This window comes from Schistocerca nitens, chromosome 6 (genome assembly GCF_023898315.1).
Source record: "Schistocerca nitens isolate TAMUIC-IGC-003100 chromosome 6, iqSchNite1.1, whole genome shotgun sequence".
NCBI classification, from domain to species: Eukaryota; Metazoa; Arthropoda; class Insecta; order Orthoptera; family Acrididae; genus Schistocerca; species Schistocerca nitens.
In genome coordinates, this window is record NC_064619.1 from 430722235 (window position 1) to 430794323 (window position 72089).

Genomic DNA, 72089 nt, shown 5'->3' on the forward strand with positions numbered 1-72089 from the left:
ACATACCGAAACGCTTAGAATAACGGCACACGTCTGACTGACATTTGCCAACAATTCAACCACAAAAGGATGTCTTCCCACTATAGGAAAAAACCAGTTCGCAGGTAACATGCTTGCCTACCAGGTACAAGCTGCTTTCCTTCGCCTTTCGAGACTCGCAGAAAGCCAGGTTTTTAATTCTTTTGTAGCTGAGCTACAAGCAGGCGGATACAAACTCAATAAAGGAATCGTAAGATAACCCACGAGGAAAATTCGTCTTTCTTCTTACAGTAACCCTTAGTGTCAGAGCGAAAACTTACGGTACTGGAAATTTCATAATGCCACTTTTGTTTTCTGCCGACATATTTTGTGTTGTTGTGAATACATAGTTCTATCTATAAAATGCCACATTTTCATAATACTTGCGAAATATACAGGAAATGAAGTAAATACACATCTTTTCGAAGTCAAAAGTCGGTAATAGCCTACTAATTCGTGATAAAATAGGCTCAATCGTCTTACAGACACTTAGTGCTTTATTAAGATAGACTGCCGTCGTGATGTTGCTGTAGTAAGCTGAATTTAATTTGTAATAGTACAGTGAATATTTTAATTGCAATTTCCATTAGTTTATTAGTCGCAACAGTAATGATCAAAGAGAAATTAATCAGCAGCAGAATTTTCTTTCACGATATCTAAAACAATATGACAATGCTAAATTTGTTTACAAATTCTACACCCGTAGAAACCTACTTGTTCTAACGATGTCATTAAACCAGAGTAGTTTTAAGAGTATTTTCGTCTAGAAATGAATTGCCTTGACGGTTGATCGATAAAGAGCGGGAAAGGTAAAATTTTACGAATATATGTCGAGAGGGACAAGTGCTTGAGAGAGGACTTCACTAACAATACAAGTGCCTGAGAGACGACCTTCCTATCAATATCCTGGATGGTTTTGTTTCTCAAATCAACAGAGTGAGTTATCATGCAGTAGCACAGGTGATGTAGTTTTGTTGCTCGACTTTCTTACACTGGGACCGAAAGGTGTCTCAATTGTTAGCAACAAATTCCACTTGTGTTGCACACACCCCTTGGGGCAGAAATCGTGGCCCAAAACACACTTTTGGAGCTACCAAATGTAAAATATTACGTTCACACTACACTTTGCTCGAGTTTACGTCTTTCAGTGGAGCTCAGCCTTTCATTTCTTCGTAGTAAGTTAACGATAAAGGCATCATAACACGTCACCAGTAACAGTACTGCATAGGAATGCTCAATGAGCGACCTGATGACGTTCAATAATAGCCACTCCGTTGATTTTTGTTGTTTCGAATTAGAGCATGCAGTACTCCTACACCTGGCGTCTGAACTTTGCCTGTTGAACGCAAATGTCGCATGATTGTTAAATGGTAATCTGTCACATATATCAGTATTCGAGACTTCCTTAATGTGGAAAAACATTCATGTCCTAACGATCTTTGTTGAAACAAGAATATCATTTTCTGGCGTATTTTTCCCAAAAGCATTCGCTCCACACACAGTTCAAATCTTTCTAGCAGCCTCCTCTACATTCACACCTCTGGTATACCAAAAGTAAACGTTGTGTTGCCGATGTTACACCTTTTTCCACTTGCGACTCAATTTTACCATGCTTAACTGTAGTTCATGATTTTCAAGTATGCAAAATCCAATGCTTAACTGCAAGATGATAACTAGAACTTCAAATTCGAAAATGGCATTGTTACATACACTGACAGTGTGGCGCCACCTTCACAAGGGCGGAACCAGATTTCAGGCGGCGGGTGGCGTCTGTCCGGTGGCCGGTATCAGCTGCAGCGCGACGAAACCCCCGAGCGTGAGCTGTTATGATCGCGACGCAGCTACGAGCTGTCCTGCGGAATTGTTTCTGGATGTACTTGTTATTGCTGGTGTGTAGAATGTTAAAAGAATTGTCTTCGATGTTCAATCACACTCATAACTTTAGACCGAAATGTGGAAAGAAAAAAACACTCAGTTGGACGCGAACATGCGACTACAAGCTTAGAATGCAAACCGATTACCACAAGACCACGGGCTCACTCCATACAAATGATCTCGGAAGTAGCCAACACTTCCTCCTAACACTTCCGCATTTTACAGTGTTGCCAGATTGTGCAGATGGCCGGACGTAGAGTTGTCAGGGGCGGTCAGTTTTATTGGCCACCTTAAGTGAACGACTCGGACTTAGTCTCTGTGGCGGCCGGCCGGCGGTCAGTTTTTATGTCTAAGACTGTACTTTGAACGCAGAACGGTAGTTGGACACAAAGGACACTCTGTTTCCGATATCGCTAGGAAATTCAGTATTCCGAGATACACAGTGTCAAGCATGTGCTGAGGATACTTAATTTCAGGCTTTACCACTCACCATGGACAATGCAGTGGCCGATTGCCTTCACTCTATAACCGAGAATTATGACGTATGCGTAGAGCTGTCAGTGTTAAGAGACAAGCAATACTGCGTGAAACAACTGCAGAAATCAAAAATGGTTCAAATGGCTCTGAGCACTATGGGACTCAACTGCTGAGGTCATTAGTCCCCTAGAACTTAGAACTAGTTAAACCTAACTAACCTAAGGACATCACACACATCCATGCCCGAGGCAGGATTCGAACCTGCGACCGTAGCGGTTTCGCGGTTCCAGACTGCAGCGCCAGAACCGCGCGGCCACTTCGGCCGGCTGCAGAAATCAATGTGGGACGTAAGACGAATGTATTCGTTAGGACAGTGTGGCAAAATTTGCGTTAATGAGCTATGGCTGCAGATGATCTACATCTATAGCCGGCCGGTGTGGTCGAGCGGTTCTAGGCGCTTCAGTCTGAAAACGCGCGACCGCTACGGTCGCAAGTTCGAATCCTGCCTCGGGCATGGATGTGTGTGATGTCCTTAGGTTAGTTAGGTTTAAGTAGTTCTAAGTTCTTGGCGACTGATGACCTTAGCATTTAAGTCCCATAGTGCTCAGAGCCATTTGAGCCAAGACTGGACGAACTAAAGTATTGTAAGCATTTTCCATTGCTGAAGGACTGCATAGCTTTAGGATTCTACTAATAAACCACGATCTAGAGTTCGCGTTACCCGTTATCTGTGTAATCTGATCGTTCCGTTTGAGATCATTTCGTATAGTCATACCCAGATACATGACGGATGTTACCGTTTCCAAGGACTGGGCCTTTATTGTGTACTCATATATTAATGGGTAATTTCGTTTTGTTATACGCAGTACGTTACACTTCCTAATATTGAGAGATAACTGCCAGTCACTCAATTATTTTCTGTAAATCCTTATTGATTTGTTCACTACTTTCGTGTGATACTACTTTCCTGTAGACTACAGCATCATCAGCAAAGAGTCTAATGCCGCCGTCAATACCATCAACCAGATCGTTTATTTAAATCGTAAAAAGCAGTGGACCTATTACGCTGCCCTGGGGCACACCTGATGTTACACTTGTTTCTGTTGAAGTTTCCCCATTCAGGGCGACATACTGCTCTCTGTCCGTTAGAAAACTTTTTATCCAACAGCATATGTCATGTGATAGACCGTAAGCGCGCACTTATTGCAGCAAGTGACAGTGGGGAACTGAGTCGAACGTCTTTCTAAAGTCGAGGAATATGACTTTAACCTGGGAGCCGGTATCTAGAGCCTGTTGTATATCATGCACAAACAGGGCCAGCTGTGTCTCGCAGGACCGCTATTTCTTAAAACCATGTTGGTTTCTGCAGGTGAGCTTCGCAGATTCTAGAAAAGTCACTATGTCTAAACACAAAATATGTTCCATGATTCTACATCAAATCGATGTTAGTGAAATTGGCCGGTAATTAAGTGCATTCTGTTTTCTACCCCTTTTATAGATTGATATGACCTGGGCCTTTTCCCATTCCCGTGGAACTTCCCGCAGTTCGAATGATCTCTGATAAATGATGGATAAGAATGGTGCTATACTCGTAGCACAGTCAACATAAAATCTTACGGGGATAAGGTCTGGGCCAGAGGCCTTCCTGGCGTCTAAGGATCTCAACTGTTTTACTATCCCAGATGCACTAAACACTATGTCAGCCATCCTTGCGTTTGTTCGATAATTGATAGAGGAATGGTGCTGCAGTCCTCTATCGTAAACGAGTTTTTGGAAGCTAGGTTTAGAATTTCGGCCTTCTGTTTATCACCATCCGTTACATTGCCCGTACTGTCAACAAGAGAAGATATTGAAATATTAGTAGCGTTCTTAGATTTTACGTACGACCAAAATTTTTGGGGGTTGTTTTTAGAATCTACAGAGAAAATATTGCTTTCAAATTCGTTAAAAGAATCTCTCATTGACCTTTTGACAGCCGCTTTCATTTCGCACTATTTCTGTTTGTCAGCGGGGCTGTGACTACGTATAAAAAGACTGTGCAAAATTCTCTGCTTTCTCAGCAACTTCCTGATATGTTTGTTGAACCAAAACGGATCCTTTCCCTCGCCTATATTTTTGCTAGGCACGTATTTCTCTACACGTGGTGAACAATACCTTTAAATTCCTACCAAATATGGTTAATATCGTTGTGCCCTGCGGTGAATGCTTGGAGCTGACAATCAAGATATTCATTAATGACACTTTTATTTGCTTTTCCAAACAAGAAAACTGTACGCTGTTTCTTTGGCTTTTTTGCAACTTCCACTGACGTAGAAGCCACAACGACATTATGGTCGCTAATACCTTCCTCTAGATTAACTTCCTCAAAATGATTAGATCTGTTTGTCGCCAAGATATCCAATATATTCCCATCTCGAGTTGGTTTTCTAACCAATTGCTCATGGTTGTATGTTGAGAGGACTCCTAGGAAAACTTCACACTAGTCTTTGCTTCTGTCCCCTGTGACAAACGTGTAATTTTCCCAGTCAATGGACGCCAGATTAATGTCTCGACTGCGGCCAGTGTTTCCGAACGGTTCTAGGCGCTTCAATCTGGAACCACGCGACCGCTACGGTCGCAGGTACGAATCCTGCCTCGGGCATGGATGTGTGTGATGTCTTTAGGTTAGTTAGGTTTAAGTAGTTCTAAGATCTAGGGGACTGATGACCTCATATGTTAATTCCCATAGTGCTCAGAGCCATTTGAACCAATGTCTCCACCTGTAACTAATGGATAATTTGGATATTTACTTCCTGCATGCACAAGGCTTTCCCTGAAACGTTCTGCGACGTTTGTTGCAGATGCTAGTGGTCTATAGAAACATCCTAATACAATGGTTTTTCCTTGTCTGATTGACAGCTTTATCCAGACTATTTCACAGTCCGACCCAGTATCGATCTCGACTGCGTTTAAAAAGCTTTTAACTGCAATGAACACAATGAACACACCACCTCCCATAGCATCAGTCCCATCCTTCCTAAACATTGTCCAATACGAGCTCAAAATTTCACTGCTATTTGTGTCTGGTTTCAACCAGCTGTCGGTACCTAATACAATATTGGGATTACTACTGTTTATTTCGTAGAGTAACTCGGGGCTCTTGCTACAGACATTTCGACAATTTACTTACATGAGATTTAGCATATTTAAATCTTTTGGAATGACCTGTTTAGGCGAACTAACAATTTTTACAGTTGGCCCACCCACAACAGTGTAATTATTCAGTCCAACGGTATGTTTCCCGTGGGGAGGAACCTAATCTAAAAAAAATCCTCATATTTACTCCACAAGTACTGTACTACCCATGTAGCTGCTTCCTGAGTGCAGTGCACTCCCGATATGTCGAGGGGCGTCCTACAACCTTCCACCCCACGGCGTAGGTCAAGGAATCTACAATTTTCGTCATAGAGTCGACGTACACTCAGCGTTAGATTCTCCACAGGACTCCAAACCAGAGGACACGGGTCCCCCCTGGATACAATGCTGCAAATCGTCAGCTTGACTTCCACCCCTCGAGAGATGGAGGCCACCTTCGCCAATTTAGCCAGCCGTCGAAAGGAACCAAGGATTTCCTAGGAACCCCGACGACTGGCATCGTTCGTGCCGACATGTGCAACGACCTGCAGCTGGCTGCACGCACCACGCTCGATAGCCGCCGGAAGAGCCTCTTCCACATCCCGGACAAGGCCCCCCGCCAAGTACACCGAGTGAACGTTGGACTTCTTCCCCGCCCTAGTCGCTATGTTCCTGAGGGGCCCGTGACCCACCCAACATTGGAGCTCCCAATAACTAACAAAACCCTATCCTCACGTGCCTGTCTGGACCTTGCTGAAGGAGCGGCCACTATCCTGGCAGAAGGTGCATTCTGATCTGGCTCAGCCTCTCCCCCCCCCCCCCCCCTCTCATCATCATATATCACACTGAATCTATAAGCAAAGTGCATAGAATTTTGCAGGAGCCTGCGTCCCCCATGCAGCCTTCACCTTGAGGCTCGAGATCTCGACACAATCCGCCACACGTACTGAGGTGAGAGTAGGCCAGCCATCTCAGTCGCACGTGAGGTCGGCTCAGTGACAGAGCCAACAAAGCTTCCAGCTGCGTTTGGATTGTGGTCGACTCCTATATCCGCACACAACAGACACAGTCCATATCCATCTAGCTAATATGTGATTTACTATAAGAAACCTAAAGAAACCTACTGCCACACAAGGTTAACATTTACACTCTAGTTATCTGAAACGACACTCAGAAATGAAAAACAATAAAAATGTATGGTAGAAGCTAGATCTGGTGTTTATTTTCCTGCTAGGGGCTCTCTACTGAACACTAAAGAAAAAATACGGAGACCTACAGTACACTGCTAGGGGATATCAAGTGCATCTTATTAAAGAATTAAACAGTAACCTACGATAAGCTACACCTACTGATTATCCCTCGTATTTGCAAAGTAAACAAACGTTTACGTTTACGTGCAAATGACCTAATGAAACTATTAAAACTGCTACCTTCAATGTATTGAGTCAAAATGACACTAATAAACATAAATAACGAGTAATGAACATGGACAGTTGCTGGTGCAAAACAAAACCTTTAGCTGTCTATAAGAGTTCAGATTGTAAAGCACAAATACGAACTCTACTTTATAGAAACCGATGGGCTTACAGTATACGATCACTAAAGCCCACAACAAGCTAAGGAATTTAAGCCCATGGTGAGGTACATTTTAGCTTTCTGCTAACTAAACCGTATGTAAGAAGAGCTCAGAAGTTGCATTATAACACTAATTTACTCAGATACTGTATTGTAACACTAATTTACCATGTGTTTTTACGTTAGCTTAAATGTTAACGCTTGCAGGATGCGCTTGTCAAACGTATACGAGTGACGTTAGAACTCACTGTCAGTATAAAAACTGCTACCTTCAATGTATCGAGTCTAAATGGCACTAATAAACGTGAATACTGAGTGTTGTACACTGACGTATTTGATAATTCCGCGTATTTAACGTCAGTTAAGAAGGTAGACAGACGTTTGCGTTTGCGTACACGCGAAACTGTCCTGAACAGAAACTTCGCTTTTCCTACTCAGACGCAAATAAAAACTGAAACCTTCACGGACACTAATGCACGTAAATACTATAGAATATAAAGCAAAAACAATTAATTGCTATCTAAATTACTTAGCTCGTAACACAGCAAGCGAAAAGTGCCCGTAGCCGGGGTGAGGACTGCCTTTGCCAACACAACAACATCACCTGCACCGACTCTTAAGAGACAGTATTGGTAGGACTCTTGACGACTGGGAAATCGTCAGACAACTCCAGGTTTCAATTGGTAAGAGCTGAGGGTAGGGTTCGAGTGTGGCGCAGACCTCTTGAAGACATGGACCCAAGTTGTCAAGAAAGCACTGTGCAAGCTGGTAGTAGTTCCATGATGGTGTCGGATGTGTTAACGTGGTCCAATTGAAGTGATCAATAACTGGAAATGGTTATGCTGGGCTACTCAGAGACAAATTTTCGCCATTCATGGACTTTATGTTTCCAAACAACGACGGAATTTTTATGGACGACAGTTTTTCACGAATAGTTTGAAGAACATTCTGGACAATGTGTACGAATGATTTGTCCACCCAGATCGCCCAGCATAAACCGCATAGACCATTTATGGGACACAATCTAGGCGTCAGTTCGTGCACAAAATCCTCCAGCAACTATTTCGCAATTGTTGACGGCTGTAGATTTATCATGTCTCAGTATTTCTGCCGGGGACTTCCAACGACTTGTTGAGTTCACGGCTCTCCAAGTTCCTGCAAAAGGAGGTCAGGAATAATGTTATATCTGATGAATTTTGTCACCTTAGTGCTTTTCCATTGGCAAACAACGCAGCAAGTTGTAGGGCGTCCGCAACTCGCCGCAGTGCTTGAAGATTAGAGGCCTGCCCGCCCTATAAAGCGGCATAAGCTGCGATCTTTGTTCGATGTAACAACACAGCAGCAGACGATCTCTTCTCGTCGCCGTGTTAACCCAAGGACATACATAGTTTCTTAGCGTTGTAGTGGGAATGCGATCATGAAGATTATCAAAACTTGTCAACTTGTTGAGTGAATCGCATCTTTTGCTACACCACGTCAATGGTCGTGCGCAGGTACAAAGTCATCCAGGTGTACGGCTCCTAGAAATATACACAGCACCACAGACAGAACAGGGGCAGTATTACGCTACACGGGATAATTGCCCGGGCTCCCATAGGAGCTGCGGTAGTAATCGAAGGTACAATCACAGCGGTCCACAGTGTGTTAATTCATGCTTTACGTCGTCTCCAGTGGCAAGGGCATCTTCCAGCAGAGTAACTGTCCCTCTCTCAAGGCCATAAACGCGCTGCAGTGGACTGAGGAGCACATTAGTAAACTACGTAGATGTTTCGACCACTAAACTCACCTTACCTGAACTCGATGGAAGACATCTGAGAAGCTATTTGGCGCCAGCTTCACAACCACCAATGAACGGGCAGAACTTTATGAAGACTACGCAACGTATCTCCGGATACCTACGAAGAGCTTGTCGAGTCCGTGGAACGCAAAACTGCTGCTAACTGCAATCCGAAAATAGACCAACACACTACGAAGAAGGTGGTCACAATATTTTAGCTCACCTGTGTAAGTCTTTAATTTTTATTTGAATAGACCATCCCAAATCGTTAGAGGAAGTGTATTTAACGTCGCTCTTGGGAAATATAGCTCCGTAGAGAAGCGGCTAGCAGCAGAAATTCACCGTGACGTAGCGGCGGACAGCGTGTCGCTCGGCCGACAAGCGGGCTGTGGCGGGCGATAAGCCAGTTAGCGTAACTCGCGGACCGAGCCTCTGGTCTCGCGCCCACGTCTAAACGCGTGAGCAGATTAACGAGCCGTTAATCGACGCACATTTCGCGCCCCTCTTCCGGTGCTGCCACACAGCTTCTGCCGATGGCTGACAACCAACAGCAACTGGCAGTTACCGGCCAAGTTACTGCCGCGCGCTGCGTTTCAACCCACACCGCGTTTGTATTCGCCTGTAGCGCGTAGGAATTCACTCAAACGGTCTACTAAATTCCGTTTAAGAACAAAACACACCGGCATAAATTAGTCACCCCCAGATGATATGGTAATGGTGTGAGCCATATCTTCTTTTGCGAAATGCATTATCAATTAAAATATCCTTGTCCCTCTAATTTTCTATCTCAAAGACGACAATCTTCTTCTGCTTTCTGGAGACCGTTTTGCATCTCTTTCACCCAAGTTTTCATTTTTGTAAATTTGTGGTAAGATCTCATGGGGCCAAACTGCTTAATTCATCGGTCTCTAAGGTTACGGACTACTTAATCTAACTGAAACTAACTTACGCTACGGACAACACACACACCTATGCCCGAGGGAAGACTCGAACCTCGGACAGGGAGAGCCGCACGGACTGTGACAAGACGCCTGAGACCTCGTGGCAACCACGCGCGGTCTAAGTTTTCGACTCCTCCTGTCTGGTCGGCGCTCTTGTTACACCGCAGTGCCCGGCATCGCACGCCTCACTCCACGTTCCGCAGTAGTCGTTGTAACCGCCCCCTGTCCATCTCCTGTCGTCGACTTCACGGACGTAAGACACTGATGTTGTTAACTACTGTATATGCCCGACTTTTCGTTATGTCTACGTATCAGATGGTTACAGGCACAACCATCTTCACCGTAACGACGAGTAAATTCCGCGTTTTCATAATAATAATTAGTGTTGACTTTTTGAACAGTTCATCACCCTTCAGTTGTTGCAGCGTTACCGAAGGAAAGATAATTAACAAAGTCTTTAGATGTTAGATATTATTTCAACTTTATATTTCCTACGTCACTAGATATAAACACTGTTTCTGATTTTGTGTTATTTCCGTCCGATTGGAAATGAAATGTTAAGTAGCTTTTAGTCACAGTTTACGTTTCGAAATACTTCATAATCGAACCTTCCGTCATCCAAAAACAGTTTGCAGCTTGTCTATGATTACTGTGGACGAATGCACACGCTGTTGTGGAAATCACTTTAGTATTTTACTAGTAACATTTAGTAATAATTAAATGATAATGAAAGCTTGCGTTTTGTATGTACGGAAAAGGAGGTTTGATCCTACAATTCAATTACGGCAACTAAAACGTCCGTGATTTTTATACTTCGTCACTCAAAGATATTATAGCAAGGACTATGGTCTATTGCTATACTTCGATACAGTCATTCAAATTCCGTACTATTTTACTTTCAAAAAGCTAAGTGTCTAATGCCATTCTTATAATCAGTTTAACGTGCCTTCCTATAGCCCACAGATCCTGTTATCGGTTATTTGGCATGTGATACACATCAAAAAAGTTTTGCATCATCTCGGTTCCGAGAGTTCCGTGAACCTGTACAGAAAATTGGAATAGAGATCTACACAAACATCATTTCAGTCCTTGTTTTGGCTCATGAGAATCACACATTGCATGTTCTACCACCATACAGCGAGACCTTCAAAGGTGGTAGTCCAGATTGCTGTACACTCCGGCACCTCTAACACCCAGTAGCACGTCCTCTAGCATTGATGCATGCCTGTATTCGTCGTGGCTTACTATCCACACGTTCATTAAGGCTCTGTTGATCCAGATTGTCCCACTCCCCAACGGTGATTCGGCGTAGATCCCTCAGAGTGGTTGGTGGGTCAGCCATAAACAGCCATAAACAGCACTTTTCACTCTATTCTAGGCTAGTTCGATAGGGTTTATGTCTGAAGAACATGCTGGCCACTCTAATCAAGCGATGTCGTTACCCTGAACGAAGTCATTAACAAGATGTGCACGATGTTGCCGCGAATTGTCGTCCATGAAGACGAATGCTTGGCGGATATGCTGCCATATGGTTGCACTATCGGTCGGAGGATAGCATTCACGTATCGCACAGCCGTTACTGCGCTTTTCATAATCACCAATAGCGTACGTCGGCCCCATATAATGCCACCCCAAAACAGGAGGGGACCTCCACCTTGCTGCACTTGCTGTGCAGTGTGCCTAAGGCGTTCAGCCTGACCGGGCTACCTCCAAACACGATTCCGACGATTGTCTGGTTAAAAGCATATGCGACACTCAGCGGTGAATAGCACGGGATGCCAATCCTGAGCGGACCATTCGGCATGTAGTTGGGCCCATATGTACCGCACTGCATGGTGTCGTGGTTGGAAAGATGGGCCTCGCCATGGACGTCGGGAGTGAAGTTGCGTATCATGCAGCCTATTGCGCACAGATTGAATCGTAACACAACGTCCTGTGGCTGCACGAAAATCGTTATTCAACATTTTGACGTTGCTGTCAGGGTTCCTCCGAGACATAATCCGCAGGTAGCGGTTATCCACTGCAGTAGTAGCCCTTGGGCGACCTGAGAGAGGCATTTATCTCGTCCATGTCCGAACAACATCGCTTTGGTTAACTCCGAGACGCCTGGACACTTCCGTTGTCGAGAGCTCTTTCTGGCACGAAGTAAAATGCGGACGCGATCGAACCGCGGTATTGACTTTTTAATCTTGGTTGGATTATAGGCAACACGAGCCGTGTACTCCTTCCTGGTGGAATGACTGGAAGTGATCGGCTGTCGGATCCCTGCGTCTAATAGGGATTGGTCATGCATGGTTGTTTACATCTTTGGGCGGGTTTAGTGACATCACTGAACAGTCAAAGGGACTGTGTCTGTGATACAATATCCATAGTGAACGTCTACCTTCAAGAGTTCTGGGAACCTGGTTGATGCTAAACGTTTTTGGATGTGTGTACAATTTAATACTGATCGCTGCTTTTCCTCGGGCGCACAATTCCTCAGATATTCTTAGCCCGCGACGTTACGGCAAAAGTCTGTCCCGTATAAATTAACTATAGTTTATTTTTCTTGCAGCTTAACAAAAGTTCTCTGATCCCTTCTATAGCATATCGCACATCGCAGCTACGTAAACTGATTCAGAGCGCAGAAAACAAGACCTGAGAACTAACAATACTCGAGCATGGTTTATATAGTAGAATTTAGAAACAAAGGTAGACGCTATGAAACCTCTTTGATTTCCCTCAGGCACTACGTTGCTGCGGGCGTTATTCTAATGAGAGATTATACATCAGTGATTGTAATTAAATTTTTTTCAATGCTATTAATTATTTCCGGTATTATCGATCACCTCTCCACTATATACTGTATGAGAATGAGCCTAATAATATTGTTCTCAATTAAAATAGCGGTTATATCTTGGAGGTCTATAGTGCTATATTAGAAGGCATCTTTCCTCTGGTACTTTACTACTATTCCCATACTATGTTAGTCTTTTATTTTTATTTGTGTGTACACTATTCTTTGTAACTTGCATCTGTTCTTGTACCTTTTCACTCCTTGTTTTGTCTCTTCTTCTTCTTCTTCACAAATTTGTGTTCAAAACTCCACTGCCACTGTCATTAATTTCTTGTAACTGACGCTGGAGTCTTCCCTTAGATCAGCATTATACAGAGCAAAGATATCAACTATAGTTTTCTATGTCCTGTTTCTAAAATTTTTTATACCTTTTTATTCCAAATATCGGAGTGTATCTGACAAATTGTCACATTTCCCTTTCCTATCCTCTGCTTTATACCCCTGTTGTTAAATGATTGTCCATAGATATTTATGTGAACGGCTACGCAGTAATACGGATCCGTCATCCCCAACCCTCGACAGCCAAGTATTCAGTCTTTGTAAATTTAATTTTCCTGCCCGCCTTTCACATATTTCTTTGTCCGCCCCAATAGCTGAGTAGTCATCGTGACGGATTGACGCCCTACGGGCACGGGTTCGATTCCCGGCTGGCTCGGATATATTCTCCGCTGAGGGACTGGGTGTTGTGTTGTCTTCATCATCATTTCATCCTCATCTGGCGCTCAGGTCCCCCAAAGTGGCGTCGAATCTAAGAAGACCTGCACCAAGGCGGCCGGATCTGCCCCGCAAGGGACCTCCCGGCCAATGACTCCAAACGCTCATTTCATTTCATATATTTCTTTAACCTTTCTTAACATATAAGGTACAGCGTATTCTTGTTCGTGCAGATGACGTGATTGTTGGCGAAGTTAAGGGAAAACAGAATGTCACCATGAACTGCAGTTTCAGTCCTTTGCTAACCTCAGGTTTCTGTGATAGTAACTTCCCAACTTTAACACGACAAGTATCGTCTGTACACAACTTCCTAAAGACTTATACATAACATTGTGGAATTTTCTGGCTTTTTCTTCATGCGTTCTAGAAAGTCACAGACCTTCCTCAAGTCCATAAAAACCGTTTGTGTCTCCAAGTTATGTCCAATTCTCCTGTCTGTCGCCTGTCTCACGCTGCACATATTGTCGACACAAGACTTTCCTGCCCTAAAGCTACTACGTTCTTTTACTTTCTCTCTCAGTTCTAGTACTAAGGAACTTATCATATAGTCTCGATACAGACCCGAGAACTGTGATGGCTCGATAATTTGTGCAGTTATCCTTCCTTCCCTTTTGAAATATGTTTGTGATGAACCCTACTTTAAACGTATCTCCTGGAGATCAGAGTGAGACGAAAATTACACATCCACAGTCCTACTGCACATCAGTATTTTCAGGCAGGTTTAATTTTCATGTAACGGCTTGTAAACTGTGATTATTGACGGTCGCTAACACGAGGACTGTTAGAAGGATTCCTTGGTCTGATGAAGGTGGTTAGGAGCGCAGGTTACCTTCCTGGGAGACAGCATACGACTGTCACCAGGCAGGTAATGGCAACCTAACAAATCTGGAAAGTTCCTTGAAAACTCTCTTGTAAAATGAGCATAGGGGTTTATAGGTACAGCCTACTAGGACGACATAACAAAATTATGTCTACCCTGTTTTCTTCCTTTGGCCGTGTTCTTAAACACGATTCGGTATGGTAACTGGGCCTCACTTTTATCAGAGTCCTGGAGCAGTCAACACGTAGCGTCCGGGTAGTCACTGTCCACCGCGGAGAACCCAGTGACAAACTCAACGTTGGCAACAGTCTAACTCAAAGACCTCACGCACCACATGTATATTCAAGTATGTCATGTCCAGTTCAAGCTACTCATTGACGTTTAGATCCCGTATAGGTACAAAGCGGCGGATATATTCATAGCTGTGCATCGTTCAATGCTCCAAATAGTTCCATACGTTTGCTATGGCATTGATATTGGGTAATTTAGCAAACTAGTCTAGGTGCGATATTGTACATGAGATCGCAGCAAACAAGGAATGCATTCATAGAGGTCGTTGGCGTTTGTCATCTTGGAGGAGGTGCCCACAACATTCTGCTCATGAGCATGCTAAGACAGAACAACAATCGGCCAGCGCGATTACTGAAATAAATATCAGGTTACCTTCCATTCGGAAAGGGGTTGCACGCAGGAACTGTCATATTGACTTGTAAATTACAGATTGCAGCAATCAGTCGTCCTTTTTAAATATTATTATACAGATCTAGATTTCGGCTAGAAACTAGCTATTCTCAGTGCTAAGAACACAAGAAGTACATTGTCAGATGATGTCATAAAATGTTACAAGTAATGGCTTAACTAATATGGTTTGTATATTACATGCCACTATTATTTTCGCTCAGTGCATCTAAGTCCCTGTTGATCGGACTTCACTCACAGTTCATTGAATACTACTATTTGCGGAAGGCAGGCTGTATGGGGAACACATGGGTCGCACAAGTGATTTTTAAGAAATCTCCATCGTTGCTGTATTCTATCAATACACCGAAATATACCATTTGCTTTATCGACGGCTGAGCCTACGTGATCATTCCATATCATATTGCTACAAAGTGCTACATCCAAGAATTTGTATGAGTCGACCGTTTCCAACTGTGACTCACTGATGTCATAGTCGTAGGACACTACGTTTTTTCTTTCTATAAAGCCCACAATTTTACATTTCTAAACATTGAAAGGAAGTTTTAAAACTTTGTACCACTTTAAAATGTTATGAAGATCTGACTGAATATTTAAGCAGCTTCTTTCAGACCAGATTTCGCTCTAGATAACTGCATCATATGCAAAATATTATTCAAATGTGTGTGAATTCCTAAAGGATCAACCTGCTGAGGTCATCGGTCCCTAGACTTACACACTACTTAAACTAACTTACGCTAAGGACAACACACACTCACTCTTGCCCGAGGGAGGACTCGAACCGCCGGCTGGAGGGGCCGCGCAAACCATGACATGGCGCCTCAAACCGCGCGACCACACCGCGAAGCTAATGTCTCTAATGCCGTTAATATACTACACCAACAGCAAGAATCCCTTTAACTTCCTTAAGGCACACCCGAAGTTATGTCTACGTTTTTCGACGACTTTCCATCCAAAGTAACTTGCTGCGTCTTCTGTATCAAAATGTCCGGAATCCAACCACAAATTTCGCTTCATATCGCATATGAGGGAACTATTTGATAATAACCATTAGAGTATCCTAAGGATATTCAGAAATACTTACACAAAATTCCTCTTGTGTGTAATAAATGTAGGGTCTCATTCCATATGGGAAATGCAAAACAAAACCTCAAATAACTAGAGAGAACGTTAGGACCACGTCACACTTTTTACTTATTGATTGAACAGTACCAATTATCGGTACGAAATGATCTCTTACGTGGGCGCAATTGGCACAGTCAGTGTTGTGGATCAGGTTGTACTGTGTTTCTTTACTGTTTGGTCCCACAAACTATTATCTCTGATTACTTTACGCGACACACAGTAAGAAAACAGCAAAGGAACAGGAAAGGTAACTTGGTAAGTCTACAGCACATGTTTACATTTTTGAGAAAGTTTTTCGATTGAGGAAGAGAAAAAGAAGAAGATGAAGGAAGAAAACCTCATGCGGGCGGGTGGTATGATCTGTACATGTCTGTGGTATTATGTGTTGTAGTAAAATATTGGTTTCATTTTTCCAGGATACGATGCCTATTTTTACACATCAAAAAGAAGTTTTTCATCACCCCGATATACCGTCCAGGTGTGTTGCTACTGTTAACGTTCCTGTACCGATCATAAGGCCACTACTGACGTTGTTTCTAAACGTACAAATTCTTAGCGTGACCGCTACTTATGGGAAGAACTCCACACTCGAATGGACTGCAACATTTTTATTGAAAGTGAAGCACCAGTAAGAATGCGTTAAAGACGTCTATGAAAGGGTAGAGTGAACATCCATCATGCCACTAAGGATAGTAGCGACAATGATTGGGTCCGCATCAGCAAATTACGCTCAGAAGACTTGTCAACCCGAGAAGTTGCTCGACGTGTGGGTCACAGAAATATGACGCGGTCATGAAATCGGTTCCGGTTGACAGGTAGGGTTGACGATTTACATTGCATAGGCCGTTTGCAGGATAATCCATATCTACGACTTTCCACTCAAAGGAATATTAGCTGGATTCTCCAGAACTGGATTTGACGTTCAAAGAGGCAGCAGGACGTGATGTATTGCATCGAACTGTTAGGGAAAATAGCATAATGCGAGTCTCCTTTCCCGATGACCATGGAGGACGCCACGTCGACCTACGCAATACTGTGGGCTCCGTTACAAGTGGGCACAAAGTCATGCAGAAATACACGCCCCAGGATTGGCGTCTCGTGTTGTTTACGGAAGAAACTCGAATGTGATCGATCCTGAGAATCGCGTACATGTGTTGTCAGACGACCCGGTAATATCGACCGTCTGCAACACTGTTTCCGACATGTGCAACAAGATAGTGGTGGAGTGACATTCTGGGGTAGCATTTCATGGGTACACAATACAACTGTCGTTATTAATGAGGGAAATATGACTGCCTTACGGAACAGCGACGAGATTTTGCAGTCTGTTATGGGACCGTATCGCCAATATTTTGGTGACTGTTTCATCTTGTTGGAGGATAGCTATCGTGCTCATCGTGAGTTTCTCGAGAACAAGCCCCTTCAGCATTCCGGAATCACCAGAAAGGAGTGGCCTGACTGACCCTCAGACATGTACCCAGTCGAAAATGTGTGGGGTCGCTCTAAACGAGTTGCTTTTGGACGTCAGCAACGGGCATCTACGCTGAGCTATTTACGTAGAATTGTCATTGATGAATGGGACAATTTTGACCATTGCTGATTAGAATCTCCATGGGAATCATTAAACGATTGTGTTTCCATTTGGTTGTCTCGACACACTGCAAATGAATGTGTGGTCGTATCTCAGAGCCATATTTTGTGTACTGTGACATGAATTTCGAATTGATGATTCCGAATTCTTGTTGATAAGTGTAATAACAAACCAGTAGGAAAGGTAAGATATTACCAATCCAAGACCTTTTAGTGCATAAAATCCACGATTGTGATGTAGCACAATGATACGAGGTACTGCGACCTGCTAATATGGGAAATGATCCTCGAGTTGGGACGAGACGTCATCCTTCAAACCTTCATCCTTCAAACCTCAAAGTTTGTTTGAACAAAGACGTGGAATCTAAGTGCTAAAACACATGAAAGTATTGGATGTATAGCTAATGTCAGTGTTATTATCTTGCGGAAACATTTGTTTGATCACATACATTTCACAGGAAAAATACATTTGTTACGCATCTGTCAGTTTAATAACTGTCTAAGGTTCAATATCTTTCTCGTTGAAAAACTGTCAGAAATAAGTAACGGATATCATGTCTATCGTTCTTCTGCGTCTTTAATTTTAGTGCTAATATTATCCTTGTAAATTTAAGCAATACATGCAAATGTTCTCAAAAACTGTGAGCAACAACTATATTTTTTATTTTTTTTATTTTTCGTACATGTAGCGTATTATGTAGATAGCTGTAATATGGCAAATAAACTACTGATTTCGTTTTAATTAATGATCTGAATAATTGTACTGTGATATAAACTATAAAACTAAATTACTAATACCAGAAAACTTCCCTGCCGTAACAAAATAGCCGTTAAACAGTAACCTCACTAATACGACTTTCGTTTGTCGTACTGATACTATGACTAATCTCTCTAAACTTCTGTCATATGTTCGTTCATAAGAGATATTATTTCGTAGTAAAATTAATACCGGAACCTCTGCGGTCTAGACATTTGTTTCCCCGAACTGCACTCGATCTAAAACTGTCTCCTTCAAGAGTCATTCTGTATAGCTTGCTTAAGCACACACAGGCACATCACCTTCGTCTCTTCTGTGGTAACCGATTCGAAGTTTCACTTTGACATCTTTAAACTTTCATTCTGCAATCATTCGCAGCAAAAAAAAAAAAAAAAAAAAAAAAAAAAAAGAAAAAAGAAAGGTTCAAATGGCTCTGAGCACTATGGGACTTAACAGCTATGGTCATCAGTCCCCTAGAACTTAGAACTACTTAAACCTAACTAACCTAAGGACATCACACAACACCCAGCCATCACGAGGCAGAGAAAATCCCTGACCCCGCCGGGAATCGAACCCGGGCGTGGGAAGCGAGAACGCTACCGCACGACCACGAGATTCGCAGCAATATGATACACATTTTTGATTACCATTTCCTTCAGTGTTCGCCGGTTTTGGTACCCTTCTCTCCGTGTTCGTGGAAATTTGGCAGGGTAGACAGATTACTTTCACTAATCAGCATAGTAACCTTTAACTTTTAAGACACGAAAGAATTTAGTTTTGATTAATATATAGTTGTTTTGTGGTGGCCCATACAACGGTTACGAAAAGCAAGGAAGTAATGGTAGCTTGGAATTGCTATAAATCATTCTTTTATTAATTATTCCTTTTCGTTCCGAGTGTAATATTACGCTTTCAAATTACAAAAGTTCCGTTGCCATGTTATACCTCATTATTATCGTTACTTATTGTTACGATGCTTATCATCGTCGCCAAACGATTGTTTCCGTGTGGTAGACACGCCTACAAAACCCACGTATGTTCAAGAAGATGCCCGGCAACTGAAGCACAGGTGAAATATGGAATGGATAAACATTAAAGTAGTTATATGGTGAACACTCAACTTTCACAAGATCAGCATGCGGTACCGTCCAGAGCCCTTTGTCTACTGATGGCGTTGACAGGCACCATTTTAAGTCTCCAAACTACGGTCCTATTGCGCCCAGTTGAAGTCAAAGTTCCGCAAAGCTAACTGTCCTTGCCCTGCGTAACTGGTATAGCCAACAAACGTAATATCTGAGTGGTAATAAATCTTCTGCCGCTAGGCTAATTTCTCTTCATAATCTCAACTGCTCGACGCTTCTGGGATCTCCTTTACTACTCTATTGGTATTTCTGGATGGCTGCACACTGTCGAAAGACAATATGGAGTTCATTCATCGAAGACGTATTCGTTATAGGTCGGAAGAAGTCTTTTGTCCTTTGCTTAAGTGGTAAGTCAACTCTTCCGACTTGGAATGACGTGTCTAACCGAGTCCATACTACAAGGGATTATCAAGCGATATGTGGTTGTGACAAAGTACACATCAGAGATACCGGAACCACAGTAAAAGGACGCTTTGAATGGCACTAACTCTAAACTCGTTTAAAATAAAAGCTAAAATAAGCAATGGAGCAGCTCTAAGAAGAATGTGATTAGGTTATGGATTTATGGCGTACATGTACTAGCCAATAAAAGTAGCATTTATAGAAGGAAAGCTGTCAGACGGTCGAAATGTAAAAAAGAAGGTACAGTTTCGAAATAGATGACGGCTACAGGCTACCGTCTCCACGGCTACCCGTCTACCCGTTACCATGGAATTAACATCCAGACTAGGCAAGCGAGAAACATAAACAACACAGTTACCAGGATATAGACGAAGCGGCAAAAAAACAATAATGTTTTGGGTATCCCCTCTCCGTTAACACTTGCTTTCACTATTTACCAATTACGACAGCTCACTGATAACAGCCTGAAGGTTTTAACCCATTGACACCACTTCTAAAATGCGCGGGAAAATAGCTCTTTATAAAAGGACTCGACAATGTTCAGTCATCCAGTGAAACCAGGGCAGTACTGAAGGAGATCCCAGCAGAGGGATCGAAATGTGGTGCAGTAGAGAATGGGAGGTAAATGACACGGCTAACCATTCAGAAGATTTTATCACCATTGGACACAGCCATGGAGGTCTCCAGAATTATACACAGAGTGATTCAGCTGTCCCTAAGGATGGCTTTTATGCAGCCCGTAACACCTTCAAATACTGCATGCAAGATTTTCATATTTTCCTGCCGCTATGTGCAAGCTATTAGTCCTACAGAAAAGAAATACAGGACCTTTCTGCAGAAAATTTAATGTAGATAAATTTAAACTGGGAGGTAAAAAACGTAGAAAAGTGACATTTAAAGTAGTTTTTTTCCAATAACTCGAAAACTGTCAGTACAACTACTTATAAATCTCTATAAAAATCTCATGTTACTTTCTTTCGGTACGTCTAACAGTTTGCACATAGCGAGCAAGAGAATATGAAAACCTGGTGTGTAGTTTTTGAAGGTGTTGCGGGTTGCATAGAAGTCATAGTTAGGGGCAGGTGTACCTTCCTGTATGTTAGCATTGATCGACAACCTCTGTAGCCAATAAAGCAACGTAACAAATATTGCTGACAAAAAAAGCAGCAGGAAATTCTGCTTTGAATACTTCAGTATGCCCTGTCTGTGTTAGTTTTATTAGACAAATAAATGCAGTCGCTGTGTAATGGGGCACAATAGCGTTGTCTCTCCCGCCACCAGCGCAGTTGCTGTATTCCCCGAGTGTCACGTCCTTAGCTCTCGGATGCTCGTTTCTCAGCTGCTCCTTACTAGACAGCCGGCTTTGTACCCAGCGACAAAGAGCCGAGGGCGAGAAGCCGTCTTAGCGCGGCCGGCAGGCGGCTCATGGTTTCAGTAGAAAAGGCGAGGAGGCAAAAGGAGCCCATTTGAGGAGCAGGCTGGGGAGGTCTTCGGGGCTCAGATGACACGCGCCTTCACAATCGCTCACGAACACACACACACACACACACACACCACATGAATCCATCTAGAACTGAAAACGACGTTCAGAAACAAATTTCAGTATAAATTTTTTTAATATGTGCCCCTCCCTCTACAGAATTTATCGATTCATATGAATGACTAACAGATTTGTTTAAATTACTATTTATCTGATTTTATTCTACCTGACGTCTGCATCAGTGGTTGAGCGGGGTAGAATACGTCATTGCACGCGTGTAGCGTAACAGTAACACATATTACCATACGATTAGCGCCAGGGACGCCAGTATGAAATTCAGACAGGTTACAGAAATATTATTTACAGTAATAAGAACAATAATCATTAGCATCAACAGTTAAATATCTACATAAATAAAAATTAAATGCTATTCGTTGGTAAGCGCATTAGTTGAAAATGATTGGAACAATCTGGCTAATTTTTTTGAAGAACATAATTGTAATAGCCCAAATATGGTTTTTGGGAGATAAAAACTGGAAACTAAAAAATTTGGGAAAAGCTTACAGTGATTTACTAGGGAATTTTTGTTATCCCTCAGAGCGATCATAGTCTTTTAAATGTTGTTCCCATAAAAGACTATGATTCCTCTGAAGGGTCTATCCAATATAATTTAAAAATTCTCCACATTGCCCCTAAAGAACCTTTATTAAATTCACTAGAAGAAATAGAAATTTACGCACATCATAAAAACGAGCCTCTAGGTTTATTGAACGAGCAGCTTGATTCTGGGGAAAAATATTTCTTTGATATTTTTGAAGACTTGTTATAATTTTGACTGCTGTTTCGTTTTATCTCCAATCTATGTTTTAGTTTACCTTCTTTCTACACAAATAATGCAGACTCGTGATTTTATCTCTAGCATTTCTCTATGAGTAATGACGTTATAGTTTCTTTGTATCTAACACTGCTGTTATGGTAGTATACTTAATGTTCTGTTCCCAGCCCCCCCCCCCCCCCCTTTCTCTTCACAAACTGTTTTTTCACTAACAGTCTCTTTTTAAAGGATTTTGTATCCTTTAATGTTGCATAGGTTATTTATGCATCACCATTACGTTACACAATATTATCTATTATATAAATTTATAACCATTTCGTGTCTAACACGAGATGTAATGGAGCTCTTTATATCTAAAACCTTATGCTCCACTTTGTGTCTATGTTTCCTTCCCACATACATTTTTGTGAATCTCTGTCAAGATTTTTGGTATCCATCTTGCACAAAACTTGTGGTAACCAAGCTTTTCGGTAATGATTTCGTGCAACAAACTTCGTGAAATTTGTGAAAAACTCATAGAGAGTTCCGTTATTGTGAAATTACGGTTTTCACGGACCAAGACATCGACTTTTTCGACAAGTTCGGCAGTCACTATGCTGGGTCTTCCACTTCGCTCTTCGTCGTGAACGTTAGTTCGGCAATTTTTAAATTTTATGACCAATTGACGCACTCCACCTTCAGTGATTATGTTGTCCCCATACACTTCACAAAGTTGACGATAGATTTCTATCGGTGTACAGTTTTTTGCAGTCAGAAACCTTATAACACCACGCACTTCACACTTCGCGGCATTTTCAATTAACGCTGGCATTTCAAACCGTCACAGTAACTCAACGGAGTACAGCACGAACCTCTCACTAGCCCGGGAGGATGCCTACTGAGAGGCGGAAAGCCGTGATACCGAGAAGGCCGCGCTAACCCCGCCCCTAACGGACACAAACGAAAACGTAATGTACTTTGTGGATAGCCCTCGTATTAGGCAAGATTGCTTGTTAACTAACGCCCCATATTTCGCTATTCTTCTATTCATATTACTATGAATAATCTCTAACGACTATTATATCCAATACTACATTTTCTATTTATTTTGTCGTGTCACATCGGTAGAGGATGCTGTCTTTACGGTAACCATTAACATTTACATAGATCGTCTTTGTTGTCGTTACAGCACTCTTTGGCAGCTGTTCAGAATGTCGCATCGATATTGGACGCCGTGTCTACGGCAACCCTCAACGTCCATATAGGTTATCTTTGTAGTAGCTTCTCTCCATCGCTATAGCAACCCTTGAGAGCTATTCCATATATATTTTCCAACAGCACGAATGTTACGGAACGGATAACAGAGGGCAGTGTTGACTACTTTATTTTAAACTATTTATTTACTACAGATAATATTTTTTGAGGAATAGCTATTTCATACCAATTTTACGATGTATTTTCCTATAACTTTTCTTCAAATCTTAGTAATATAGACTATTGTAATACAATTTATGCTAATACTACACACTGTGCTTCTGATTGGTTAACACTAATGTCATACACAGGACGGTGAGTGGGACTAGTGCTATTTAAGACCACTCCCTGACTATCCATTTAGCAGGCAGTTCACCGTTGTGGATCGGCGCAGCCTGCTCCATGGAAGTCCACCTGCCGTTATCTGTATATGTAGTTTGTAATCTTGTTTCGGATGTACGTTACTGTAAGGATCCCTTTATCTGTGCGTGTGTTATTTCAGAGTCTGAAGATGAGCCTTAAGGACTGAAACCGGTCACTCCGATTAAAAGAAATTTACGTTCGAGACTGTTTCTTAATTATTGAATTAACATAAGATCGCTGATAATGTTTTCAAAAAAAACAAAAAAAACAAAAAATATAAATGAGGCTGGCCTATGCGTGTCGCAAATAGTTCGAAAGAGAATTTTGCAACCCAATGGAGGGGGAGGTGGGGAGAAATGAAGGTTGCAAACTCCCTATGCATAAAGAAGGTCTGGTTTTAGAATTTCAGGAGTTAGCTAAGAAAACATAGGTGTCCAAAGAGGGCATTTGTTCACCACGACATATAAATGTTAGCGTGGCTTGTCCGTGCGTGCCGCCATAAGTCCACCACACACTCCCACAGCCACAATGGGGTAATATGGTACGGTAATACTCTATTCCTCCTCCTAGAAGAAGGTTTGGTTCGGAACTGCAGGAGCTGCGTTCGAAGAAATGGGTGTCAAAAGTGGGCGTAGCGCTAATTAACTTCTTATGGGATGACGGTAAAACAGCTCGGAATTATGCGCCGACGTGGCCGAGACTGGCTAGAATGTTTGTTCTAGAATGTTCGAAAATGTTAAAAAAAATTTCAGAATGTTCCAAAATATTCTAATATGTTTACTACTTACATGTCTCATTTCCTAATCTAATTCCCTCAGCATCACCTGATTTAATTCGACTACATTCTATTATCCTCGTCTTGCTTTTGGGGATGTTCATCTTACATCCTCTTTTAAAGACATGGTCTACTCCGTTCAGCTCCTCTTCCAAATACTCTGCTGTCTCTGACAGAATTACAATGTTGTCGGCTAACCTCAAAGTTTTTATTTCTTCTATATAGGCTTCAATTCCTACTCAAATTTTTCTTGTATTTCCTTTACTGCTGCCGACCGGTGTGGCCGAGCGGTTCTAGGCGCTTCAGTCTGGAACCACTTGACCGCTACGGTCGCAGGTTCGAATCCTGCCTCGGGCATGGATGTGTGTGTTGTCCTTAGGTTAGTTAGGTTTAAGTAGTTCTAAGTTCTAGGGTACTGAAGACCTCAGATGTTAAGTCCCATAGTGCTCAGAGCCATTTGTACCTTTACTGCTTCCTGAATATACAGATTTAATAACATCGGAGATAGGCTATAATCCTGTCTCACTCTCTTCTCAACCACTGATTCCCTTTCACATCCCTCGACTCTTACAACTGCCACCTGGTATCTGTACAAATTGTAAATAGCTTTTAGCTCCCTGTATTTTACACCTGCCATCTTCGGAATTTGAAGGAGGGTATTCCAGGCAACATTGGAAAAAGATTTTTCCATGTTTACAAATGCTAGAGACGTAGGTATGCCTTTCTTTAACCTGTCTTCTAAGATAAGCTGTAGGGTCAGTATTGCCTCGCGTATTCCATCATTTCTCCGGAATCCAAATTGCTCTTTCCCGATGTCGTTCCTGCCGGTTTTTCCAGTTTTTTTTTATAAAGAATTCGTGTTAATATTTTGCAACTATGACTTATTAAACTGATAGTTCGGTAATTTTCATACCTGTCAATGCCTGCTTCCTTTGGGCTTGCACAGTACGGTAGTAGGATCAAATTTTTTGCATCAACATTGTGCCACAGTTAGCCTTCGACAACATATAGTGGACATTAGTGGGAAGACAGTCTAGCTATTGAAAGCTGTTGTCAGTGTTGTTCTGTCCTGAGGGGTGTCTAGTATATTGAACAGCTAGACTACGGCCCTGCACGGGATTAGCCGAGCGGTCTAAGGCGCTGCAGTCATGGACTGTGCGGTTGGTTCCAGCGAAGGATCGAGTCCTCCCTCGGGCATGGGTGTGTGTGTTTGTCTTTAGGAAAATTTAGGTTAAGTAGAGTGTAAGCTTATGGACTGATGACCTTAGCAGTTGTAAGTAGGCTGTTTATGTTTTCTTATTGGCAACGTTACGTAGCGCTCTGTATGAAAATCACTGGCTGTGCTGTGTGCAGTCTGTGGCTAGTTTGCATTGTTGTCTGCCATTGTAGTGTTGGGCAGCGGCAGCTGGATGTTAACAGCGCGTAGCGTTGCGCAGTTGGAGGTGAGCCGCCAGCAGTGGGAGAGAAATGGCGGAGTTTTGATATTTGTAAGAATGGATGTTATGAACTCTTACATATATTATGACTTTTGATGACTATTAAGGTAAATACATTGTTTGTTCTCTATCAAAATCTTTCATTTGCTAACTATGCCTATCAGTAGTTAGTGCCTTCAGTAGTTTGAATCTTTTATTTAGCTGGCAGTAGTGGCGCTCGCGGTATTGCAGTAGTTCGAGTAACGAAGATGTTTGTGAGGTAAGTGATTTGTGAAAGGTATAGGTTAATGTTAGTCAGGGCCATTCTTTTGTAGCGATTATTGAAAGACAGATTGCGTTGCGCTAAAAATATTGTGTGTCAGTTTAAGCACAGTCATGTGTAATTGTTCAAAAGGGGACGTTTCATATGTCGACCCTCAGCCTAGGATACCTCACTGGAATCTTCTGATTTTTTTCTTGTAGTTTGTGTAATTAGTGTAGCTATTGTTTATTGCTAGCGCGTAATTATAGAGAGAATTTCCTTTGTAGTTGCAGTCTTTCATTGTTGTACAGTAAAACAGGTGTGGCACGCATGTAGATTTGCACCAAGTATTTCGCAGCTGCAATTAACTAGATATTATTTTCAGTGCTATGTTAATGTGTTCTCTTATTTTTGCTCTTCAAATTGTGCTTTTCTGTGTTGTCGTGTGAAATATTGTGACAATCATGGCGTGTGAAAAACGTAATACTAGGCTTCAAAGTAAACTTAGAAATGACAGTGAAGACGAAAGCAGTGTGTTAGTGCCACCATGTAATGAATTAAATAATATTCAAAGTAGTAATTTGGTAACTGTGCATAGGGAAATGGAGCGGGCGTCAAATAATGGTGTAGACAGTGAAACAGGTAGTGAACAGGGAAGCATTATCGATCGATAGGTCGGCAACAGCTCGCCTCAGGAATCGGGAATAACAGAACACAATATTGCAAATACTGTAGACTCAGGTTTTGGGTTCTCACCGTTTTCTCAAAAGAGTCAAGACACATTTTCTGCTTGTCAAAATGTGAATGTTGCCGGTGCAAATTCACTGCTGAAAAGCACTGAGGAACATTTCAGACACCAGTGCATTGTTATTACAATTAATGCAACAAATGGGACAAAAGCTTCAAAAGTTAGACACAATGGGACAACACCAGAGGCAAACACAGCAACAGTTGGACACAATGGAACAAAATCTTAAAAAGTTAGACACAATGAAACAAAATATTCAAAAGTTAGACACAATGGAACAACACCAGAGACAAACACAGCAACAGTTAGACGCAATGGAACAAAATCTTCACACCACGCTTGAACAAACACGTGAAGATTTAACTACTGCGTTACATAAAATCGAATCGAAATGTCAAAAAGTCGGTAACGACGTAAAAACACAAATTTGTGAGCATTTTCAACCTATTTTTTCGCGGCATGAAAATGCATTACAGATTCACAAAGCAGCCATAAAAGAACTGCAAATTATTGTTCATGAAAATCACGAGACCTTGCAAGCTAAAATTGACTCAGTTTCATCTACCGCTTCGGTTACGCAACTTGCAAAAACTCAGGAAAACTTAAAGGACACAGTAGAAAGACACATGGAGGAAATTAGTTCATTATCAGAGAAAGTAGTTGAACTTTCGGATCAGCTAAATAATTTATCTACGAAGGTAGATGATAATCTGAATGACACAAAACCGGTAGTCTTTAATGACACAGAAGAGTGCGAACAAGTTAGGAAATTCAAACAAAATCAGATCAGCTGACATAGTTAATAAGAGAATTACGTATTTCAGAGGCCACTCGCGCTCCAACATGGTAAGAGGTACTTAGAAATACGGAACAGCCACAAAATAATAACACAGGACACTTCGGAAATTATGAAAGAAATTGGCAAGGCACACCGAATTTTGAGATGGAACCGCCGACACGACGTAACAATGACCGACATGCGACTCGCCGACATGATGATTTTGACTATAAGCTGTTCATTACTACACGTAAATTCAAAACGTTTAAGAATTCTGCCAACGACATTCATCCACAAGCGTGGCTCCATCAATTCTCTCATTGTTTTCCTCCCATCTTGTCATTAGAGCACAGATTAGAATTTATGTGTGGCTATTTAGAGAATGAACCAGCTGTAAGAATGCGATCAGTCATTCACGATTGCCACAGTGAAGGAGAGTTTTACCATGCCTTCCTCTCAACATATTGGTCTCAAGCTACACAAGACCGAGTAAAACATAGCATCATAATGATGAAACATTTCGAACAATCTGAATTTTCCAGTCTTGTGAAATATTTTGAAGACATGTTGCACAAGAATCAGTACCTGTCAAACCCATACAGCCCTTCAGAACTCATCCGCATTTGCTTAATGAAACTGCCTGGACATTTAAGAAATATTATTTTGGCAGGACGTTGCAAAGACGACAGTGAAGCTTTTCAGGGACCGTTACAAGAACTGGAAATTGACACTGACAATCGCGGAACGCGAAAACAGGAACACAACAATTACAGATCACATCCGTCAAATTCCGACATGAAAGAAATAATAACTGGACCCGACAAGGCTATTCTTACAACGCAAATCGTGAACAAAACAGACACCACCCATATGACAACCAGTGGCAGAGTAATAGTTACAGAGAAAGATCGCATTTCCGTAGTAATGAATATGACAGAGACAATCATAGAAACAGACAATTTGGCAACCAGAACTGTTATTATCACGGGAGACAGAATAACTTTAGACGCAACGGTCCAGCGCGCAGTTACGATTCAGGGAGAAATCCTCCACCTCGTGACCGACGAGAAAGAAACTATGGAATCTACCGACATGACGACAGACGATATGATCGTAACGACAGACCTGAAGTGCATCAGAACTGGCGGGATTCAAACAGAGCAGGTTCCTCTCGACAAGGTGAATTTGTAGAAGTTAGGTCTCCAAATCCCAATAACGACGCACGACAACAAAGAAACAGACAATGACTCGCACCGCAGGCATCCACCTGCGCCGGCCGGCTCAGGGAAAAATAGCATACATGCTAACCTTGAGAAAAATTCCAGTATTCTTTACCGACGTATACCACATGATAATTGCGTTAAAGATGAAACTCTGCATACTAGGAAGAGTAAAGGTTTACACCACATTTCACATGTAAAACCGTTTATTGAAAGATAATCTGCTTTTTAACTTTGTCTTTGCCATAAAACTCTTCACTTCACATTTCTAGTAGGCATTGTTAGACTTAGAAACTGTTAACATGCAACAGTGTTTGAAGTTAACTATCCAATCTAGAACCTAGGATACATATTTAGACAGTAGTTACGAGTGCATTGTTATAGTGAACAGACGACACAGTGTTACTGTGTGTGTACATTCTTGCTTGTTAGTTGCACGATCACTTAACGACTATAAGGCTCACATACTTAGAACATATACCGGCACTGCTAATGAGATTTTCATGCAACATTTTGGTTTACTTGAAAATACATTCTGGATTTAAAGTACTTTCTGTGAGATACCAGATGACACAGTGGTTAGTTTATGTGACAGCTACACGATTTTATCACGACGCTACTAATGAGTGACAATTTACAATGTTTTTTTGCGGTGTATCTGTTTTATATCTGCACAGGTTTTCTGTATTATTCTGGAAAGTAAAACATGTTTTAGTAGTAACTTTTGTGGTATAGCTACAATGAGACAGCCTTTTTCGTAGCACAACAATACGTTACATTATAGTGCTTTCTTGATCATGGTAAGGTACGTAATAACTACGGTATCCATACACAAAGCATTTCACTTTCATTTATGATGAGGTAAGTATATTGACTTCAGCAGAAGTTTGCTTACAGAGGACGATAACTACGACACTTCCACAGAATTATCTTACAGCAAGACGCACATTTAGCGCTACAGGACACACATTTGAGAGATTAATTTGGTACTTAAGCCATTTATTTTTCAAGATTTTTGAATTACAAAGAAAGTTTTCCATGATACATTTCATTCCATTGCTGTAATCTGTAACACCTGAGGGTATAATTACATTAATCCTCAGGGGGGTACACGCTTACTTTGTGTACCATGTGTGTGACAAACACCCGGAGCCCTAGCTAATATAGTATTTGCTTATACAACTTTACACATCGGTACCATATTTCTCCAACACAGAATTACAATGCTATCTGATTACTTAACTGAGAGAGACCAACAGTTTTTTGCTATGTCAGTGACAGATGTTTACGCAATTACACAGTTGGATAACTTCATACTTATGAAATTGTATTTCGTCTGTACTTTGTGAACTGTTCATATTTTTTTGGAACCATTGTGCTACTATGAGAGCTCTGAATGATATATTTGGTGTGGGATCACGATTTTTAAAGTACATTTGAGGTAGATGACACTATTGAAATGAGCAGAGAATTTTTTTTTAGGTTTTGAAATTATTAGAGGAAGCTACGACGATTTTGAGAGTTGACTGAGGTGTTATGATGTTATTATTACGATGACTATGTGTATTATGCTGTTGCGGTATGTTTATGATCAATAAGCTGATGCTATATGAGTTATTTGCTACGTATCTGTTATGATGAAATATTGAAGAAGTGTCGACGAATAAGGTAAGGAATAATGAGTAGTGGCTAGGGACTCTGGTTTGTGAAAAAGGTTGTTGGAAACCAAGAACCGTACTTTAAGAGCTATGAAATGTATGTAAATGCGTGAATGTATTACAATGCCGACGAAAATTTTTTGGACACTGTTATATTCATAGGATTTTGTCTCTACACATTTGCAACGCAAATTCTCGACCTGTGAAATTTTTTATATGAGACTGCCACTGTAGCAGAAACTGCTGTCGTAAATATTTCCGTAAGAAAGTTAAGTGACCACCTGCATGTAATACGTCGTGGGCACCCAGATGTGTCAGACGCCTGGAGAAAAAGCCATTAGTGTGTGCCTTTTCAGAGGCACAGGTAGAAAAAAAAAGGGAGGCCATTATCCTCGCTATTGACATTCCTTTGTAGAAAGCATCGTAAATACGACACCTTCAAACTTGAAAACATATGATTATACTGTGGAGCTCTTAATTTATGATATTTCCTAAAATGCCTAATGAAACGATGAGAAACATTTCACGACTATTGTCTTGCTAGTTGAGAGAAATGCCATATGGCTTGCTTTATGTATTTATTTACTCAATTTGTTTAATATCTAGTTTCTAGCTGTGCTGTAGCATTGGTTAAAATAAAATTCATAGATGTACTAATATAAATATTTTCTGTCTACAGATCGAGTAAATAATAATTTTTTTCAAAAAAATGAGGGAGCACAAAAAGACATTTACCTTCACAGGAACTGCATTCATAATTTTCTTTTCAAGTACTTGGTAATTTATTTTGTAGAATAAGTAATGGTGCACCACTTTAATGACATAGATATTAAGATGTGAATATACATTTTCCTTATTTGCGTTGTTGTCTTTAGTGTACTATTTTTTCTGCTTGAGCTTTCTCATGTTTAGGTATAAGTTATAGCATTTGCTGCTGCTGTTCGCCAGGCATAGTGTTACTGAATTTGACTTTGTATTACTCTGTTAAGCCAGTTTTACTACTGATTTATTTTTCTTGTTTGCTGCAGAGTGCCTTATATTAGTTGTAATATTGCAATTGCATTGCCCATTTGTATTTTTTTGTCATTGCTACTTGTATTAATTGTTTTGTGCTGCTGCATGGCCTCGTCCCTTAGTTTAGCATCTGAGCTCAGTAGATTTAAGTTAGCTTAAGAGGGGGTAGACTATATAAGAGAATGAGTTGCGATGAATTGGAAGAAATGAATTGAGAAGTTATACGAAAAAAGTACAGGAAGCAGGTATAGGTAGGATTTTCTTGGAAATAAATGACGAGGTAAGATAATGGAAAATAAATAATGACATTAGAAAAATGTGAACATATAAATACAGAAAGCATGCTTGGATAGGATTTTTTTGGTGGAAACAAATGTTGAAATAAGAGGAAAGATCTATGAAATGAAGTTTTGGGTTGGACTGCAGTACCAAATGTTACACTGAACACGAACCCTGTCTTCCCTTTTGTATTATTCCGCTATGTGTTCATGTACCCTTGTGTATTTGTCTTCTTCCTGTCTTTATGTGTTTACCTAATAAGATTTACGTTGTAGAATTTTTCTGATAGTATGTTATTTACCTTATAAAGATGCTTAGACATTATTTATTCTGTTTTGTTTTAATGTTCATGTGTAAAGTTGATGTTTCAAAACTTATTCTGATCTTTTATGTATTTACTTATGTCATAATTCCTATAACACTGATGTATATGTTAATTCGATTCTTTTGTAAAGCCCATATTACTACAAATGTTATCTGTATTGTTATGTTCTTTAATGATATATTTTGTACCTTTGTCATTGTATTCTCATGTTATAATATTGTAATTGACACCAGTCCAGCAAATTAAGTAACTTCTAAGCATTCATTTCACTGCAAACATTTCTGTTGGTCATAGTATATGGACAATATGTGAGAAGTAGGGATTGATAGTGTTTGCATGTGTGTTGATAATTCAGCAAGGGACTGGTTCACAGCATTGCTGGTTCTAAGGATATTCCAAAAGGTTTTGTGAGTACACAAGTGGTTGGTTATGGACTTGCTATATTATCCGCAAGACACTTCAATGGTGATTGTGCACCTGCACAGTCGCAGCAGATGGCTGCTGGCCATCTCTACAAGGACTACAGTGGGTCTACAAAAATGGCTCTGAGCACTATGGGACTCAACTGCTGAGGTCATAAGTCCCCTAGAACTTAGAACTATTTAAACCTAACTAACCTAAGGACAACACACACATCCATGCCCGAGGCAGGATTCGAACCTGCGACCGTAGCGGTCGCACGGTTCCAGACTGTAGCGCCTAGAACCGCTCGTCCTCCCCGGCTGGCGAAGTAAGGGGGCTTTAGGAGATGTTTGAGGGGACAACGGCTATCAAACATTCATGGCATGGTGAAGATGTCTCAAAGGAGCGCAGGGAGTTCTCAGGGCAGCAACAAATGCAAGAAGTTATCACAGTGATGTCGCACGGGTCCTGGAGGGTAAAAAAGGGGGTGGACAGGTGTTGGTGGTAGAATGCTGAAGACCATATTTGGGTCATCAGACACAAGTGACGTCAGCGAATTGGATAAAACAGCAGAAGGGGGGGGGGGGGCAAAGCGGGGGTTACCGGAGACAAATAAATCATCTATGGAGTGGCATTCCATACCGATTGCGAACTTCAAGAGCAGTGTGTTGAAAAACATATACAAGCTCTGACAGCTTACTAAAGAAAGTCATGGATTGTGTCTGGGCCTCGGCTAGTACTCTGAAATACCGATGAAAGTACTAGATGCTAGAATGTCAATGATGAGATCGTTACATTCACTAACGGATAGTATTTAGGATGCAAGGGTGAGGTAACAAACTTGTCAGAGGCCGTTTGTCAAGTGCTACAAGACCGAGCGAGGTGGCGCAGTGGTTAGCACACTGTACTCGCATTCGGAAGGGCGACGGTTCAATCCCGCGTCCCGCCATCTGATTTAGGTTTTTCGTGATTTCCCTAAATCGCTCCAGGCTAGTGCCGGGATGGTTACTTTGAAAGGGAAAGGCCGACTTCCTTTTTAATCCTTCCCTAATCCGATGAGACCGATGACCTCGCTGTCTGGTCTCCTCCCCCAAACAAACCCTACCCAAGTGCTACATGCGCAGTTAAGTGTGGCCTTAGTGTCACCTGGGTTTTAGGAACGCGCACTACTACCGGAACTACATTTAGTAGTGGAGTGGAGCAGCCAGAACTTGTCGTTGTACTACCATGCTGCAATGGTGTGCGTGAAGACGGATGATGTGCGATTGTATGTATCAGTGAGAAATCAGTAAGCAAGCAAACAATGTTTCGATGTTACAAGGTGCACAACCCTTCCCGCGAAGTTTGTGATAATTGGAAAATTTTAGCAAGTGAAAGAGGAAGGGGTGCATAGTGGCAAAAGACGGGGATTAACACGTGCTGATGAGCGACAGTGAGATTCAGCAATGTCAGAACCGGACGGTCACCATATGTCAGACCCGCAGCAGTTGCGACAGGTGGAAGCATACGTATTACACAAGTGTTCAGAGGTAAAGCAGAGGGACGGCCATGCCAAAAAGAGAAAGTTCAACCAGAATCATATTTTCAGAGTACGGCCTTACAATGGATATAATCAGAATACAGTAAACTAACAGTGGTAGTTGGGTGCTATGAGCTAGGAAAACTCATGGGGGGCAAGACGTTTAGAGTTACGAGACACTGGGTTGTTAATCAATGGGACTACGTGTGAAATTACGGGACACACGTTTCATTTACTAACTATTATGATGGGAGTTACTCTGTTGAATGTAACAGAGCCACAGCTGCTTTGGCTAGATGGACCTCTAGGGATGTCAAAACAGAACCGTTACCTCCTTATCGACACCTGGGGACCAAGCCTGCAACATTCACTAAGTAGAACGACGGCAGTGCACGAGTGGGGAAAAACACATACTTGCCGTAACTGGCATTGTCCAACAAAATTTCCCCATATATGATTTACCAATAAACCCCTCCTCGCTGAAGTAGTAGATGGATCATTTTCTTAAGATGTTAAGCGATTTTATACTTTATTCTACTTTGCCTATTTTTAGTGGAGTACGATGTCGCTGTCACAATGAACAATCTGTGGCAGCCAAGTGTAATATATTGCTTAGTGACCAGCGTTAATATTGTTAATATATAGTCATTTATACACATATAACTCTATGTGATACTTAAATGTGTTTTAATTCTCTGAAACTGGTATTCGTTATCTTTCCTTCACATTGGTTTTTTTCCTATATGATTCTTTTTTATGTTTGGTTCCTTTATGTTTAACGGCTATTTTTTCTTCGATTTATATTACGTTCGACCAGTTAATGGATTCAGTTTTATGTTTTCACTTAGAGCAAAAGTGACCAGGGTCTCACGAGGAAAACAGCACTTCGTTCCGCAACTTCAACAATGACTGAGATACAGGCATCATCTTCCTTGCTTTTTACTAGAACTGTATTAGATCCCAAAGAGACAAATTCAGTTGTACAACTATGTTGTAGGTCTAACAAAATGTTGAAAGCAGTTACCGATTGCGCCATGACACTTCCTCACACTTGGCGTCACAGACGAACTCACTGCTCTCAGTATGTCTGGAGTAATCGCTCTACACGCAACAGCAATACTTTTTCTCATGTCCACAGTTGTTGGGATCTCCTTGAAGACCACGAGCTTAGCATAACACCAGCGGAAGAAGTCTGGGGGCATCAGATGAGATGAAAGTGCTGGATGCCTCTGAATACTACTGCTCCTTTCCAATTTTTTTTCCAGATATTTATTTAAAATTAACATTTTCACATAATAACATCACATACAGAACGAAACAAGAAAACCTTGTCTTATAAATTATAACATATTCACATTTTTCAATAAGCGAATCTGTAAGAAATCTTTCATTGAGCTGTGTCTTATTTTACGCTTCTGTAGTACTCACGTTACAGCTTTTTTGGACGCAAGATTTTGTGTGAAAATATTGTTATAAACTTTAAATATTTGAATCTTGGGAAAATTCGCGTATGTAATCTCAATGAATGGTTTGAAAACAAGCGGTTTAATCCATCTCTTCATGATGAATATAATATTTATGGGCAGGACATAGATCAGGTTGTAACCGAAACATTTGACAAGTTTTCATGCACACGTCCTTTTATAATAAGGATAAATTATTCATCACAGAATGTGTATACTTTTCCCCATTAAAAGTACCGTCAGCGAAATAAAGGCCAATCACGTGAGGTCCGACTGTGCCGTAACACGCGCTAACACTGCACTGCCGTTGGTTGAATATCTGACGAAGCCAGTACCGATTTTCCACTGACCAACAGCACCTGTTTCTCATATTTACTTTCCAGTTACTAGTAAACGTGGTCTCTTCACTATGCAATACCCCATCCGCAAGACAACTCTCTCGTCGGAGCGACCACCGACAGTGTTCAAAACAGTGTTGAAAGTCACTGACACCTAGCTCTTGATTTAGAGAAATAATGAATTAGCCTATGAAGAAAATGCAGACTGGTCATTTTCCGAGATGCAAATGCAAGAACTGCTGCAATTTCGCTGGTAGCAGTCTTGTTCTGACGTGTGTTTTCTAGGAGTGAAACGTTCAGTTTCTCGATGTATTTGACGGTTTTATCGTCGGTAGGACGAATTGGACAGCTTCTACCCGGAAACCGTTCGGCAACGGTTCTGTCACTCTTGATACATTTTGCCGATTTTCGGTATAAATTAACAGCACGATGACACATTCTTAGTTAGTAAATAGTTATCGTAGAATTCCTCATAATGGAACTTAAACTACGTAGGAAATTGTCTCACAGCGCTTCAGTCAATCCTTCCAAATGGCAATACGCAACTAACGACGTATCTCTTGTCTCGATGACACAAGTTTCTCTGGTTCAAAAAAATGGTTCAAATGGCTCGGAGCACTATGGGACTTAACATCTGAGGTCATCAGTCCCCTAGAACTTAGAACTACTTAAACCTAACTAACCTAAGGACAACACACACATCCATGCCCGAGGCAGGATTCGAACCTGGACCTTAGCGAGTTTCTCTGGAGAACAGTGTAAACATCATATACCTAATTGCTCAGCGACTCAAGTTTCCTTCGTGAGTCGCGTAAATTTCAGGGGGAAACACCACTCGGCGGTGGACTCGCATTCGGGAGGACGACGGTTCAATCCCGCGTCCGGCCATCCTGATTTAGGTTCTCCGTGATTTCCCTAAATAGCTCCAGGCAAATGCCGGAATGGTTAATGTGAAAGGGCACGGCCGACTTCCTTTCCCGTCCTTCCCTAATCCGATGAGACCGATGACCTCACAGTTTGGTTTCTTCCCCAAAACAAAAAAAAGTAGTTCAAATGGCTCTGAGCACTATGGGACTTAACACCTTAGGTCATCAGTCCCCTGGACGTAGAACTACTTAAACCTAACTAACCTAAGCACATCACACACATCCATGCCCGAGGCAGGATTCGAACCTGCGACCGTAGCAGTCACGCGGTTCCGGACTGAAGCGCCTAGAACCGCACGGCCACCGCGGCCGGCTCCCCCAAACAACCCAACCCATCCCCAACCACTCAGCGGTTACGAAAAGAGCGCAAAAGTTAATAAATGTTTACACCGTAATCTCTTTTAGATCTGCAGAAGAGCTGTACCACTGAATTTGTCTTATGGATGTGTCCTAACAAAAAATTGACGCCTATACCTCGGTTATTACCATAGTTCAAAGAACGCATTATTTGTTTTTAAGCTCTTGTCATTACGGACAGCAATTACAAAAGCCTTTAATGGATAAAAAGTAATTTGAGGTTAAAAAGTATTTTCTCGTGAATCTAGGAGATAGCTTCATGCTCTATATTTCTGTAACTATAATTTTAGTATTATATTTCTATTCGATTCTTAATGGAGTACCTACTTCTAATGTATTTCTTACGTTCCTTTGGGTAATGGAAAACGGTTTAGTGAATGTACTTTTAGATGCATTTACTACGTGACAGTGTCAACGAACTCTAGGTCCTTATTCGAAAGTATGTGAGTGCGCCTGTGACAAGGCGTTTTCGTACAACAAATCATAGCCCCACTAATAAGTCATCTGTGCTGCCCTTTTGATATGATTATTTCTTGCTTGTTATTTCCTTTTCATATGACCAATACATTTAACAGCAATTTATAAGACATCTTTCTTTACATTTTAGCATCCGAGATGGCGTTAATCGACAGATGGATTTGGTAATAACACGAAACTAGCTTGCGATACTTGCTGGTTAATGAAAGATACAGCTATAAATGTCTTTTCGGCGGTTGCTCCGTCTTTTCCTGGTTGAACATAGATATTCTGTCAATCGGAAGATGTTAATATCCATCTTCGGTCATTCATAGGGCACTAAGCCTCTCCAAAATGCTTTCCACCCGTTTTAAGCTAGATTTAAGCGCTGGGGATAGTATGAGTTACAAATATTTAAAGCTTAGTGATTCTCTAAGGTATGAAAGAGCCAGGAAAAATAAATAAGAATGTATCTTCCATAGAATTCGCCTCGCGAAACTGAGATAATACCTCGCTATGTGACAGGAACACATGAGCATACAAAGTATTACATGTACTGCAATATAAAGGATATTAAATTCCTCAGGTGAACATTATTCTCGACGTGAATAAAAAATTTCATTTCAATGAGAATTTTTCTAGCCAATATTGAACTGCTCTGTAGTATATCACGCTCAGGAATGGGCGACGAAAATTTCACAGGAGGAGCTTCAAACAATTACACCGAGAGTGTGTATGAGGGATTATTACCCGTGTCCATACTAAAGCAAAGTACCACAACAAGATAGTTGGGTTCCTTAGACGAATTTATATTCCCGAGATTATTGATACAATAGAGTCAAAGACTGGAATTCCACGTAAATGACGCTAGTGAAGGTGATGCGGCGAAAGCGAGTCTCTTCGTAACAGAGCAGCCCTCACAGCCAAAGTATTCGATTATTTGTTGCGACTGCTCCAATCCGCGTCTTCACGTAAAATTTTCGTGTTTTATGACGCCATCCGTGAAAACTACTCTCTGACGCCTTCACAAATGTCGCTACAATCTGTCCAGTCATCTAGATAACGTTTTCTACACAGGATGCAACAAACTTCTAGGGGAGGTGGAGCGCATCATATGGACTGAGAACTGCGCAGCAATCTATGGCCACGAATGTCGTCATACGCCGCTTGGTGGTGCTGTACATGAGGATCCTGGGAGAGGGAACGCTGCTAAATACCCGGCTTGCTCGAAGACATTCTGGCAAATGTGAGACGCATCATGTGGTTCCTACATGGTAAGGCGTCTCCTCATTTTGGACTAGCTGTTCGTAGGCATAGGTCGTCACGCTCACAAGATTTATTGAGCCACGATTTCTTTCTGTGGGGAGTCACAAAATCCCTAATGTATCACCATCCCGTGGAGTCTGAAATGTATCTCGTCGCAAGAATCATCTGCTCAGCTGATGCTTATTCATTACGTTAGTAAATTTTTCAAATGGATCACTATCTTTTTTTCCATCTTCCACCACTGATACTACTTACCCCTAAAGTTTGCGGCCATGGATTGCTATGCAATTTCAATCCTTATGATCAGCTCCACCTCCCTTAGAAGTTTGTCGCAACGTTTCTGGGACACTCTGTATATAAGTGGTAGTGAAATGAAAATGAGAATGACGGAAAAAAGTTAGTAAACTTTGTATTATTTTGAAAGTAATCGGCATAACTGAAACGTCCATGCAAAAATAAAAACTACTTACGTGTTTGGGGTAAATCTTTTTTTTATTTTTCGACATAGTCTCCTTCTAGACTTATACACTTCGTCGAAAGCTGTTCTAATTTGTTGATTCCTTCCGAATAATATGAATTGTGCAAGTCTGCAAAATAGCTATTATTTGATGCAATAACCTCCTCGTTTGGTAAAATCTTTGTCCCGCCAGCCATTTCTTCAAATTGGGGAACAAATTGTAGTCCGAGGGAGCGAGGTCTGGAAAATAGGGGGGTTGTGAAACGAGTTGGAATCCTATTTTCATTACTTTTGCGACCACAACTGCTGAGGCGTGTGCTGGTGCATTGTCGTGATGTAAAAGGACTTTTGCGGTACAATCGCCGGCGTTTTTCTTGAAGCTCGATTTTCAAACGGTCCAGTAACGATGAATAATATGCACCTGTAATAGTTTAACTCTTTTCCAGATAGTCGATGAGGATTATCCGTTGCGAATCCCATAAGGCAGTCGCCATAAGCTTTCCGGCCAAAGGAATGGTCTTCGCCGTTTTAGGCGCAGATTCTCCCTTGTAACCAATGTTTAGGTTGTTGTTTGATCTCAAGAGTATAATAATGTATTTATGTTTCTTCCACAGTGACGAAATTATCCGTTGCGAATCCCATAAGGCAGTCGCCATAACCTTTCCGGCCAAAGGAATGGTCTTCGCCGTTTTAGGCGCAATTCTCCCTGGTAACCAATGTTTAGATTGTTGTTTGATCTCAAGAGTATAGTAATGTATTCATGTTTCTTCAACAGTGACGAAAGGGCGCTTAAAGTTCTGCGGATTCTTCCTCAACAGCTCTAAACCATCCTTGCAACACATCACACGATTCCGTTTTTGGTCAAGCGTGAGCAATCGCGGAATCCATCTTGCGGAAAGCTTTGTCATCTCCAAATGTTTATGCAAAATATTATTTACCCGTTCATTCGAGATGCCCACAGCATTAGGAATCTCACGCACATTAACTCTTCTGTCATCCATCACCATACATGCATTTTATCAATGATTTCGGAACTCGTAAACTCCACAGAGCGTCCAGAATGTTCCGCATCATTGTGCCCATATGGCCACTCCGAAAAGTTTGAAAGCACTTATAAACTGTTCTAATCGAAGTTGCAGAGGGACCGTAATTTTTATGAACTTCTCTTTAGTCTCCTGAGGCGTTTTGCCTTTCATAAAATTCTTTTTCGTCCATTTTTTATTTTATTTACTTATTTTTTTTTTTTTTTGACAATCACTCAACTTCCTTGATTAACACGAATGTCAAACACAAAGAAATAGCCCAATATGGCTGAAACTAGGTGTGCGTTCTTTGCAAAGGTGCTACTACCTAAACATGATCTCGATATGCGCCGGTGGTGCCATTCCTCGGACTTTGCACAGACTTTTCTAACGCACCTCGTATTTATCCATTGTGAGAGAAGACATCCGATGCCTTCATGAAAAAATGTTTACGGTTGCTACTGAACCATGACTGTACCCAGGCGTGCACCTCTTAGTCTGAAGCAAATCGACACTCTCGAATGTCTTTTTTGAGGGCTCGGAAAATATGGAAATTGAATAAGGAGGGCCGGCCGGAGTGGCCGAGCGGTTCTAGGCAACTACAGTCAGGAACCGCGCGACCGGTACGGTCACAGGCTCGAACCGTGCCTCGGGCATGGACGTGTGTGATGTCCTTAGGTTAGTTAGGTTCAAGTAGTACTAAGTCTAGGGGACTGATGATCTCAGAAGTTAAGTCCTATAGTGCTCAGCCATTTGAACCATTTTTTGAGAGGATGTTTATGAGCTTCACAGCGAAACTTCTGCAGTGAACTGTAAACACCTTGGTTACAAATGGATGTGCTACCCATAGAAAACGGCGACGGACCACTAGGACCGTATGAAGTGATTGAGGGTGTTTCAGGCGTTATTCTTTAGGCATTTTGTATCGTGATCTGTAACGGTGATAACACGCCTGTGTATGTTTGCTACCTATGTATTCTCTCCTTTAAGAGGAAGTTGTTAAATCTGGTTACTTGGACATTTTACATCGTTCAGGATACCATACGCTACATTCGGTTGCTTGTGTGTTCTTTACATATTAGGCTCTGTGTTTGAAGGCTTTCTTGACCATGAATTATTTCTTATACGTATACCAAATCTCTGTCTTCCCCTATAGATTTACCCTATACAGTTCTCTTATGTACTACGGATATTCGTTGATGCCTTAACACACGTCGTATCACACAATCCCTTATTCTTGTCAGTGTTTTCTACTAGTTCCTCTAGACGGTGATTCTTCGAAGAACTGCCTCATATCTCGTCACTCCACCTAATTTTAATATCCTTGTAGTACCTCACCTCAAACGCTTCTGTTCTCTTTTTCCAGGTTTAGATTTGTTTTCATATCGATATTAACAACTGAGAACGCAGTACACGAGTAGCGAGTACCTGGAAGGACCGAAACGGATCAATCAACCTTCGTGAGAATTTTTCTTAAAAACGGTGATGTTCACTTCATAACCCTCAATTTTTTCTTGTAGTGTCTGCATTTTGAAGAACTGTGTTTTAGTTGTTTTGACATCCATTGTGTCCAGACTTAAATCAGTAAAAATCGTTTTATAGATGTTATTTCGATGTTTAGTATGAGGCAAATCAGCTTATCTTTTAAGACCTGAGGTATTCCTTGTATATACAGGGTGGGTCACCTAACATTACCGCTGGATATATTTCGTAAACCACATCAAATACTGACGAACCGATTCCACAGACCGAACGTGAGGAGAGGGGCTAGTGTAATTGTTTAATACAAACCATACAAAAATGCGCGGAAGTATGTTTTTTAACACAAACCTACGTTTTTTTTTTAAATGGAACCACGTTAGTTTTGTTAGCACATTTGAACATATAAACAGATACGTAATCAGTGCCGTTTGTTGCATTGTAAAATGTTAATTACATCCGGAGATATTGTAACCTAAAGTTGACGCTTGAAACCTCCGACGTTCAGTTGCGTGTTGTAAGAAACACGGGCCACGGTCGGCGAGCAGCATCTGAAGGGACATGTTTACGATGACGACCGTGTTTACGGGTGTGGCTGTAGTGCACTGTTGTGGTTTGGTCTACCTGTCGCAGTGTCCGCATGTAGCGCTTACTTCTATTGTTATTCTGCATTCGTCTCCGCACGCAGACCAACTGTAGTACACCGTGTTACCAGACGTCTGTGATAGTGTAGTGTTGTAGGAACTGTGACCATGGTGTATTCGAACTCTGAAAATGCGGAGATGATACTCATCTATGGCCAGTGTCGACGAAATGCAGCTGAAGCCTGCAGGGTGTATGCAGAACGGTACCCGGACAGAGAGCATCCAACGTGCCGCACACTGCAAAACATCTACCGCCAACTGTATGCAACAGGTATGGTCGCAGCACGCAGACGGGTCCGTAACAGGCCCGTCACATGAGAAGCGGGTGCAGTTGGTGTGTTAGCTGCTGTTGCCATGAACCCAAACATGAGTACACGGGACATTGCGAGAGCCGGTGGACTGAGTCAAAGTAGTGTCATGCGCATACTGCATCGTCACCGCTTTCACCCGTTTCATGTGTCGCTACATCAGCAATTACATGGTGATGACTTTAATCATCGAGTGCAATTCTGTCAATGGGCATTAACAGAGAATGCGTTGCAGTTCTACCTGTTTACCGATGAAGCGGGTTTCACAGACCACGGGACAGTGAATCTACGGAACATGCATTACTGGTCCGTGGACAATCCTCGCTGGCTCAGACAGGTAGAGCGACAGCGACCGTGGACTGTAAATGTATGGTGCGGAATCATTGGCGACCACCTCACTGGTCCTCACTTCATTGCAGGGGCCCAAACAGCTGCAACATACATCGCGTTTCTACAGAATGATCTGCCAACGTTCCTCGAAATTGTCCCACTGGAAACGCGTCGACGTATGTGGTATCAGCATGATGGTGCACCTGCACATTCCGCAATTAACACTAGGCTGACCCTTGACAGGATGTTCGACGGGCGTTTCATAGGACGTGGAGGACGCATAAATTGGCCAGCCTGTTCTCCTGATGTTACACCTCTGGACTTACTTCTGTGGGTTAAGTTAAAGGAGAATGTGTACCGTGATGTGCCTACAACCCCAGAGGATATGAAACAACGTATTGTGGCAGCCTGCGGCGATATTACACCAGATGTACTGCGGCGTGTACGACATTCATTACGCCAGAGATTGCAACACTACTTGCCAACACTACGTACACTATTTGAAAGAGGCGGTCAAGATGCACGCGCTAACTCACGAAGGATGGAGTGAGGTCTGAAACAGGATACGTAATGAATGTTATAAAGAAAAGTACGTAGCTCCTTGAATACTTAACTTTTATATCGTCCTTTGGTATACAGCATTCTTGATGATACAAGTGAGACTATCTTGAGATACATGCAATGGTACAAATTGCGCCTTGCTAGGTCGTAGCCATTAACTTAGCTGAAGGCTATTCTAACGGTCTCTCGGCGAATGAGAGAAAGGCTTCGTCAGTGTAGTCGCTAGCAACGTCGTCGTACAACTGGGGCGAGTGCTAGTCGGTCTATCGAGACCTGCCTTGTGGTGGCGCTCGGTCTGCGATCCTGACAGTGGCGACACGCGGGTCCGACATGTACTAATGGACCGCGGCCGATTTAAGCTACCACCTAGCAAGTGTGGTGTCTGGCGGTGACACCACATTTTACAATGCAACAAACGGCACTGATTACGTATTTGTTTATATGTTCAGATGTGCTAACAAAACTAACGGGGTTCCATTTAAAAAAAACGTAGGTTTGTGTTAAAAAAATACTTCCGTGCATTTTTTTATGGTTTGTATTAACCAATTACACTAGCCCCTCTCCTCACGTTCGGTCTGTGGAATCGATTCGTCAGTATTTGGTGTGGTTTACGAAATATATCCAGCGGTAATGTTAGGTGACCCACCCTGTATAGATGAGGCATGATGCAAGAAGTGGCAAAAAATTAGTCTCATAAACATTGTCATGTAACTAAAGAGGGAGGCGAAAGCAAGATTCTCAAAGGAAATATTTGTGTGGAATTTTACGTGGGTCACAAGGAAAATAAACGACTATTTGCACCGGAGTCGCATTCACGTATATTTACGCACAATCTTGATGACGTCGTAGTTCAGCAAGTTAATTTGCTTGATTTAAAGCTCGTTTATTTGTCCGATATTATCATGTGACGGGAAATATTGAGATATGCTACAGAGGTTGCACGCAATGTGAATGTGATGCATATAAGCATTTAGAGTGTGAGAAGATAATCCGAAACAGTGGAGCGAAACTGATTACTGTTGGAGAGCAACAGATTATTTCGCATTTCTGTTACTCGTAATTGAAACATTTTGCGCAGCTGTACTCGTTTCGCTCTCTTTACGGGCGTTATTTAATTAGCGCTGAGTACAAACTGGCGGCGTTAGTGCCCGATAAAGCGGCCGGCAGGCGATGCAGATGTCACGCCTAATGCGCCGCTCCCCGTGTCGCGCGCCTAATTAAACGCGAAACGCGCTGCCGTAGGGGCGTGTTTCTAGCGGACGGCTCGTCACGAGTCCTTTCCGCGAATACACAGCGTGTGTTGGTGGCTAAAGTGAAATTCCAGCTGCTTCGAAGCGCTCACACGTCATACCACTTAGCACCTCTAACTCTGCCGTGGATACTCATTGTAATCAGGTATTCTCAGGCACACATTCCTACATACGGTGACACACTCCTTTTTATGTTATTATTTAAACATATAAAGTGACTAAACGTCATACCTAACACGGGGACGACTAAAAATTTCGATCAGGTACGTAAATCAGCTGGACCGTTACCAACATCTTTTCCAAAGGGGCGCGCCACAACGAATTTGAATGACTTCATTGACATAGATTAACTTTCAGAATTAGGGAGAGACAAAAATTTCAATCATTAGCATATCACCAGCTCAAAGAAAGATCCGTGTCTTGCCGCAATTAACATTTGGTATGTTACCTTTGCTGTTGCTTCTCACTGTCGATCATCTTCGTCTGGTGAACAACAGCTTCATGGCATCGCTGAAAATGCTGCCGACGGGATGTCGTGTCACGTCGACATGATACAGACACAAAAATTAAAAAAAAAGTTTGTATATAAAATTCAGACTTCACAGTAAGTAACACTGGCAAAAATATTACTAAATATGTAACACAAACTGAGCAGCAGGAGACATGGTGTCACTGCCACAATATTTCGTTACACTAAACATACCGCTGAATATAGTGCGTAACGGTGTACCGCAGCGTACCTATCGGTATATAAGGTATATAGGATGAACGCTAATAAAACCAAGAAACTGCAGGGACGGATTCTTTACTGGATATGGAGAAAAAAGGCCTTATCACCATGTGTCAGAAAAGGCATCGTTAGCACAGTAGATGGCGACGACGAATGACAGTTGCTTTAACAACGTGCTGTGCGTTCCTTGTATGTTTCTGGCTGTGTAATTGACTCAGCTTACTGTAATCAGCCGAATGGCCCAGTATTCACATCAGGAACAAGCCGAGATAGTGTTTGCGTTCGGCCAGTCAGATGGAAACGATCTAGCGGCAGCACGGCTGTACCAAAACCAGTACCCAACCACACCACATAATATTTCAAGCCCTTTTTGGGCGTTTGAGTGATCATGAGTCCTTTCAGACAGACGAATGTGCTGGGATGCGGGGGACTGTGAGTACACCGAATTTCGAGGAACGGGTTCTACAGGATATTGAGACAAACCCTAGTACAAGCTGCGGGGAAGTGGCCTGACAACATGGTGTATGCCAAAGTACGATTATGTGTATGCTGCATGACACTCGCGTGCACTGCAGCACATGGAAGCTGCTTTGGACGTCTCTAGTGAGTTGGATGCGCTGCAGCTCTGTGCTGTGTTTCGAGACGATTTGTTGTCGTTGAACATATACCGTCCATTTCCGGACACGAGTTCATAGGACTTTTTTCTCCATTTCCACTCAGAAATCCGTGTGTGCAGTTTTTCGGTTTTATCAACGTTCACCTCGTATAATGGCGTACACTTATACCTATACATGTGGGTGCACTCAGCGAGAGGCAGGGGAGAACGTTTGATCTCTCCTTGAATTAAAAAAAAAAAACACTTCGACTCCGAAATTTCAATCTGCCTCGCAGTACAGTATCCGTCTTAAGAAATTCGTAGCATATGATGGATCCCGACTTACAGAAAGTGATACCGACATATGACTCAAAAACCTATTTCGTCACTCTCCGCGAAAGTACCTCTTGTTGCCTTCACAGTTCGAATGTCGTCTCTGAGGCTCACTTCCACAATGAATTTTATGGATCCCTAACGCGGAGACACTGAAGCCGCATCAGTTCTTTTTGTATCCCTGAAAACTGGTACGAAATTGTTATAAAGCTTGTTGAAATGGAAACACTTTTGTCCAGTGGAAGTTAGTTTGAAACACAATAACTGTAAACATGTTAGTTCTTGAACGTTGAAAGAACAATAAGAACGCCAGAAGGCTGAAGACCTGGAAATGTCACAGTAAACTGAAAGTTCCTAAATCCATTGACCATACACTGCATGTGTCACAATCAAATTTCAGAAGCGTCGTGCTAGAGTCAAAGTCCTGACAGAATGAGCAAAAGTTAAAGTCCCCAAAATAGACTTTAGTACTTAAGTCCAGCGAACGTCAACGACTAATATTACAAAGTCCAATTGCCGGTCACGGCACCGGACGCCACGTCTCTTCAGTGAAGAGTCCATTACTCATACAGGTCCGGCACATCGTGGAGGCGAAGGTCAATGTGGATGGCAGCGTCGTCGTAGCGGTGGTGGTCAAGTAAGACATTGATTATGGAAACGTCTTTGCAATCGGTACCTGGCGCAGAAAATTCACTCGGAGTGAAATGCTCGACTGTAGCCTAGGGACAGGCCTAAATTAATTTTAATTTTAATAATGAACAGCCACAGTTGCAGCGTGTACCTAGAATTTACCTAGGTTTCAGTCGGGATAACCCAGCCTTCTTCAGAATAACAGTATCCATCGTTTGTCCATAGTGCACATCGTCAAGCTAAAACTACAAATCCATAAATCATCGTCAGATTATAAAACTTTCTGGCACTGCCTCGGCCTCACTTCGCGACCGCGATGCGACAGCCACGAGTGCTGTACTGGAAATCTGTACTGGCCTAAATACTGTCCAGGTGCCACGATAGTACAGGTATTAACTTTGGTCTTGCGGCCAATAGAGAAGGAAATATCTGCAGGGGAAATGACCCTCTGGTGTGCTTGGGTTGCCACCAGGTCGTTATGGCAATCCTTGTCTGCTGGCTGAAGAGCTGTCTCCATTCAGGTCCATGATTAAACAATCCATTTATGTTTTTGGTCGCAGGCTGAGTATGCGCAAATCTTTGACATTGCATTTGCCCACCCATCGTCCTTCTGAAGGCAAAGACAGCTGGGCGTACATCATAATGTCCCTGGAAAGGGATGGGTTCCCACTAGCGGCCTAGGGCAGCTGGGGACATTGGTGCTGGTGAGAGATTTGGAGCTGCTGAGGATTCCCAAAGGAGTCGGCTGCAGGATGGAGGTGTGACAGGTCAGCAGTATCCGGTAGGAGCACTTACGAGGACACTACATCTGAAAGAAAATATGAATGTAGACTGTTGGATCCAGGCCAAAATTAGTCGGCACATCCTACCATCTCCAAACGTCACTCGACCATGGCCCAGCCCAGAAGATTAGCAACGATCACAGGAAACCAATGCTGGCGGCCTGTGGTAAAGACGAGGGCCCACACAGAGTCTTGGAGAGAGAAACGGTGGATTCTCAGGCATCGAGAGAAAGGGACGCATGATAGATAACTGCAGCATGTGTTTGGCGATGGAACTTGGGGTTTACGCATCCTAGGGAGTGAAATGCCTGAGATGGCACCGTTTCTCTCTCCAAGTCTCTGTGTGGGCCCTCGTCTTCACCACAGGCCGCCAGCATTGGTTTCCTGTGGTCGTTGCTAATGACTGTGTGACTGTAGGAACACTGTGCAATGCAGAGAGTCTGAGACACAAGTCCCATATTTCGTACTACCCTGTCAATCACAGGTGGAGGGACCACCTCCCTAATGACAGTCTGATAGGTCAGCTGCCAAGATTAGTGGCTGTGCAGGATCACATGTCGTGAGGAACATGGGGCATAGGAGAGCCTTTGCAAGACACAAAGGTTTTCTCGCGTGCAAGCCCCATTACCAGCGAAAGTTTTTGTGTAAGAGGTAGTGTAATGGTTCTGCAATGGCTAGTGCATAAGGAATAAATTTATAGTAATAACTGGTCTGTCAAAACAATGATTTCAGCTTGCCAATGTTCGTGGGGGTAGAAGTTTTTTCACCACCTCAGTATATTGTGGGGTGGTTGGACGTCTGATACACTAGAAACACGACCCACATATTTCACATGGTGAACAAGAAACAACACTTGTATGTGTTGCATCTGATGTTGGCTTGTTGGAAGACGTGAACAGTATGTGCAGGTTGTTAGCCAGTTACTGTGTCCTTGCTTGTTACGAGAGAGTCGTCTAAATATTAGTTGTGCCAGGCACACTGTGGGTGCGGTACACGTGGTGGCAATGACAAATGGTTGGAGCTCTGACAATGCCCACCAGTACAAAAAAGGAGTATTCATCACTATGAAACACCGGGAATCCTCAGCCAATGGAAGCTGCAGGGGCATACAATGGAGGTCAGTCTCGGCAGACTACTCACAGCCGCTCTGCTGGGTCATTATACCTCCTGTCTTGGGAATAGGAAAGAAGTCTGTGACAGTTTGAGCATTAACTGTTGTCTTGAATGTTCAGTGTGACGTATGGCTTTTCTAAAACGATGATCGGCCGGTTAATTCGGTGTTGGGAACGATAGTGAGAAACTGTCATTCTGCAACCACTGTAGTTGCAGCTGGAATTTGTCTCTGAGCGCGGACGTTTCCGGCTTTGAAGAACTTTGGTGTCAATGATGGGAGAAGAGCCACATATGCCTCGAAATCTTTGACGCTGAATGAGGGTTGCATGAAAATTTATCTAAACTTGGAATAGAAGTCTTGAAGGTAGGATTAACGCCCGACTATTACTTGGTAGGGGCGGAGTTGTGGACTTCCAAGCCAAGAGTGGTGAACGATCCAGATCCAAGAGATTGATCGCTCCAGGAACGTCGACAACTAAAATCCTGGCTGTAGGCGGTCTAAAATGTTGCTGCATCCTGCAGAGTTGCTGACGATCTAAGAGACCGTTCAAAAGCTACGATATTGGGAACATGTTGCTAAGGAAGAGTCACTGACATTAAGCAGGTCTATGCATAGTTCTACATTGGGGGCGTGCACAAAAATCATGTTACAGACCAAGGAAGCTACATATCATTGCATGCTCTGAAGATTACTGCTCTGGAAACGGTAGTCGTGAGGCAGGAGAGGCATTCGTGATAAGATTGTCCATTAAGTTTTCAGCAGTTCATAGCAGCTGAAAATCTTGTAGCACGCTGCAGCCACATGCACCTGGGAGTCAAAGTACTCGCATAAACCGGGCTTCAACCATAGAACTGAAGTGAGGTTTTACTTCCAGGTTAATTCTTACAGAATATAGTAAATATTTAGGTCTGCATATGCCAGAAAGATGGCGCACTGCTCGGTACCACCTGTGATACCACAGCGTAAGAAGTGCTGTTCTGTGCCTGCAACGTAGTTAGCCCAGGGCTTGACGCTCTTATTGAATTGCTACAATGGCAGTGGCACCGTTCAGACGCACTTGATCACAGAGTAAATCTGCGAGAGCAGCTGGAGCGTTCCAGAGGTTAAGTGGATAAAAGCAATATCTCACTCAGGAATTCGTTATTGTGTTGCATCTGCTCGAGCAGTTGCAAACCTGGGCAGACACAACCACCGGTTCAGACATACTGGAAGCAACGAGACAGTAAATGTATTTGCAAGTGGAAGGAAACACATCAAAACACTGTCTATCTGTTTCGCAACAGGTACGTGAACACCGGCTCGAGAAAAAGTATTTTTTCGAGAATTGATGTATCCACCCAAGACTGCGCAGGAAAAACGACCAGGTATAAAATGAATATGGAGTTTATTGTAACAGAAGCACTTTTCTCTGACAGGGGTTAGTTTGGGACACATTAATTGAAAACAAGTCAACTCGTGAATATCCGAAGAACAATACTAATATAACAATACTCTTTTAAAGCAGCTCATGTCGACTGGTGGCGGTCTGACTCTGAAGTGGAAGTGCAGAGCTACAAACACAAGTCAACAGAGACTAAGGAGACCTCATGTTCTGATCCACAGGGACCATCGAGCATTGCACAGGATGCTTGTAAAAATTGCATAGACATCGGCGATAGGAAACATTCCTGATTTCCAAAGTGATGTCAGAAGTTCAGCTAGCACAATGACTTTGAATAGGAACTTAAGAGGTATGGGGTATGATGATAAGTAGCTCTTCTTAAGCCACACATTTCTGCAGTGGATGACTAGATACGAGAGATGTGGAGTGATGAGTAATGCTGTACCCTGTGACAGCGTGATAGAATAATGTTACCTGCTATGATGTGTAGTGTTCACAGTGAAGTATGGAAGAGAGTGTGTTACCTTACGGAAAAGTTTTTTGTGGCTACGTCTGGCCCCTTTTTTGCGCTTAATAAAATGCTAAATACAGGAGGAAATAAACACATCATTACGTACTGTATTTGGTAGAGGAACAGTTCAGAGACGATGATTGTTTGGCTTCCCTTATGTAGCCTGCCATATAGTAGCAGCTGTGAGGAACTGGATTCTAGGCAATAGCATTCCTAAAATGTATTGGCCTGCCCGCATTCCACACCTGAACCCAATGGGAAAAAAAGGGATGTGCTACATCGTCGACTTCCGAGCCCAGCTTCCAATATCTCTACTTTTTCTGGTTTCCGCTCTTGAGGAAAAATGGAATGTCATTCCTTCACAGACATTCAGGCACCTTTATTGAAAGTGCACCTCACTGGAAGTGTCGTCAGCAGAACTAAAGGAATCATGTATATGTACACACGCACACGCACATATTATACATCGAGATACTGGAAAAAAATTTACCTCCCATGAAATTATGTTCAGTTTAATTTCTTGCATGTTTTTTAATATGAGGGCATATGGTTTCCTTCTGAATTAAAGTGTAGAATGATTTCTAAAAAAATGGTTCAAATCGCTCTGAGCTCAATGGGACTTAACATCTGAGGTCATCATTCCCCTAGAACTTAGAATTACTTAAACCTAACTAACCTATGGACATCACACACATCCATGCCTGAGGCAGGATTCGAACCTGCGACCGTAGCGGTCGCGCGCTTCCAGACTGAAGCGCCTAGAACCGCTCAGCCACACCGGCCGGCAATGATATCTATGATTGACTGAGAATACAGTAATAATGGATACACTATATGTCCGTCATTACTTGTCAGTTACAGCTCTTATTGTCCATATTAATATAACTCGGTGATAAAGGGCCTGTAATTATTACTGCAATCAATAAATTGAATGAATCTGCCACTTAGCCTATTTGAGAATTATAAGCGAGAAGAATGTTCGGGTGAAGGATAATGAAGTACCGTCGCTATTGTTGAGTGGAGTGTGATGCAAGGTACGCATAACTTTCAGAAATTGCGTTCATTGGCTAACGGTTTAATCAACGTAAACATTTCAAGTTTGCATTTATTTATCTTCATTGATACCACATCGCTTGCCTAAGTGAATACGTGATGAAGTGGCTTCTTCCGTATAATTATAAAGTGTTACAAAGTCTCAAATAAAATGATCCACTCAAAAGGTGCTAAAATGGAGGATTGCTATTACGCTCATAGGTAATTGAAATTAATGTAAATTACGATTATTTTTACTTCAAATGAAATAACAATCGTTGACATTAAGTGACTGAAAGAAAAGTAGCTTTAGGCCAAAAGAACATTGTTTGTTAATGGCGCGTTTCGTGACAACTGCCAGAAATTGTTTACTGTTCATACAAAACGAGTTACTTCTCTGTAAAGCTAATTGCATTTAGAATTAACATGCAGGCACGACTTTTTGATAGTAAATTTAGTTAACGATGGAGAGCTTAAGGTACTCGATCGTTGCGTCATCAATTAAGCCGCCTGTAACTTAATTTAAACCGACAGAAAGTGACTACATTATTCAGGTGGAACAGGGAAACTTAAGGGTTTTGTTGTTTTACTGAATAAGAGTGGGTTTGAAATGCAGTATACCAATTATTACTGACACAAAGATAATTTTAGTGCAACCTACAATCGTATCGTGTCGATGTCAGAACAAGAAGAATAAAGAATGTTCTGTCGTATGTTTCACAAAGAGAATAATTATCAGAGAACAGGAACTGGTATAACATCAATGTATTAAAAATACAAGTTTTTCTAAGTCTTCGCTTTTACAAAAGTATAACCATGAGAATAGCTTTCTACTGTTCATTCAATAAAAAATGGTTCAAATGGCTCTGAGCACTATGGGACTCAAATGCTGAGGTCATTAGTCCCCTAGGACTTACAACTAGTTAAACCTAACTAACCTAAGGACATCACAAACATCCATGCCCGAGGCAGGATTCAAACCTGCGACCGCAGCGGTCTTGCGGTTCCAGACTGCAGCGCCTTTAACCGCACGGCCACTTCGGCCGGCGTTCATTCAATATAATCGACATACACTTCAAAACATTTAAACTGTAATAATGTTAGTAAATGTCACGTGGCAGTCCACAAGCAGGAATATTATTTCACGTTGCTCTATTATGTGCATGATTCAGGTGGAACAGGGAAACTGAGAGTTTTATTGTTTTACTGAAGTAGAATGGGTTTGAAATGAAATATACCAATTATTACTGACACTTAGATAATTTTAGTGCAACCTACATTCGTATCGTGTCGATGTGAGAACAAGAAGAAAAAAACAATCTAGTGTCGTATATTTCACAAAGAGAACCATCAACAGAGAACAGGAATTGGTATAACATCGTTGTATTAAAAACACCGGTTTCTCTAAGTCTTGGCTTCTACAAAACTATAACCAGGAGAATAGCTTTGTACTGTTCATTCAATAGAATCGACATACACTTGCAAACATTTAAACTGGAATAATATTAATATTTGTCACGTGGAGTCCACAAGCAGGAATATTATTTGACATTACTACTATCATGTGCCTTCAGGATTACTTCATTGGGCATAAGAATTAACTCGTGTGTCTTTATCAAAACACATGTCGTAAGGTACAGCTCAAATAAATGGGGGAAATGAAATAAAGGTTGTTATAATTTGTGGTAGACACCAGCGCTAAGTGGTGGCATTGTTTATAATCATGGAACAGAGTTGCAGCGGGAATACGTTCTATGCATATAATGTCAAAAGCACTGTAGGGTATAGTAGAGCCCCTACATAACTATGGAGGACCAATTATCTCTGGAAACAATCAGTTCAAAGGCAGCATTAACCTAACACAGCTCTGTTAACAAGACGCAAATGCTCAATACCGATTGTTGCAAACTATAATCAATACATTATTACGTATCTGCTCTGAGGGAAGCGAATAACAGGTATGTATATACTTGGGTAAGTCTGAAGAGAACAGTATCAAAATGCAATTAATAAGGCAGTGAACGTACGAATAGCTTTCGTCCGCTGTCGAAATAAGTGCACACATTTTGGAATAATTGGAAATAAAAGGCATGATAATGAAATACCTTATTATAAAATAGAAAAGAAACACCATGAATATTGCGTAACGTCTAGAAACAAAAAGGTATTTTATATTGTATTTGATGTCTCCCCTTTTTATAGCGTAACCCATGGAATTTTTCGTGTACATACACGGCTTGTGTCGGGCCGACTCAGACTGCCATTGGAAATTTGTGGTAAGGACTATGGAACCAAACTGCTGAGGTCACCGGTCCCTAGGCTTACGCACTACTTGATCTAACTTAAACTAACTTATGGTAAGGAGAACAAACACACTCATGCCCACGGGAGGACTCGAACCTCCGACGGGGGAAGCCGCGCGAACTGTGACAAAACGCCCCAGACCGCACGGCTACGCCGCGCCAGACTGCATTGCTGATGTAGAAAACGAAGAGAGTGAGAGTGAAATGAAATTAATCCAGATAGTCCGATTATAGTTTCATAATGCTGACGGGGACCGATGACCGTAGCAGTCTGGTCCCTTTAATCCCACAAACCAACCAACCATAATGCTGACGAGATGACGAGTTTATTGGTAGCAAGCACGGACCTATTAACTGTGTAATTAAAAAGCTAATTAATTAAATCAATCAATTTCAGTATCGAAACTAATTTTTAGCAGCGAGGAGACACCGATGCCATGACTGTATGTCGTATTATTTGGTGGAGTGAGCTAAACGTTTTTCCTGTTCACCATTCACTTAATATTCAAATTACTTAAGATGGCGAGCTTTCTTAAAGTTTGAGCCGTTACTTTCAGCCGTTACCAGAGAGTTTCCAACAGTCTCTACGAGTTCGAAGAATAGGTGCCCAAAAAGGCCTATATGAAACCCACCCTTCAAAAAGTCTTGCCGCTCCACCGTTTTGAGACCACAGGAGCCGTTAAATCTCCTGATCGTTCGCATCGGGGACTTCTTTCCCTCCTACAGAAGCATACTGTGGGGTGGTGTCCGGAGTAACAAACTCATGAACAAACGATCTGCGGCTCTCAGTTGTATGCAGTCGGTTCAAGATGTTAAACGCGTCACTCGATGAGTAGCCGCAACGTGGGTGTTAACAGCCATCTTACAACACGACTGCCTCTCCATCACCTTGGAAGCACGAATTTGTGTGTCGCAGACAGCAGTGGGCTAACATCAGAGTCGGTCAGGAGCTTGCAACAGCTACAGAGTCCATGCAGTGGTTACATTCGGCATCGCCAGTCCGTCGGCAATAATGCAGTACGATTCTCGTCGCCTGCATTCTTGTCACTTCCGAGGTTCAGCTCTCGTCATTATGTCTTCTGCTCACTGTAGGTACTCCATTCTGATTTCATTTTGTGCATTCAACTTTTTAATGTGTTTGTCACGCGTAATACGTGGCCTACAGCAGGAATGCAGACGCGGCATCGTTCGTAACTGTGAGAGGAGAGTACTGCTAACATTGATACTGCATTGTAAGGCATACCCAGGAGCAGATATAGATTCAGAGCACAATGTAGTAGCGATGAAGAGTAATCTGACGTTTAAGAGACCAGTCAGGGAGAATCAATGCGCAAAGAAGTGGGATATGTAAGTACTATGGAATATAGAGACACGCTTAAAGCCCTCTCAGGCTACATACTGCGATAAGAAATAGCTCAATAGGCAGTTCATTTGAAGAGGAATGGGCATCTCTAAAAAGGACAACCACAGAAACTTGAATGAAAGGAAGGTAGCTGCGAAGAAACAATGGGTGACAGAAGAAATACACTCCTGGAAATGGAAAAAAGAACACATTGACACCGGTGTGTCAGACCCACCATACTTGCTCCGGACACTGCGAGAGGGCTGTACAAGCAATGATCACACGCACGGCACAGCGGACACACCAGGAACCGCGGTGTTGGCCGTCGAATGGCGCTAGCTGCGCAGCATTTGTGCACCGCCGCCGTCAGTGTCAGCCAGTTTCCCGTGGCATACGGAGCTCCATCGCAGTCTTTAACACTGGTAGCATGCCGCGACAGCGTGGACGTGAACCGTATGTGCAGTTGACGGACTTTGAGCGAGGGCGTATAGTGGGCATGCGGGAGGCCGGGTGGACGTACCGCCGAATTTCTCAACACGTGGGGCGTGAGGTCTCCACAGTACATCGATGTTGTCGCCAGTGGTCGGCGGAAGGTGCACGTGCCCGTCGACCTGGGACCGGACCGCAGCGACGCACGGATGCACGCCAAGACCGTAGGATCCTACGCAGTGCCGTAGGGGACCGCACCGCCACTTCCCAGCAAATTAGGGACACTGTTGCTCCTGGGGTATCGGCGAGGACCATTCGCAACCGTCTCCATGAAGCTGGGCTACGGTCCCGCACACCGTTAGGCCGTCTTCCGCTCACGCCCCAACATCGTGCAGCCCGCCTCCAGTGGTGTCGCGACAGGCGTGAATGGAGGGACGAATGGAGACGTGTCGTCTTCAGCGATGAGAGTCGCTTCTGCCTTGGTGCCAATGATGGTCGTATGCGTGTTTGGCGCCGTGCAGGTGAGCGCCACAATCAGGACTGCATACGACCGAGGCACACAGGGCCAACACTCGGCATCATGGTGTGGGGAGCGATCTCCTACACTGGCCGTACACCACTGGTGATCGTCGAGGGGACACTGAATAGTGCACGGTACATCCAAACCGTCATCGAACCCATCGTTCTACCATTCCTAGACCGGCAAGGGAACTTGCTGTTCCAACAGGACAATGCACGTCCGCATGTATCCCGTGCCACCCAACGTGCTCTAGAAGGTGTAAGTCAACTACCCTGGCCAGCAAGATCTCCGGATCTGTCCCCCATTGAGCATGTTTGGGACTGGATGAAGCGTCGTCTCACGCGGTCTGCACGTCCAGCACGAACGCTGGTCCAACTGAGGCGCCAGGTGGAAATGGCATGGCAAGCCGTTCCACAGGACAACATCCAGCATCTCTACGATCGTCTCCATGGGAGAATAGCAGCCTGCATTGCTGCGAAAGGTGGATATACACTGTACTAGGGCCGACATTGTGCATGCTCTGTTGCCTGTGTCTATGTGCCTGTGGTTCTGTCAGTGTGACCATGTGATGTATCTGACCCCAGGAATGTGTCAATAAAGTTTCCCCTTCCTGGGACAATGAATTCACGGTGTTCTTATTTCAATTTCCAGGAGTGTACTTCAGCCGATCGACTAAAGGAGGAAGTAAAACGTGTTCAGGGGAGCTCAGGAATATAAATACCTGGGAATAAAATAAATCTGAAGTTCAGGAAAGCTAATTCAAAATGGCTGCAAGAAAAATGTGAGTATATGGAAAAATTTCCGGAAGGTCTGTCTCAGCGTGTAGAAAAGACAGAACAACCTTCTGTGAAATCAAAAGCAAGGGTGGTAACCTTAAGAGTGGAATGGGGATTCCACAGTTAAGTGCAGAAGAGAGAGCGATTAGCTAAAAGGGTATACTGAAGGCCTATATAAGGGGAATACTTGCTGATGACGTGAAAGAAGAAGAAAAGAAGTCGATATAGAAGACATAGGAGATACACTATTAAAATCAGGATATAAAAGAGTTTTGGACCAACTAAGATCAAATAAGGCAAAAGGGATAGATAACATTCCATCAGAATTGCTAAGTGTGGCAACGAAACGACTATTCACGTTGGTGTCGTCTGGCGATATACCATTCGCCTTTCGGAAAAACATCGCACACACAATTTCGAAGAGTGCATCCAAGTTGCTTCAAGAATAATATACAGAAGAATGGAAAAGAGAGTTGTGTTAGATGACTATCATTTTGGCTTTAGAAATGGTAAAGGCGCCAGAGAGGCAGTTCTGCCGTTGCGGTCGATAATGGAACCAGGCGAAAGAAACATCAGGACACGTTCATAGGATTTTTCGAGATAGAAATAGTGTTTTACAATGTCGAATGGTGCAAGATGTCCATAATTCTAAGGTAAATAGAGGTAAGCTATAGGGAAAGACGGGTACCAAACACGCGAAAATTTTTAGGAGGCTCCATGCACAGTTTGAGAAAGAAACCCTTTCAAATACCAAGTGTACCACGTCAGGAGACTTTGTACAAAAATTAGGTCTGTGTGCTTTTGTTTTGGTTAATTCAATATAATACACAAAAATCAATTACAATTCATATTTGATCTGCCCTCGAGAAAGGTAGCTGGCGTATTATATCTGCCGCTTGCGATGCATGGGTAGGGATGGAAAGATTTTCTGGTGATTGGGTACATATCGTTATTGCTGGACAGTGACGACAACTCACGGGAAAAGTGCAGCGATCTTGATCATGTAAAGGGCCAAAATTGTTATCAAGGAGATATTGAAGTAATTCTGTCATTTACCTCTGTCTTTTCCTTGTTATCTGCATCCCTGTAGCAGAAGTGTGCTGGCTTGCATGTTTGTAGCTGACACAGCTATTCTGATGGGATCGCCGATGTGCTCTGCGTTCTTGGGTTTGAACTTGCCACCAGTGATGATGTTCGCGTAAAGAAATTTATTTTGGCGCGTTATGATCCCACGTTCGGTTGCGATCGTGGTTCTCCAGTTTTCGGTTTAAGGCTTTATTAAAATGTCTTGGATTATTTTACAATTATTATTCGTGACATGTAGAACCTTGTGCAGTGCGACCTGCAGTCGGCGGTCAAATGACAGTCATTCTCATAGACTGGACGCCCTCCTAATTACTTTTGACTGTGTGCCGTGTGGTTCTGCTCTCCAGTGTCTTTGAAATACAGTCACCTGTTTGTACAGCGCTGCTATCTGCAGAGTGACGCCTTCTGGCGGCTGCTTTCGCGACCTGGGGCTTGCAGGTGCCATAGACCTGGTGTTCTTTCGAGTGACGTAGATCAATGAGGATCTAGCAAGCAGTATGGGCCGCTTCTTGCTGTTTTAGTAACAGCTTTCGCCTGTTTATCCTCAAGGCATGAAGTAGTGTATTCAGCGGTTGTTGTGACAGGCTTTCGATAGCGCCGTCATGGGTAGTTCTGTGAGGTCGCATACTGTTCAGCATTCTTTTGTGTAGCTGAAGCGCTTCAAGTATTCTGTCCTGTGGTTGGTCGTGGCTACTCATTCGTAGTTCTGGTTGATGGTATTGACAGCGGCGTTAGACTGTTTGCCGATGATGCTGTAGTCTACAGGAAAGTAGTATCACACGAAAGTTGTAAACAAATCAATGAGGATTTGTAGAAAATAAATGCGTGGTGTAATGATTGGCAGTTATCTCTCAATATCAGTAAGTGTAACCTACTGCGTATAACAAGACGATAATCCCCATTAATGTACGAGTACAAAATAAATGCCTAGTCTTTGGAAGCGGTAACATCCGTCAAGTATTTGGGTATAACTATTCGAAATGATCTCAAATGGAATGATCAGATTACACAAGTAACGGGCAAGGCGAACTCTAGATTGCGGTTTATAGGTAGAATCCTGGAGCGATGCAGTCCTTCAACAAAGGAAATTGCTAACAATATACACTCCTGGAAATTGAAATAAGAACACCGTGAATTCATTGTCCCAGGAAGGGGAACCTTTATTGACACATTCCTGGGGTCAGATACATCACATGATCACACTGACAGAACCACAGGCACATAGACACAGGCAACAGAGCATGCACAATGTCGGCACTAGTACAGTGTATATCCACCTTTCGCAGCAATGCAGGCTGCTATTCTCCCATGGAGACGATCGTAGAGATGCTGGATGTAGTCCTGTGGAACGGCTTGCCATGCCATTTCCACCTGGCGCCTCAGTTGGACCAGCGTTCGTGCTGGACGTGCAGACCGCGTGAGACGACGCTTCATCCAGTCCCAAACATGCTCAATGGGGGACAGATCCGGAGATCTTGCTGGCCAGGGTAGTTGACTTACACCTTCTAGAGCACGTTGGGTGGCACGGGATACATGCGGACGTGCATTGTCCTGTTGGAACAGCAAGTTCCCTTGCCGGTCTAGGAATGGTAGAACGATGGGTTCGATGACGGTTTGGATGTACCGTGCACTATTCAGTGTCCCCTCGACGATCACCAGTGGTGTACGGCCAGTGTAGGAGATCGCTCCCCACACCATGATGCCGGGTGTTGGCCCTGTGTGCCTCGGTCGTATGCAGTCCTGATTGTGGCGCTCACCTGCATGGCGCCAAACACGCATACGACCATCATTGGCACCAAGGCAGAAGCGACTCTCATCGCTGAAGACGACACGTCTCCATTCGTCCCTCCATTCACGCCTGTCGCGACACCACTGGAGGCGGGCTGCACGATGTTGGGGCGTGAGCGGAAGACGGCCTAACTGTGTGTAGGACCGTAGCCCAGCTTCATGGAGACGGTTGCGAATGGTCCTCGCCGATACCCCAGGAGCAACAGTGTCCCTAATTTGCTGGGAAGTGGCGGTGCGGTCCCCTACGGCACTGCGTAGGATCCTACGGTCTTGGCGTGCATCCGTGCGTCGCTGCGGTCCGGTCCCAGGTCGACGGGCACGTGCACCTTCCGCCGACCACTGGCGACAACATCGATGTACTGTGGAGACCTCACGCCCCACGTGTTGAGCAATTCGGCGGTACGTCCACCCGGCCTCCCGCATGCCCACTATACGCCCTCGCTCAAAGTCCGTCAACTGCACATACGGTTCACGTCCACGCTGTCGCGGCATGCTACCAGTGTTAAAGACTGCGATGGAGCTCCGTATGCCACGGCAAACTGGCTGACACTGACGGCGGCGGTGCACAAATGCTGCGCAGCTAGCGCCATTCGACGGCCAACACCGCGGTTCCTGGTGTGTCCGCTGTGCCGTGCGTGTGATCATTGCTTGTACAGCCCTCTCGCAGTGTCCGGAGCAAGTATGGTGGGTCTGACACACCGGTGTCAATGTGTTCTTTTTTCCATTTCCAGGAGTGTACTTTAGTTCGTCCAGCATTAGAGTATTGATCGTCTGTATGAGACTCTTACCAGTTGAGTCTGATTCAAGAGGTTAAGAAGGTCCAAATAAGAGCGGTATGATTCGTGACTGGTGCATTTAGCCATCGCGAGAGCATTACCAATCTCATAGAAAGTTTGAAGTGGGCCACACTTGCAGACAGACGACGCGCTAAACGGAAGGGCTGCTCACTAAATCACGAAATCCTATCTTCACCGAGGATGTATTCAAATCGCGCAGTGATCACCATTTAAAGACAATGGAAATTTTCCCTCGCACGATCCGCGAGTGGAACAGTGAGGGGGGAGGGGAGGGGGGAGAATATGACTTTGGTGCTAATTGTGCCCTCCACCACACACCGCTTGTTGGTTAGCGTAGAATATATGTAATGTAGATGAATGTTAAAAGCATCGGACTGGATTCGTACCTTCACCTTTTGTAGTATGAGTTGTCACTCGTAGGGGAACCGACAAGTCTCTTTGGTTGGTGGTGTATGCAATGTGCTTTTGTTTTCCTAATCCATCATGGGGCGTGAGCGGAAGACGGCCTAACGGTACGGTATGCGGGACCGTTGATCAGGCTAGTGCTTGTTTGTAATGCGTCAGGTCCATGCCCTAAACTGAAAAACCTGGTTTAATTCATGGTTAGAATCGATTACAGTGAAGTAAATAAGCGAATGGTCAACTTAGGCAGATATGGAGGTAGTTTATAGAGCGACCGCTAACCTGTCTACTAACGTCTAGCGACTTTTATTACTAACTGGGCAAGTGGAAATATCTTAAGCAACTTCTTAATGATAAATGATAGTTTTCGGACCATTTTGCTACCCTAATTAAGTTCTCGGACAATGCTCAACTGAACAATTTGTCGTTTTTTAAATGTCAGCCAGTGGTGTTGATGTGAGGTAAAGTTGCTTACTCATATATCTGTTTCAGAGTAAGTGCATTTCCTCTACTGCCAGCAGCTGAGTGGTCGCATCGTAGCTGCTACTGGCTCCGCGCTGGTCGAGGTGGGCGGGTTCTCACACCTGCCGACTATCTCAGTCCAAAAACGTCGGGAGGTGTTCCAAATTGGCTTCTGATCTGAAAATTTTGTTTTCATTGAAATTTTAGTTGGAAAAATTAAATAAGAAATGGAAAAATGAATTTGTCTGGCCATCCAGTGCTAAACTCCCCAACTAAGTTCCTGGTATTTTCAGATTGACTTCTTAGATTGACTCAGTTTATCATGACTGAATATTTAAAGGTACTCCAGGATCGGGTAGGCAGTTTTCGCACTGTCGAACAGGTTTATGTTTTAACACTTGTGTGCATGTTAGCCAGATAGTCACAAGCGGTTTCAGTTTACACTCACGAACTTCTATGCGAATCCATTTGACGAAAATCAGTTTTAATGGCATTCGTGGTCTCTTCCTTATGACTGTTCTCCTTCCAGTTTGATATACATTGCAGATAGATTACTGACAATCTCTGCATTAGGGACCTTGCCAGGCAAGCAGCAGCACAGGCGAAATGCCTCAGGCGAGATGAGTATTCGGCAACAGGTCAGTGAGGGCCTGGGTGCTCATGCCACGGTCGCTTAGCGCGACTACGAAACTAGAATGAGGTCTCTTGATACGTGGATGCAGTGGCAAGTAAGCAAAGTTAAGACAAGAACAGCAGAATCTTTCACTCTTAGGGGAAACGTATAGATTGAAAGTACCTCACTATTTCGTACAATATCGGCGGAGTACAGATAGTCACGAATACTTTAAGCGTGTGTCAGAATACATTTCGCCTAGGAAAACACCGTTTCTGTTTCATTTATACTGATTTCGTGGCCTCTGCTAAAGGTGTGTGCCCTCTAAAATTACAGCCGTATGAAAAAGCTGCAGAGACAACATTCTTCCACAAAAAAGTAATATTAAAAATCAAAAGTATCACCCACTGCTTTCACAACTTAGAGGTAGTTTGGAAGAATCCAGTTCCATTTTTGGAAACTCTTTAGTCACTGCTTTTCTGTCGAAAACAATCCCTGATTTCTTGATGTCCCTAGTGACGTTCTTTCTGCACATTCTCAATACTAGTCAGTATTTTCGATTCCTATCTGTACAGTAAAGCTCCCATTCCATATGTCTGCTCGACATATTTATCTTGTCATCCCGGCCTTCTCAACTTAAACAGTAATGTTAGATAACAAAATAAGCCCGGATTACCATTGCAGGCTCTAGTTCGAGGTTTACATAAGCAAACGTCTTGTGCAGGCGTACAATGTAACGACTGTTGTCTACTTGTGGTTGGAACTATACATTGCGAGAACAAACACCGCACCAGGCTGTGCACACAAGGGTAGTTGCACCGACAGCTTTACATGAAGCAGGGTACCGACTACCCACGACGCTAGCAAATGCCTCCCCCACAACCCCCACTGCATGTAGTACCTTAAAGCACAAAAGCAATGATAAACGTAGTTTCATTGCTTTTAATAAGCCGAAATGCAAAATTCATTTACACAGTTCGTATTATCACAGGTCTACAAGGGCGGGCTGCCACAGCATTAGATGAGAAACGGGTCGTCAGCTATTAACAACTGCAGTTAAAATAGAATTGAATAGGAAACTTAAATCATTATGAAAGTGAATCTCAGCTAGGTAATTATTTGTAAAAAACTGAACTTCGTCTGAGGGATAAATGTCATGAAGTATACAGCGTGGTATTTTACCTTGACAGCGGAAATACTGATGGTTTTGGCGCGTCGGACCATGGGTGCGCGGTCAGGCTAAAGCAGTTACCAATTAGGCGCCGTTGAAATCGCACGGATTCAAATGACTGCAGTAAGTGGTCTAAGATTTTCGAATGTTAAATTGCTTCTGATGGAAATTTACGGACGGAAGTGAGTCATATTGCATCTTGCTTAGTGTTTTGGCGGTCAATGCCGCAATGCAATGCTGTGGGAATGATACAAGTTGGAAACAATAGAATATTACGCGAGCTGCGAATGGTTTGCTTTGGACGACTCAAAACGGCTGAAATCTGGGCACTGAAAGGGGCATATATTATATTTAACTAGCGACCTTACATTTCTTCTACATCTACATCTACATCTACATCCATACTCCGCAAGCTTCCTGACGGTGTGTGGAGGAGGGTACCCTGAGTACCTCTATCGGTTCTCCCTTCTATTCCAGTCTCGTATTGTTCGTGGAAAGAAGGATTGTCGGTATGCTTCTGTGTGGGCTCTAATCTCTCGTAGTTTGGGAAAGGGCCTTCTGTCCTTTTGTTTATTGTTTGTGAAAAAGAAAGCTGATCTCTTTCTCCTATTGAGAAAAAGTGTTCATAAACGTTTAAACCTTCTCTTCAACCATGCATAATGACTGTGTTGTGTTTAAGTATAGCCTGAGTATGAGAGGTATGTTTGCAATATCTTGATTAAAGTATTTCTGTCAGTCACTATAATGCTTATACTGACACACTTTTAACGTGGTAACTGAGAAGTTTGCTTCAAGCACGTGGATGTAGGATTAAATAAGATCCCCTAGAACGGCTACTAAAAGGAATGCTAGGAGCTTCACGAAATATTCCTGTAGACATTTTAAATTATTCAGCTATTCTTTTAATACACAGATGCTGATCTGCTTTTCGTAACGAAAAAAGAAGTGGTAAGCATTCGGGAGGACGACGGTTCAAGCCAGCGTCAGGCCACCCTGACTGTTTTCCATGATTTCCCTAAATCACTCCAGGCAAATGCCGAGACGGTGCTTTTGAAAGGGCGCTGCCGACATCCTCCCCCATCCTTCCCTAATCCAATGGGACGGATGACCTTGCTGTCTAGGCCCCTCCCACAAATCAACCACCCACCCACCCTCTTAAAGACATCTTTACTTCGACCTTAGGTTTTGTAGGTAACTTTATTGAATTATAGTACGGATGACGATGTGGATTTACATAGTTACTGTCCACTGATGCTTTACGGTTAACTTCATACTGCAAGTACTGGTTCAGTAATTGGTACAGTAGCTTGGAGTATATTATTAACTTCAAACAACAAATGTTTCGTAAATTAGGTTAGATTTTCTGTCTAAGTTTACACACACGTCATGGAACAGCATTAGAAACAGAGTACCCTAATAAGAATAATTAACTACTATTTATTAAAACCCACAAATAATCGAATTCGTACAAAAAAAAGTGAAGCAATAAGAATTAAGTACCATGAGAGATGTTCTCGGCTTAAGAAAGATCACGAGGCACGGATGAGGCGTTCCTACTCCACTGTTCAACCAGGGTACGTGAGACACAAAGAAAAAGGTAAAACAAATTTTCGGAAGGAATTTTAACTTTCGGTTGAAAGGATGTCAACTATAAATTTGCTCATATCATTGCTACCCTCCGTAAAAGGAAGGAAGAAGATGGAGAGTTGCAGGTTCTGTTAAAATGAACAGTCTACTGTGCCAAGAATATAGATTGAGAGTTAATCAAAGAAAGCCAAAGATTTTAAGGAGTAAGAGAAATGGGTTTAACGACCAAGTTGACATAAAAACTGCTAACTACGTAGTACACGTAACGAAGGAATTGTGATACCTTGGTAGCAAATTAGTATATTACGAATGAAGCACAGGTAAAACAGAACATTTCTCGACAACAGGAGTCGCTAGTACCAGGTTTTGTTCTAAATCTGAGAATAAAAATTCTGAGAAAGAACGTCCGTAGCACAGCATTGAATGTGAACCCTTTATGGACCGTCGGAAAACCAGAAAAAAGAGATGAAAGGGTCTGAGGTGTGCTAACGCCCTGAAAATTATGTGGTTTAGTTAGATAAGAAATGAGAATGTTCTTCGCGGAATCGATGATTGAAGGAATATGTACAACAGAGGAATTGACAGGAAGGTAGGAAACGTGCTGAGACGTCAGGAAATACCGTTGTTGGTTCCAAAGGGAACGGCAGAGTTAAAACTTGTCGACGGAGACAGAGATTGGAATGTAAACACCAAACCATTGATGGATTGTGTGTAAGTATTCCTCTAATATGAAAATTTTTTCACTAGTGAGGAAACCAGCTAACAACTGTTTAACTGTTGGTAAAAGACGATCTAAAGTGATTTCATTAGGTACAGTGGCCATTACTGAATGACGTACATTGACAGAAGAAATCGCAACAAGAAAAATGATTAATGTGGAATAATAAAATTTCAGGAATGCATCAGCCTAAGCAACATATGTAAGTGATCAACGCTGGAAGATCACAGTTTAATGTAAGAACGAGATACGCCATTCCAAATGGAAAATACTGGTACATTAAAAACCGATGCAACCATCAGAATGTTGAATGCAAGCATGCAACAATGGCCGGCCGAAGTGGCCGTGCGGTTAAAGGCGCTGCAGTCTGGAACCGCAAGACCGCTACGGTCGCAGGTTCGAATCCTGCCTCGGGCATGGATGTTTGTGATGTCCTTAGGTTAGTTAGGTTTAACTAGTTCTAATTTCTAGGGGACTAATGCCTCAGCAGTTGAGTCCCATAGTGCTCAGAGCCATTTGAACCATGCAACAATGCATGTTTTGTGTCGTACAGGTTCCGGATGTCAGTTTATGGGCTGGAGTTCCATCGCTGTTGCACTTGGTCGGTCAATGCCGGCACGGCTAGTACTGTTTGTCGATGACGCTGGAGTTGTCCGATGAGTCAATATGTGCTCGATCGGAAACAGATCTAGTGGTAGAGCAGGCGGAGGCAACATGTCGGCAGTTGGGTTACAACAATGGCATGTGACAGAGCGTCATCCAATACCAATTCACAACAAGGATTTTTACGTAGAATGTATTGTGTTTAAGTAACAGAAATGTTAATTTTTTTTACTATTTATTAAATATACAAATCAACTGTTAGTACTTAATTTGACCGCATATGGCTTTTTAGAAGCTTTGATGACTATCTGTGACAGCATTTGAAGTGAAAGAAAAACTTATGGGAATCGTAATTAAATCGGCTGTATGAGAGTGACACATCTCAATTGCTACTTCGATTAGTTTCCCAGCCTTCACTGTATGGCTGTATCTACTGAGTCAGGTCATTTTACTGGCTATCTTGGAGAACACTTCCAACTTTGTTGTCAGTCAAGAATACTTCCAATAACTAGCCTCTCATAATGTTTCTGTTAATCTGAAAAGTATGAGGCAAAAGACTTTTATCTTGCTGATCAGGATAACTTAATGGAATTATCCAAAGACGGATCTCTACAATTAATTTTCAGTGGATTATTATTATGTTTCTTTTTATATTACAAAATTATTGATTTTAGGAGTTTCCTGCCTATCTTACCTTGAGAAAATCATACACAAATTTAATCTAAAAGTGTTAAACATGATCGGCATTGTATTGTATTATGCATGTTTACTATCCCTTTTTGTTGAATAAGTAATATATACTGAGTTTACTGTGTAATGCTTTACGGAAAATGGTTACGCAGGTCTTTTCCTCCTTCTGTTGAACTGTTTATCTCAAATACATGTCATTGTTATCAATAGTACAGGTATGCACACAGACACGATGTCAATGCTTTCAATGTTTTAAGGAACTTATTTTTCTTGAGATACACTACAGTAGTGATACCATTACAGACAGACCAAAGCATCACCGACATCTCATGGAAGCCAAGCTCATTGACTAAACAGGGGTAAGATATACTATTTCCTTCCCTCTGAAAACGTTAGCTATTTAATGTGGCACTTAGATTATTCGGTAATACAGTGGTTCAAGAGTTTACTAAATTTCACTGCGTTCAGAAACGTAATTCTCGTATAGGTTCTGTCACTACTTCTTTAACGACCCCTGTCACTGAAGGGTTCAGCTGATACACTTACCAGTTACCATAAGAGACTAACTATCCGTTTGTCTTTTATGTTTGTACAGTTCGACGAGGCGAATTTCTTTATTACTATTATTATTATTATTTATGGTGTCATTATTATTGTTATGATTGAAGAACTCTTCCGGACGATGAGTGGACTCACCATAATAACAAACTCTGGGTTAATTTGAAATTCAAATTCCATGCTCTTGAAGCTGTTGGGGATAAATGATTGATATTGCAATGCTGCATTAAAATGTTTACAGTACATTAGCACATTAAGCTGTGCGTAATTTTCATTCTACATTGTTTGATACAAAACAATCGTGCCTCTAGATTCAAACCCACACCGGTTGTAACCCGAGTAATTAAAGCTCTAAATCCGCATTACCGATGTTTTTCGGCTGTTATTATTTTAATGGCAAGCGGAATGCCGTTTCTAATATGTGCTTTGCGAATCAAGCTATGGAAATTATTCCGCAGGTAGAAAATTGTTTCATAATCACTCGACCCATATGTCAACTGAGTTAATCCACGTCACACAGTACGCTGCCTGCATTGATCCCCAAGGCAAAGTCTCTCCTCTGGTCTAGTTCGGACTACAGTTTTCCTGTAGCAGATTGGTTGATCGTAATGTATGATTCAGTGACTAGTTTTGCAGACACTAGCGGTTAATACTCGATGTGTAAAACACATTCACATTAGTGACCAGAAGAAGAGGTAAGTAAAGCTTTTTTCTTCCTTTTCATCACGGTAAAGTAAATGGAACCCAAGTTTTTTCCTCGAGGCTAAGTCAAACTTCACAGACGTAAGATTTATGAACATCACTATATAAAACCTACGTTCTCAAAATGGTGCTGTAGAAACATAAGCTGTCTACCACGAGAAATAGGAATACGTTGTTAACATTAGCCGGCCGGAGTGGCCGAGCGGTTCTAGGCGCTTCAGTCTGGAAACGCGCGACCGCTACGGTCGCAGGTTCGAATCCTGCCTCGGGCATGGATATGTGTTATGTCGTTAGGCTAGTTAGGTTTCAGTAGTTCTAAGTTCTAGGGGACTGATGACCTCAGAAATTAAGTCCCATAGTGCTCAGTCATTTGAACCATTTATGTTAACTTTACCTGTGCTAACTTTACAGTTCCTAAAATATGCTCACCCTTAGTAATAGATGGAGATGTAGCAGCATACTGAATGTTGAAAGTCACTTTTGACATCACCTTGAGGCAATAAAAAATCGTAACCTCCTTCCTCGTCACCCCTTTGGGACGTACACCGATCTATCAAAAGTGCAATGATATCTTTGATTTATTTCGAAAGATTTCCTATAACAGCATCTCCTTTGCAAAGATTAATTAGAGATTCTATAGTAACGGCATGCTGTCCACCACTCTGTAACCACGACTCATATACTAATTCACTAACAATGCCTCTCTCTTTGAGTGGTAGGGGTTTTTTACGGTTGTCTGCAGCGAATTCTTGGCTGCAATGGTACTTCTGCGAACTTGCCCCCCTTCTAACATCGTATCATGTCGTTTCTGGAAACCCAGAATCAACTCTGTAGGAATCAACATGGATTCAGGAAACAGCGATCGTGCGAAACCCAACTCGCTTTATTTGTTCATGAGACCCAGAAAATATTAGATACAGGCTCCCAGGTAGATGCTATTTTCCTTGACTTCCGGAAGGCGTTCGATACAGTTCCGCACTGTCGCCTGATAAACGTAGTAACAGCCTACGGAATATGAGACCAGCTGTGTGGCTGGATTGAAGAGTTTTTAGCAAACAGAACACAGCATGTTGTTCTCAGTGGAGAGACGTCTACATACGTTAACGTAACCTCTGGCGTGCCACAGGGGAGTGTTATGGGACCATTGCTTTTCACAATATATATAAATGACCTAGTAGATAGTGTCGGAAGTTCCATGCTGCTTTTGGCGGATGATGCTGTAGTATACAGAGAAGTTGCACCATTAGAATAGCGGAATGCGGGAAGATCTGCAGCGGATAGGTACCTGGCGCAGGGAGTGTCAACTGACCCTTAACATAGACAAATATAATGTATTTCGGATACACAGAAAGAAGGGTCCTTTATTGTATGATTATATGATAGCGGAACAAACACTGGTAGCAGTTACTTCTGTAAAATATCTGGGAGTATGCGTGCGGAACGATTTGAAGTGGAATGATCATATAAAATTGATTGTTGGTAAGGCGGGTACAGGTTGAGATTCATTGGGAGAGTACTTAGAAAATGTAGTCCATCAACAAAGGAGGTGGCTTACAAAACTCTCGTTCGACCTATACTTGAGTATTGCTCATCAGTGTGGGATCCGTACCAGATCGGGTTGACGGAGGAGATAGAGAAGATCCAAATAAGAGCGGCGCGTTTCGTCACAGGGTTATTTGGTAAGCGTAATAGCGTTACGGAGATGTTTAGCAAACTCAAGTGGCAGACTCTGCAAGAGAGGCGCTCTGCATCGCGGTGTAGCTTGCTGTCCAGGTTTCGAGAGGGTGTGCTTCTGGATGAGGTATCGAATATATTGCTTCCACCTACTTATACCTCCCGTGGAGATCACGAATGTAAAATTAGAGAGATTCGAGCGCGCACGGAGGCTTTCAGACAGTCGTTCTTCCCGCGAACCATACGCGACTGGAACAGAAAAGGGAGGTAATGACAGTGGCACGTAAAGTGCCCTCCGCCACACACCGCTGGGTGGCTTGCGGAGTATAAATGTAGATGTAGATGTAGATGTAGATGCGGACTAGTAACCATAATTAACTAGCCAATACCGAAAAAAGTACTAAATACAGGATTTTAGCGTCCAGTACAAAGTCCAGATGGAATTATTTTTAACCCTCAGACACTGGAAAACCTTTCCTAACCGTGCCGTTATGCTACACTACGCCCAAATCTACAAGCACTAAAGCCGCAGCGGCAAATTCCGCCCGCCGAGCAACCGCGTCTGAGTAGGAAATGCGGAAGTACCCTTAGGCTCGCCGGCCGCGGTGGCCGTGCGGTTCTAGGCGCTTCAGTCCGGAGCCGCGCTACTGCTACGGTCGCAGGTTCGAATCCTGCCTCGGGCATGGGTGTGTGTGATGTCCTTAGGTTAGTTAGGTTTAAGTAGTTCTAAGTTCTAGGGGACTGATGACCACAGCAGTTGAGTCCCATTGAGTTCAGAGCCATTTGAACCATTTTTTGAACCCTTAGGCTCGCTGAGTGGCTCCACCGGTAGCTCCACGTTACAGCGACGCTTCAAGAGTTCAATTTGGATGAACAAAAACTCAATGACATATAGTTCACTGCAGAATACATTTTCCGGACTTGCTGCTATTTCCGTCACTATTGTTCCAAAATATTACGTATCTGTAGAAAACGAGAAAAACAACTACTCGTCTGAAACACCTGACTGTGCACCGTTGTGAATTCACTTTAGCAGCAGTAACAACAATTAACTAGGGTTACTCTAAGTCCTGTCGTGTGGCGATCGTCGTACATGACGAATTTCTGGAGGTCGTAACTGCTTCATATTGTGAAGTGAAAACAACTTGAGTAACACAGTAATTTATAATTTAAGAGATTGTTATTTGTTAGTGGAAGAAATCACCGAAACTATTATTTTTTTCCGTCCCATGTCACACTTCTAGACACAGAGAAGAGTCAAAACAGCAGTGGCAGATAATAACATAAAATGCTAACTCAATACTACTTCATCTTTACGACCACAGAAGCACAAGTCGTTATAACCAAAAATCTCGAAAAATTGTAGATCAGTTTACTTCACATTTTTATACGATAAACTGATAAAGGTTCGCATCGGAATAGACTACACGTATTTAATATATGTGGCGCATATGTACATACACCAATTTACTTCAGACTTTTACATGATAGTCTAATAAACGTTTGGCGGACATACGCTATTTATTTTTTTATAATAAGGTGTATAAATTGTAGGGTGGTCAGAAACAGTCTCAAAAGCTTTTAAAGATATTGCAATGTAGGTTGAGCGGGCAAATATTTGTTAAGAGCCTTAAAGTTACCCAGTTTGTCCGCTTCGCGTGCAAGTTCAAGCTGCTCGCCAAATACGGTGCCGCCAGAGGTTCGCTTCGTATGTTTTCCTAACACCGAATAAGAG